Raw genomic sequence first — 55000 nt, forward strand, 5'->3', positions numbered from 1 at the left:
TTTTTTTTTAGTTTTGTTGTTTTTTTGTTTGTATGTTTGTTTGTTTAGCTTTTTCTTTTTCTTTAAAAAAAAAATAAATCAAAGGATCTTTGTTGTTTGTTGGACAGGATGGGTAGGGGTTTAAATGGTGGTATGATATCAGGATAGCATCAGGTGGACATGTCATAGGGATGACGTGATTTAATAGGTGATTGTCATGATCGAGCTTTGTTATTTTAAATTAATAGAGATAGGGAGAACAGGTGATCGGCGTATTATCTTTTAAATACCCAATCATTATTTCGTACATTATATTTACTAGTAAAGCATAACCGGGAGATAATAGGCTTGAAGTTCAGTCGCATCGTGACTTTAGAAATTGACAATTATGTAGCAGCTGTGATATTTATGGATGCTCAAAATTATAGTCCAATGTAAATACAACCCTATTAACAGTAAAATGAAATATTGATTTTGTTGTTATAAACACAACCATTCTTTCTAATCCACGAAAACAAACTATACATCATTTACATGACGTGTTTTTGATTGCTTGAAATTGAAAGTACCGTCAACTGGGGTAATTTTGCCTATTGGGGAAACTTTGCCTCTTGAATTTTGGATCAATTAGAGATTATAAAGTTCTGTGGCAATTAATTTCTTTGATAAAAATTCAAGTTCTTTAATGGATACAATAACTACAACAAAGCTTAGATTAGTCGAAATGCTCCAAATTCACAGAGGCAAAGTTTCCCCTTGAGGCAAAGTAACTCCAATTGACGGTACTTCTTTAAGTTCTCCTTTAAACAAAAATCGTCTACAGATGTCCAGATAATGAGACGAGTTAGCCATTAATGCCAGTGAATCCGCAAGTCTGTTACTGCATTTTTAGCATCTTCGTTTATTCGTTTAAATTGTCCAGTGCACTTAAACTGTCAAAAGCGCCAATAGCCGCAGTGATACCCTTCATCATTCCTTCTTGAACTTTGACTAAATGTGTGTCTCGAACTCTAGTGGGATTAGACACCATCTTAGTAATTTCTTCATTGCATTCTACCGCTCTAAGTCTAGAACAATTCTGCGGGACTTCATATTTAGCATATAGCCGGTCTTTGGTGCTATTATCTATTCCCTTCTCAAAAATATTAGAAATTCCAACTGCAATGTCGTCGTTGATTATGGGCCCTGGTGGCACAACTGTGCCTGACACGTCCTTAAAGTATGCGATGCTACAGTTATCACTAGCAACGTCTTGGTCATGTCTATTTATATCCGCCTGGGAAGTCCCAGCCACATGAGTCATCATTTCATGAATCACAGGTTTCATTATCTTGTTGAGTTTCACTTTCGTGATAGTTATTATACGCCGTTTTCAATTCGGCAACTACGGGAATAATTTTAGTCAACTCCGCTAATTGTTCTCTAATCATTGATAATCAAAGATTAAACTAGACTTACCTTTAGGGAAGTTGACGTTTAATATGGATTATTAAAGTCAACTGATTGGGGAAGGTATTCACATGAGATGCTCTGAGCATGCGCACAAGTCAGTATTTAGCCCGCATGTTGATACACATTTCAACTAAGGTATTCACATGATAATCTATTTACACATACTAAATTAATACACCAAGGGAGGGTTACTACTAAATGTTAATAAGAAAAAAGGGGTTGGGCATGTGAATATTCCCCAATCAGTTGACTTTAATAATCCATATTAAACGTCAACTTCCCTAAAGGTAAGTCTAGTTTAATCTTTGATTATAATACATCACTCATTGGTGGAAGGCATCACATGAGATTTTAGCCAAATGTGAAGCAACATGCTTACACCATAATAATCAACAAAGAAAACATAATTTTCAATAAAACTTATTATTGAAGAACCAAAAACATAATCAGAATCCAACAAATAATAGTAAACAAAAGCGATTTTATAACATGTCAAGAACATCATGACTGTTGCAAATAATACTATATTACAAATGATGCAACTTATAATAATTACAAGGGTTGCTTACTGCAGCTTTCATATTGTATTTTTATCAAACATAATTAACGTTTGTTATCAAGAATAGCTTGAGAAAATACATTGTCATCCCTGGAGGGTTTTTGAACAAATTTCTCATAAAACTTGGCAAATGTACTTTCACTAGACCAACCTCCAGTGTCCAATACTTTTCTTAATGGGACATCTCGAATGAAAGCAGCAGAAGTGGCAGCTGCACGTGTACTGTGAGCTGTAAATATAGTCGTATCAATTCCTGAAAGTTTGAGAACTGATTTCACCCATCTAGACAAAGTGCTGCGTGCAATAGGTTTATGTGGTTTCACATAAGAAATCAACAATTGTTTAGAAATTCTTAATTTTTCTGTCACATTCAGATAATGTCTAAGGTGTGCCACCACACATAGACGCTCATTCTCAAACCTTTTTAATTCAATTGGTTTAGAATGCTTCTTTGGTAAAGATGTTTTTAATAACGATCGATGGACAATCACACATTTGTCATCATATAATGTTATATCATCAACAGATATTTCATGTAAAGCATCACCTCTCTGAGCTGATAAAAGACATAAAAGCATAACAAGTCTCAGAGTCAATTGTTTCAAAGACACATCAATAACATCTGGCCATCCAGATAGATGATCAATAACTAAATCGACATTCCATGTTTCATTGTATTTTGGTAATGCTGGTCTTTTGTTAAAGACTCCTTTAAGCAGTCTTACTATAATTTTATGAGTTCCAAATTCCATGTATCCGTAAGATGATAAATGAGCAGCAACTGCACTCCTGGCAATATTTATGGTATTATAACTAAAACCTTGTTGAAACAAACCACTCAAAAAATTTGCAAAAACATGAATTGTGACTGGAGGATTATGTTTAACTTTTAGAAATTCTATCCATTTCTTAATGTAGATGCTGTACGATTTAATAGTGTTTTTCCTCCACGAATTCAAAATGAGATCTACTGACTGCTGATCTAGCTCGGAGGAAATTAAATGAGGCCCGAAACCTTGAAAACAAGAAGGTCTAATTTGTTCCGTAGAATTAGAGGATGGGTGGTTCCCGGGGACGATGGTAGAATTAGAAGATCTCTTCGACAAGGAAGACGAACTGGGGTTTGGAAGCAATATTGTTGATTTGTGGGTACCAGAATTGAGTCGGCCAATCGGGTACCACCATAATTCCTGTCGCTTTTTCCTGAATAATTTTTTGCAACACCTTGGCAATGACACTGAAAGGGGGAAAAGCATAAAACGTTTTATATTTCCAACAAATTGAGAAAGCGTCAATTGCTATTGCGTTTTCATTCCATTTATATGATACAAATTTTTCAAATTGAGCATTAGCCTCACTTGCAAACAGGTCAATTTCTGGTTCAATAATCAAATGTTTTAAAGCTACTTTCAAATCATGGGGATTTATTTAACTTCCATTCAGAATCCCAATTAGTGATACGTGACTCTCTATCCGCAACAGTATTCTTTTTCCCAGGAATGTGTGCTGCACTGATCCATATATTGTGATCCATGCACCATTTCCATACCTGAAAAGTTATTTCATTATTTTCCACAGAATGGTTTGTGCCCATGTGATAAATACAAGCTATAGCTGTTGTACTATCTGACATAATACGAATATGTTTATTTTTAAATTCAGATTTAAAACATATAAGTGATTCCAGTATTGCTTTAATTTCCAAATAGTTAATGTGTCTATTTTTGTCCTCCAAGGACCAATGACCTCCTGTACTGATATTCCCATTTTTACAGCCCCAGCCTATGCAACTCGCATCTGTGAATAGAATCGCTGTTGGTTTTGATTGTGTAATATCATTATACATAGTTTCAACATTTTTGATCCACCAATGCAGTTCTAATTTTGCTTTCTTTGACAAACCCATGGTCGCATCAAAATTACCCTTATTTAGTTTCAACGCATTATCCTTTTCTGTTTCTAACTGTCTATAATACAACGGTCCATATTTTGTTGCTGGAAAACTAGCTACCATTTTCCCTACAGCAATTGCTATATCTCTTATTATAACTGGATAATCCGTCTTTAGTAGTCCCACGCAGGTTTCCAACAAACTCTTCTTTCTATCCTCTGTGAGACATACTGTCATACTTTGAGAATCAATGACCACCCCAAGGTATTGAATTTTTTGCTTGGAACCAGTATAGACTTATCAGGATGAACCACAAAACCTGCTTTTAAAAAGGTAGATAGAGTAAGACACACGTTCTTTAAATAATCAAATTTTGTCGCTGCTACAAGCAAAGAATCATCAATAAAGTATGCAGATAAAAACCCCTGCCTTCTCAAAGATGAAAAAATTGGTTTTAAGAGTCTGGTAAAAACCCTAGGAGCCATGGCCAAACCATTAGGTAAAGCGTTAAATTCATACAGCTGACCTTTCCATATAAATCTCATGTATTTCCTAAAGCTCTCGTGAATGCTGACAGAAAAATACGCGTCTTTTAAATCAACAGATGCCATGAAAGCATCTTTCGTAATCAACTTAAGTGCAGCTTCTAAAGTTTCCATTTTAAATTTCTTATATGTAACGACAGTATTTAAAGGCTTTAAAATTCAGAATCATTCTAAAAGAACCATCCTTTTTCTTTCTTGTAAATATGCTAGAAATTACTTCTTTTTCTAATAGCTTTTTAACTTCCAAATCTATAATGCTACATTCTTCTTTATTCCATTTTATGGAGGCATATGGTCTAGAATATCTATGCAAATCTAGAAGTCTACAATCAAACTCCACCAACACTCCTTTAACATATTGTAAAATTGATTTGTTGAATGTTAACTTTTCCCAATATTTTACAAATAAAGATATTTGTCCTCCTTTAAAATTATTAATTTTTGATTTCAAATATGATAGAACTTCAGGTAAAATTTCTATCCAGTCACTCACCAAACTTATTGTTTGTAATTGTTCTTCCATTTCTGTGGGTGGCCTTTCTTGTTCTGTACAAACTTGGGTTTTGGTTGCCACTTTGGACGGGGGAAGGCACCCCCCTTGCTTTGCCCTAAAAAAGGTTTCGTCGCACTAGCAAATCTTGTACTTGTATTGTCTTTAAATTTTTCTGGGTTGAAGGTGATGTTCAATTTTTCCAGTTCTTTCATTTCTTTGATTTTGTTAGGCAAATTGTCTCCAAACAATAAAGGCTCCACTGGCAAATTGTCATCCTCGCACAATCTATGCAGCGATTTATTGATAAAGGGCTTTAGATAATTTCTCCTTTTAGCAGACAACTCCCTGGTTGCATGTCCCAGTAGAGCCAATGCATCCGTGCAGTCCCTTTTTAGTGACTCAGCATCATTCTCGTTCAGCAGCAAGTTTGTTGTTGTTGTTATTGCTGTTGCCGCCTTGACTACACTCCTTTGTATCTTTACTAAACTGAGATCTCCTTTAATTGCCTTATTAGGTAAGTGTCTCCAAATTTCTTTATTAACTGTTGGCACCACCAAATTGTCACAATTTTCTGGTCTAAGATGAGCTTCCAATCTCTTTTTCAACATTTCGGGATTGAGTTTTGTTGAAAACCGGCCTTTCACCACCTTTGCAAGGTCGCTCCTCACCTTCCCTCCAACTTTTTCTTCCTCACTGAATTCATCCTCCAAACTCCTCAAAAAACTATCACTCTCATCATTGTTCTCCTCACTCCTACTCCTAGTCGTTTCTCGATTACTACACAACAAATCCTCTTCTTCTTTCAAGTTTGGTTCGACTTCGCCACCGTTATCAACGTCATCACTATCACGGTCATCACTCCAGTATTTGTTGTCGTGACCCAGTTTTATTCTTTTATCTTTCGTCTTCTCTCCATCCACATTCTTACGCTTCATCACAAGGTCCGTAAGCGAGTCAAACCGTGCTTCCCACTGTTTGTTAAACTCGCTCAGCATCGCCGCTACGTCACGCTGTGACCTGTCGTCACTGTCACTTGGTTGCGTCACTACGTCGTTTGTGGCGAATGGGTCACTGGTGACCTTATCTTTCTCCATTTTTCAAATGATAATTATTTCTGGACAAAAATGAGAGAGATAATAACATACATCATGAATCTTATCATGCACCAAGTTTGATAATAAAACGATATAATGTTTTATATATTTTATTGGGTGAAAACAGAAAGAAACCTTGACATTCATTTTTCATGTTGACCCAGTTTAGTTTTGTTTTTCCACCCCACTTTTATGGTCCATAGTGGACCTAATTCAGACGGAACACAGCCACTTTTAATGCAAACCATAACATGGTAAATTTTTTGTGCCAAGCTAAGGACACATCACCATTCATGTGCCAAACTAAGGACACTCGTGCTATAAACAAGTTGCACTGTTAAAATCCAACCAAGTGACTAGTGCAACAGCACAATGGTGACAATGAATTAAATAAATCAAAACAATGCGTGTCGATGACACCAGTGTGATTAATTCTGCCAGTCTAATAAATGAGAGAAAAAACAGGATAACCAATGTTACCATTACAAAGAAGAGCTTATTAAATATTTAATCATCTGTTATTATCCATATGTAACACCTCCTTACCTTTATAACAAAATAGAAACTTTCGAATAGAAATAAACAACGGCCAGTTGACTTGCAAACGATGTTCAGAACTGACTTGTGCGCATGCTCAGAGCATCTCTCATGTGATGCCTTCCACCAATCAGTGATGTATTATAATTCCCTTTATTCATCCCATAGGGAAGATTCGAATTTCGGGTCTATTCTAAGGGAAGACTGGAATAACCCAAGCGACAGCCGCAGTGCAGCGCCGCAAATTTAGTTAGGGCAAGGTGACTTGCTCAAGACCACTCAGCGGTGGGTGATCGAACTCGGTACCTTTCGGGTGCCAACCAAAGACCGTACCGCTGCCCCTGATGATGATGATGATGATGATGATGATGATGATGATGATGATGGGAACTAACAAAGAATACACAGGCATCTAAAATTGAAACATTCCATATTCAAAGCTAATGTTTTAATTTAAAAAATTGAGGTTTACAATATCCACTAAACGTGATCAAAGCGCTTTGTAAAGGGGTCCCTGGTCAACAGCAACATTTAATATGTAGGACGGGACATGTCGCCTGTTAGGCGATATTACAATTTTTCAGACAAAGACAACGCTGTTAACGGCCAGGTACTCATTTTACACCTGAGTACGGTGAGAGAATGTGAGTAAAGAGCCTTGTCCAAAGACTCAACTATGCACCGAGCGCGAGGCTCGAACCCAGGACTTTCCGATCCCAAAGCGGGTGTCATACCACTAGACCATTATAATGCACGAGACCCATGGCCGACTAGAGTACTATAGTTACGTCATGACTAGACCACATAGCCGCACTACTGTAGGAGTGTTCATTGATAGAGGGATGCGTTTGTGTCATAGAAATAGCCTTAGTGTGTGTGTGTGTGTGTGTGTGTGTGTGTGTGTGTGTGTGATAGTCAAACATTAGTAGGTTTAATGAAGTCTTGTCACACACGCGTGATACACCTATACGAATTTCCCTGCCACTGCCACCCAGACACACTAACACTAACATCTGACAAGGAGTGAGGGCTGTGGAAGAACCACAGACTATACCGTGTGCAAACGTTGGCGATTGGTATCGGATGGCAAACTGTGATCGTTTGAACTTGAAATGATTCGAAACACTCGTTACCCCTCCGCTCGCTCGGATCCTGATCGTCTCAAGCTCGTCTCACGTGTCAAGATCGTCTCAAGCTCACAACCCGCCTGATCGTTTTACGATCGAGTGATCGTTTTACTAACTCGCTCTTCCGGCATTGAGATCGAGCACTGACTCGTGGCTTGGTGCTCGATCGTCGATAGGGTAAAAGCGATCAAATAACCCAACACTATTGTTTTGCTTTATCCATTAAACCTCAAACATTGAATAATTCGCCTTCTGATGTTCAATCTAGTGCTGGGTCGAGTTTGAAACGATCAAATCGAGCGGGTTTTCGATCGAGTCCTCTAAAATCGAGCGGGTTTTGAGTCAGTGACGTCATCGAGCAGTGATTCGTTTGAAAAAAAAAATACGAGCATCTCGTTTGCCACAGGAAACTTCACATACCCCTCCCTCTCTTATGTCTGTGGCTGGCCTGACTGCAGCTGGTTATGATGGGGGCTGCCAGATGGCCAAGTTCAAAATTGGTTACTAAAATGCTTTTTCTATTATTATTCATTTAAAAAAAAAATCTTTTATTACAAAAAATAAATGAAAAGATAAGTTTATCCAACTGTAGTCGACTGTTTTGTTAATCAAAGCCAATGAGTTTTTCAAGGGAGTCAGAATGCTTGTGGTGTTTGGCTATTTGGGGTCTATTTGACTACTTGGGCAAGAAGAAATCTGGCTGTCTGGCAGCCTTGATTTAGCAATGACAATCCCGCACAAATCTTTGGGCCTCTTTTTCGTTCACGAAGTGCCCGAATTCGCGTCAAAATATGGGACGAAGCCGTTTCGTATATGCTATTTAAAAAAATTAATTACGACGCTGCTCATGGATGAATATGACTGAAAGTAGGTATCCCAAACTATAATTTCAACTGCAGAAAACTGCTGTTATTTTGAATTGAACAAATACAGATTGTCAAACCATGAACAACAGTTTTTAAATGATTAAAATCGGACAACAAATAAAAAATTTACGAATTTTTTATTTATTTAATAACTTGTAATTTTCGTACACCAACAGAACATGCTACCAAACAGCAAGTTTAAGGTGCATCAAAACAAACAAAATAATAACAAAATTGAATAATTTGCAAGCAATCGCAAGCCATGGACATAGAGAATAAGAAAAGTACTCAAACAAATATTCACCTAGTATGTTTGTTTGTTTTTAAGGGTTTTACGGCGCTTGCAACACGTTAAGGTTATATCAGCGCCAGTAAAAAGGATGAAAATGGGATAGTAAAAAGTTCTAGAATTACAATTAAAGCACCCAAGAGAAAGTAAGACAAAGGGGAACTGGGAACAAATAGGGATCAGATGTAGATTCCAAGAGCATACCACCAATGTACTTAATTTGAGATCACCTAAAAGTCTCATCCAGACACAAGCACAGGTCCCAACTAAGAGGAATACACTCAAATGTTTACCAATCATATAATATAATATGCAAACTAAACATAATACAATGCATAACAGAGAGATGATTTACAAGGAAAAAAATATCATCTCCCAAAACAATAACTATGCATTTGACTGTTTCCCTCCCAGCCAGGACTCCGGAAAGGGCCAGGACAAAACCAAGTAACCTCATTCCAAGACAAAGACAGAAAGCATGTTGGAAAACAGATATAAGGAGATAGAAGACACAGTATGTACCTCCCTGCCCGCAATGGGAGGTCAGGATCCCCACCCAGTCACCTAGTATAATTCAGTTACTATACAGCATCAAAATCAAGAAAAAACATGAGGCGCGTGAAAATAATTTCACCGAAATCGCCAGATGTACCATCTTAGGCACTTTGCAGACTCGTCAGTAATCTAAATTAAGGCATGAAACTTATCTGAGCCTTAGAACTGGCACCATACAGTAAGCCCAATTTTTTTCAGAGAGATAGAGGCAATAATTACTGAGATTTTACGTCTCAAAATTCGAAAAAAGGCCGAAATCGCCAAAGGAAGACATTTTGAGAAAAAAACAGTGTTCCCGCTACCAAAAATTGAAATGATGAGATATGGCTATGAAACTTGACATACAAATGATTTGAGGGATGGGGAATCCAAATTTTACGTCCTTTTCACAATAAGAATGACAAAACCAGAGTTATGAGAAGAAATCAAGATTTAAGCTCTCGAAAATCAACAGAAATATATGTCAAAAAGGGGGGAAAAGTCAAAAATTTATACCACAATCTAACACAATAATGGAAGTTAATGCTGCACCTACTGGTGGTGCACAGTAGATCAAATAAAATAAATAAATAAAAACATTAGACAAAAAAGTCAGTACACAAAAGCATACAATATCCAATGCAACCCATGAACATGAAAATTTATACCTATCCATACGTACATATTCTGAGACAATCAGCCTAAAATTCAACGCCCTGCCCTAACACATATTAGTTTATATATCTAAGGCAACGGTATAAGGACACGCTTTAATGCATATAAATGCACAGACGCCGGGCAAACCTATCTTAGCGCTCTTGTTACTCATCATGTTGCGAGCAAGCAAGATGGCTTTCTATTATTTCAACATTTTTAACACGCCTGAGTGTACTTAAACACTTTAATATGTTTTTTTTACCCGGAAGTTCGTATTCACACAGGGAGTCGAATATAATATCGAATAACAGATTATACATACGCGGACTCTGGAAGCTGATCATATCCACATAGCCTATAAATTATAAAGATTAATTTAAACACGGACTATAATATTGCTCTTATGGTCGAATAGCCCAACATCAGTATGAGTATAAGGGTTATCATTGGCTCTCCACTATACACATTTTAAATGCATTTATAAAATGTTTAAATAGAAATAGATATTATATTGGACTCCCTGTATGAATATGAACTTCCAGGTAAAAAAAACATATTAAAGTGTTTAAGTACACTCAGACGTGTTAAAAATGTTGAAATAATAGAGAAAGCCGTCTTGCTTGACGCTAAACATGGTGAGTAAATAAAACAAATGTAATAATCAGAAAAGCTACATGATAGGTACATAATTATGAGAAACAACAATGGTTTAAACAAAGCATGTCACTGATCAAATGTAAAGTGATGGAAATAGATACATAATTTCATGAATCAATATAATGTAAATGTTGCTACTCGAAGCGATAAACAACAATGTGAAATTGAATGTAAGCTTCAATTTAATTATAAAAACAGATAGAAGAATGGATGTTTCGTGTTTCCCCTTTACCAACAAACACATTCAACTTAACGGCACTACCACATCATCTCATTCATCATCTATAGTGTTTGGTTCATCCTGTTTGTTGACAAATGAGAAACCTGAAACGTCCATTCTATCTGTTTTTGTAATTAAACTGAAGCTTGAATTTAATCTCATAGTGTTATTTAATCAACATCTGAAACCCTACTTCGTTTGACAGCAGTTGACAAAAAAGATGCATCTGCTTCATCATCATTAATCAACCTTAACAAAGAATCATAAAGAGTGCTAATGGTCCCCGTTATCTTTAAATTCTTTTCACCCAAAAATACCTTTCTATATCTTATTTGATTTCTTAAACTTTCAGCTGTGCCAATATTCAGAAGTCTATCTAACTGATCTTTAGTTTTACATATCCCACCATCTGAAATTACAGCATCTAATATATCAGATTTCTGTTGCCTATCTTTTATTATTTTATCACATCTTTTTCTTTTATTTTCACTCATCTTTTCCTTAACTTTTACACGTACATTAGCTTCATCTTCCTTACTAATAGACTGCAGGTTTTCAGAATTCCTTTTAGCTTCCTCTAAAATTTCATTTTGTTTAAATTCGCTTAATGCACAAAACCAAGAAACTGTCTTATTATGCTTCCACATATTAAGTGTGGAGCGTAAATGCAAGGAGGCCCTTTTTCGTTTATTGAGATCATAATCTAAATCCCCAAATAACCTTTCCCCAGTCAAATTGGTCAATGGACATCTATCTAAAATATTCCTAACATCAACAGCAATATCACCACCATACACACCACCGTCAAGAAAGTCATGTAATTGCCTCCTTAAAACCAATATACAATTCCGTACAAAATCTTTAAAAGCCGACAACACTAAATCAATTTGGCATTCATGCTTCACAAAATCTAAAGTACACATGTCATCAAAACAAAAATCATCAAACACGGAAACAAATTCATGTTCATCAAATGAAATCATGGACATAAATTTCTCAAAAATAACATCAATCTTTTTGACATAAGAGGAGAATGACCCATAAGGAATTTTACTTTTCATCAACTCCCAGTATGGCCCAGTGATAGTCAGATTAAACAGTGAAATAGCAGCAACTAAAGAAATTACCCTACTATCCCTCAAATCTGCAACAATACTTTGAAGCTTTAAATTGTCACCTGAAACTTCATTTTCTAAAAAATCAAGAACATGTTTATGATGGTACAAAAGAGCATGAGCATTTTCAAATATATTATTGAAACGATTACTTCTAAAACTGCAAAACTGAGACTTAATATTATTAACTTCACAATAATTTAGCCATTCTTCCCTTGCCCCATTCTTCTCATCCCCCCGAGGTCCCAATACTTCTGCAGTTAGTCTTATAGCACGTAAGGCTGCACTTTCTTTACCAATACTAGACTGAAAATGATTAAACTTTTGCTGACTGTCCCTCCCAAGTGAACCCCCCTCTTTAATTACATCCCTCTCAAATTCTAACACAGCACTCTCAACAGCTTTAGATAAACCAAGCAAAAAATGAGCGTTACAATACAAAAAATGTGTACATATATCCTCATCATGCAAAACACTCTTACGCCATTCATGATTTTTTTTATTTAAAAGTTTCATATTTGCCGCTCTATCGGACATAACAGAATTCATTTTATAAACAATTTCTTTTAAAAGCTCATCTCTTTCTTCTTCCTTTAGGTCACTATTAATTTGAATTAAATCATCAAAAACTTTAATTATTTGTTCTAACATACTATTTGCATCATCTGAGGCTATAGTCTAAAAACCCAAGCTAATTGCTTTTCCACTACTAAGAACAATATGTTTTTCCATGTAATGTTTCTTTTGTCTTGAAGTACCATCTGATGCAAAAGTAAAACAATCAGTATTTTTAATTTCATCAACAATTTGACATTTTGCTACATGATTGCCTTCAAACATTATATTTAGAGCAGTAGAAGAGGAAGGTAATTCTTCAAGAGAAAACGAATGTCCAAACAAATGTTTGGCAACTATTTGTACAACTTTTGAGCAATTAGTTGCAGACACATTCGCTTCCCCTTGGAGAGCCATATATGCAATACGGACAGAATTTTTAAATTTATTATATTTGTCACATTTCAATTTGAATTTACTGTCATCTTTATCAAGATTGTTAACCATGTTTAATGTGTAATGCAGAGACTCAGACTTTTCATTCAACAACAAACATCTTTTCTTTGACTTAGACAAATTTTTTTGTAAAGACAACTTGACTTTCTGTAAATCATCACATTCTTTTTTAAGGACAGAATTTTTCATTTCCAAGTCCGCAATTTTTGTTGTTAAATCTGAATTAATTTTCCTCAGGGAACAATTGTTCTTATAAGTTTTGGATTTTTTAAATTTAACAAGATCCTGTGACAAAGTTTTGTTCTTTAATTTTAAATTAAAAATTTCTCTCTTTAAAATACTACATTCTGATGAAACGACTTTAGACTTTTTAGATGAAAACAATTTTTTAGAAGAGACAGACTTTGATAATTTTTTAGCATGGTCAACATTAACAATTGTGGAAGGAAGTGGGATGTGGGACTCTGAAAAAGATTCTGGCAATAAAACAGAAGTGATAGGTGCAGGGGTACATTCAGGTTTGGCTGGATTCTGAGTAGCAACAGATGTAGAGGGTAGAGGGGTAGAACCAGATCCAAAAGTGAATGACGATGATGGTAGTGGTGCTGAACATGAATCAGGTGTGGACACATTCTGAGAATTAATATTCACGGAGGGATGAGGGGTAGAACCAGATACAATAGAAATGCAGGACGATGGTGTTGGTGGTGGTGAGCTGAGAATCTTAGTAGAAGTGGACACATTCCGAGAATTAATATTCGTGGAAGGATGAGGGGTAGAACCAGATACAATAGAAATGCAGGACGATGGTGTTGGTGGTGGTGAGCTGAGAATCTTAGTAGAAGTAGAAGGTTGACTTGATGATGGTAGTACAGATGAAGGAAATAAAACGGTTGGCTGAGGACTCAGTGCTGGCCAGTCAACAGTAGACGACGGTGGTGGTGAGCTGAGAATCTTAGTAGAAGTAGAAGGTTGACTTGATGATGGTAGTACAGATGAAGGAAATAAAACGGTTGGCTGAGGACTCAGTGCTGGCCAGTCAACAGTAGACGACGGTGGTGGTGAGCTGAGAATCTTAGTAGAAGTAGAAGGTTGACTTGATGATGGCAGTACAGATGAAGGAAATAAAACGGTTGGCTGAGGACTCAGTGCTGGCCAGTCAACAGTAGACGACAGTGGGGGTGGTGGTGGTGGTGGCGATGATGAGGGTGGCTTTGTGGCTGTGGCAGGAGGAGAGTTTAATTGAATTTCCGTCAGATGACAGGGAAAGAAGGGTTTCCTAAGCCATGCCTGAAGTGCTGCTGGGTCCCTGCTGATACTTTTTATCAGCTTCCCCTTCTTTGTATCTGCAGCGAGATACATGCCTCGTAACTTCTCTCTCGTGCAAATCACAGGAGAAGGCGATATGTTTTCTAGAAATTTATGGAAGTCTCCATAAGTATAACCATGTTTCAGGAGAAAATTGCCGAGGTCCACAGCAATTTCATTTGACACAACAGTCTTTTTAAAATTGTTTTTCTCCAACGTCATGTTTACACCAATGGCATTGAGGGCATCACTGATGTGGTGAAGATCCACAGGTGCATTCAGAAATGTTTTATCTTTCCCTTTTGCCGCCTTCACAACCTTCAAAATTTTCCGCCAGATACTGTTGACTGGATAACTTGAGTCTGGACTCAACTTGGAGAACCATTGTTCCACCTAGAAGGGAAAAAATAACCAAAAAATATTGAAGGGCTTATAACTAATGCATTAGTATATTAGAACAAAAAAAAACAAAAATAGAATCTTATACAAAAAGATAACCCTTGATAATACACCAGAATCCAATAAGTTTTTAAAAAGATAAGGATTAGGTATGAAAAAATGAACATACTTTGCTAGAGAGAAAAACACGGGAATGGTTTAGAATTTAATTGTATTCCATAGCAAACATCTAGTCTTGTCTAACCTAGTAAAGACCTTTTCAACAAGTGCTAATTATACCAACAGCACACTGCCCATTGCTAATTGCTGACTGTTGCAGGCATGCTTAAATATCATAAAGAGAGCCATAAACACGACTTTTACTTGTCTATGTCACTCAGTCACTTGTAACTACAATATTTATCCAAAAAAATATAATGGTGGCCTGTGACAACAAAAAACAGATGTGTCATATATTCATAGAAACCTTACCTCAGACACTGTCGTTTTGGCTTCAAAGCGCAGATGATAAAGCTGGACTAACAGCTTGTTTGTCACTTGCACAAGTGGCAGTGCAGGTCTACGACCTTTCCCCTTCATCAAAAATGAAGCCCTGAGACGACTCATTTGTTCGTCATCTGAAAATGGAGAATTAAAATGTTCAAACTTATTTGAGATGTGATAATAATAATAAATAGTTTCTATACACCGCCTTACCCCGTATTTCAACAAGCTCAACGCGCTAAATGATTACTCATTACCATCAACACTATCTATCAAAACTCAACTGTCAAATTCAAATAGGCAGGATTCAAGAATTTAATATAAATCTAAAATATCTTATACTATACTAACATATCATAAACAAGCAACCATAATCAAGTCAATCCCATAGCATCAAATCAAAACAAGCCTTCTACCAAGTAGTATACAGTAAAAGGTTAAAAGTTAAATTTAAACTGGAGTTTGAGTTACTATAGTATAGTTCCATCATGGCATAATTGAAACTGGATCTTACAAAAACGATTGAAAAACAAACAAGTAGATACCTACTACTCATTGATGACACCTGATGAAGAATGGGGCCGTCCGGTTAAGATTATTATTATTATTAGTAGACGTCTAGATCAAACAATGTGCACTCAGATTATCAATAATTTCTTAATGAATGAGCTTGGTTTAATCTAAATTTCAGAAACAACTAGACTTAGATGTCAATAGTGTGATACTTTCCATTTCCTAGTACTAGTAGGACTCACAATCACAAGCACCAGTCTAGTAGTCAGGACGGACACTGACACTGACACGACCAGTATTTTATTTCTCATCTGAATCTAGAAGTAGCAGTGATAATGACACGTTCATTCTTAGCGAACGGTGGGCTCCGATAATAATAATAATAATAGCCTTCATGAATGAACACGAGTTGTCTAGCGGTTACAAACATTATCATTATCATTAATTCAGAAAAGTGAGTGGAGCAAACTCAAACTCAAACAGTATCATGAATAAGACAAGATAGAGAAAAGCTTCGATCTACTCCAACACCGATCATAATAAAATACAAAACAATAAAATTTACTTACCACATAATTCAAGTAAGTCCATGTCCATAATTGAAATACGTTTGACTATTCTAGATGGCTTTAATGTTTGGAAACGTTTGTGTTACTCCAACTTACAATCGGTCTCGGTCACCGGCAGTTTATCAACTCACGCGTCGGACAGTAGGAGAGAAAGAAAGAGAAAGCGGAAACAGAGGCTTTGCTTTTAAAGATGAACAACAAGATATGAAGTGAATAGAAAAGTGCCAGAAGACAACAGAGAATAAAAAATTTTTCGCGGCGGTGGTGGGGTTTGAACCTGCGACCTTATTGGTACGACAACTCCGCCTGGCAGGTGAGAGCGTGGCTCTACCGTGTGAGCTATCCACGAACACAAAAATATTCGTTTCAAACTCAAAGTCATTACTAGATCCCTCTCTCACCCACTTCTTGAGATCGCCGATTCGTTCGTACACCACCATCGCGAATAATTTTGACCAGCAGTTAAGCTTAATAGCCAATATTCTCAACACAAACATATAACATAGAAACGATTGAGACATTGAGTATGCTCCGGTGTATGGGGTGAATTTTAATTCAGAAAAGCGAGTGGAGCAGGCACTTATGTTGGTAACAACAAGATATGAAGTGAATAGAAAAGTGCCAGAAGACAACAGAGAATAAAAAATTTTTCGCGGCGGTGGTGGGGTTTGAACCTGCGACCTTATTGGTACGACAACTCCGCCTGGCAGGTGAGAGCGTGGCTCTACCGTGTGAGCTATCCACGAACACAAAAATATTCGTTTCAAACTCAAAGTCATTACTAGATCCCTCTCTCACCCACTTCTTGAGATCGCCGATTCGTTCGTACACCACCATCGCGAATAATTTTGACCAGCAGTTAAGCTTAATAGCCAATATTCTCAACACAAACATATAACATAGAAACGATTGAGACATTGAGTATGCTCCGGTGTATGGGGTGAATTTTAATTCAGAAAAGCGAGTGGAGCAGGCACTTATGTTGGTAACAACAAGATATGAAGTGAATAGAAAAGTGCCAGAAGACAACAGAGAATAAAAAATTTTTTCGCGGCGGTGGTGGGGTTTGAACCTGCGACCTTATTGGTACGACAACTCCGCCTGGCAGGTGAGAGCGTGGCTCTACCGTGTGAGCTATCCACGAACACAAAAATATTCGTTTCAAACTCAAAGTCATTACTAGATCCCTCTCTCACCCACTTCTTGAGATCGCCGATTCGTTCGTACACCACCATCGCGAATAATTTTGACCAGCAGTTAAGCTTAATAGCCAATATTCTCAACACAAACATATAACATAGAAACGATTGAGACATTGAGTATGCTCCGGTGTATGGGGTGAATTTTAATTCAGAAAAGCGAGTGGAGCAGGCACTTATGTTGGTAACAACAAGATATGAAGTGAATAGAAAAGTGCCAGAAGACAACAGAGAATAAAAAATTTTTTCGCGGCGGTGGTGGGGTTTGAACCTGCGACCTTATTGGTACGACAACTCCGCCTGGCAGGTGAGAGCGTGGCTCTACCGTGTGAGCTATCCACGAACACAAAAATATTCGTTTCAAACTCAAAGTCATTACTAGATCCCTCTCTCACCCACTTCTTGAGATCGCCGATTCGTTCGTACACCACCATCGCGAATAATTTTGACCAGCAGTTAAGCTTAATAGCCAATATTCTCAACACAAACATATAACATAGAAACGATTGAGACATTGAGTATGCTCCGGTGTATGGGGTGAATTTTAATTCAGAAAAGCGAGTGGAGCAGGCACTTATGTTGGTAACAACAAGATATGAAGTGAATAGAAAAGTGCCAGAAGACAACAGAGAATAAAAAATTTTTCGCGGCGGTGGTGGGGTTTGAACCTGCGACCTGTTGTCTCTGGCACTTTCATCACTTCATAACTGTTGTTACCACAAAGTGTGGTTTCCACGCTTTTCTGAAAAAATTCACGCCCAACACCGAGCATACTCAATCTCTCAATCTTTCCGATGTTTAACATTGTGATTGAAATATTGGCTATTAAGCTTAACTGCGTCAATATTCGCGAGGGGTGACAACGAATCGACATAAGAAGTGGTGAGAGAGGGATTAGTAATGCTTGAGTTTGAACGAATATTTTTGTATTCGGGATGAGCTCACAGTGTAAGCCAACAGATCTCACTGAAGAGATTGTCGACCAATAAGAGTCAGCAGATTCAAAACCACCATCGCCGCGAATTTTTAATTCACTGTTGTCTTCTGGCACTTTTCTATTCACTTCATATCTTGTTGTTACCAACATAAGTGCCTGCTCCACTCGCTTTTCTGAATTAAAATTCACCCCATACACCGGAGCATACTCAATGTCTCAATCGTTTCTATGTTATATGTTTGTGTTGAGAATATTGGCTATTAAGCTTAACTGCTGGTCAAAATTATTCGCGATGGTGGTGTACGAACGAATCGGCGATCTCAAGAAGTGGGTGAGAGAGGGATCTAGTAATGACTTTGAGTTTGAAACGAATATTTTTTGTGTTCGTGGATAGCTCACACGGTAGAGCCACGCTCTCACCTGCCAGGCGGAGTTGTCGTACCAATAAGGTCGCAGTTCAAACCCCACCACCGCCGCGAAAAATTTTTTATTCTCTGTTGTCTTCTGGCACTTTTCTATTCACTTCATATCTTGTTGTTACCAACATAAGTGCCTGCTCCACTCGCTTTTCTGAATTAAAATTCACCCCATACACCGGAGCATACTCAATGTCTCAATCGTTTCTATGTTATATGTTTGTGTTGAGAATATTGGCTATTAAGCTTAACTGCTGGTCAAAATTATTCGCGATGGTGGTGTACGAACGAATCGGCGATCTCAAGAAGTGGGTGAGAGAGGGATCTAGTAATGACTTTGAGTTTGAAACGAATATTTTTGTGTTCGTGGATAGCTCACACGGTAGAGCCACGCTCTCACCTGCCAGGCGGAGTTGTCGTACCAATAAGGTCGCAGGTTCAAACCCCACCACCGCCGCGAAAAATTTTTTATTCTCTGTTGTCTTCTGGCACTTTTCTATTCACTTCATATCTTGTTGTTACCAACATAAGTGCCTGCTCCACTCGCTTTTCTGCTTTTAAAGATGGCGCTATTTGTTGAATCAAGCCAGCATGCTGGATTTTTGATATTATAGCCTTCAAATGCTGCAGATTTTAATGGTGTAATTTTTTCGCCGTTTATTAACCGTTAAGAGAGTCAAATTTTCACTCAAAAATAGAGCAAATTCAGTTAAATTTTAATAATATTTTTGTTGTGTTTATAAACGAAAAAATTACACCACACGAAAGGGCATTAAAAGGAGATTCTCCCACACTTGATTTCACAGCTGTTGGTCCGTTCAGCTTTTAGCGCGAGCAGATCTTGTGACGAGACCCGAATTTCGGTCGATCGGCACGCAGTTTTCACAGCGAAAATTTGCAATCGGATCTCTTTATGAGGGCGTTTTTGAATAGCTGTTAAAAAGTTCACATAGCTTGAATAGTTTAAATATTTAGCTCATCTTATAGAGCAGATATTGAAATATAATATTGTCCTTTTTTTATTAAATAAAGTTTAATTCAAGAGAGAGAGAGACAGATATTAAGACCCCACTTTTTGATCGATCACGGCAAATTCGCCTGCCACACAGCGGTAGTTTGGGATACTAACGAAAGAGTGAAAATGGAAAGGCTTCGTATGGGAACAAAACAGACAATGGACGTTTCGGGTACAAACCCTTCGTCAGCACAACAATACACAAATAAACGTGGAAAACAAATAAAATATAATGAAAAATAACTTGTATCGTCTGTACTCAATGGTGGTTGCAGTATGAATGAAATGTTAGCGTGGCGTGGGTAGAGGATAGGGTGCCCCAGGGGGGTGATCTAATTGATAAGCAAAGGTCAGCGTCAGGGAACCGAACTTTCCAGACTATAATGGAAGGTAAAAGACATATTGGTAGTAGTAGTAGTAGTAGTAGTAGTAGTAGTAGTAGTAGTAGTAGTAGTAGTAGTAGTAGAACACTGTAGTGGAACAGTAGGGGGCGGTGGAGGGGGCGAGGTGAAAGAGTCACGGCGGAGGTGGGGGGGGGGGGTGGGTGTTTGTTGGATGAGCGAAGGTCGAATCTTCGCGAAGGAACGATGCGATAGTAAAGTGGAATACACCGATAAATAGATAGATGGATAGACAGATAGATAGGTAGATAGACAGAAAAATAGGTAGATAGACAGAAAAGAGGGGAGGGAGAGAGAGAGAGAGAGAGAGAGAGAGAGAGAGAGAGAGAGAGAGAGAGAGGAGAGACAGAGACAGAGAGAGAAAAAAAAAAAAAAAAGTGGGGGGGTGGGAGGGGGGTTGGTTTGAGGCGGACCGGTAGAGAGGGGGAATTAGAGAGAGAGGGGGGGGGGGGGAGGGAGAAAAGAGAGAGAGAGAGGGGGACAAAGAAAGAAAGAAAGAAAGAGAGAGAGAGAGAGAGAGAGAGAGAGAGAGAGAGAGAGAGAGAGAGAGAGAGAGAGAGAGAGAGAGAGAGAGAAAGGGGGAGGGGAGGTGAGAGAGGGCGAGTAAACAGCCGAGTGATAGCTGGGTCTATATGTATATAAATGGATAAAAAAAGTGGATGATTGGACACAATGAGAGATAGCTAGGAAGGTAGATGACTATGGATCGGTGGATAATCAGTAGATAGATAGGTAGCTAGCTAGATAGTAGATAGATAGATAGATAGATAGATAGATAGATAGATAGATAGATAGATAGATAGATAGATAGATAGATAGATAGATAGGTAGGTAGGTAGGTAGAGTTGTACTTTTAGTAGTATGAACAGTAGTAGTAGTAGTAGTAGTAGTAGTAGTAGTGGTGGTAGTAGTAGTAGTAGTAGTAGTAGTAGTAGTAGTAGTAGTAGTAGTAGTAGTAGTAGTAGTAGTAGTAGTAGCAGTAGTAGTAGTAGTAGTAGTAGTAGTAGTAGTAGTAGTAGCAGCAGCAGTAGCTGTAGTGGCAGAAGTGAGATCAGCAGTGGTGATGAATATGGGGACGTTGACATCTAGTGGTGGTCAATCCTGGTGTTGAGTCCGCGTGGAGTCAGCGTTCCCAACAACTTGATCAGGTGAGTTTCCCTACGTCGACGGGCGGAAGTGTCCGAATGGCAAAAACTGAGCACACACACACGCACACACTGTACATCGCAGTGGTCTGGCAGATTGAAGTGTCTGGCCACTGCTGTGTCTGCACAGTTCGATATGTCACGCAAGTGCTGCACGAATCTGTCACCCAGCCTCTTTCCGGTCTCACCAACGTAAGCAATCCCACACAGGGAGCACGTAATCGCATAGACTAGATTACGGTCAGTGCAAGTAAACGGCCGCCTGATGTCCCAAATCTTGTCTGGAAAGCTGACTCTGTCATACTCCCACAGGTGCCCACAAGTCTTGCATCGGGGTCGCATACACGATCTGGCTTTAGGTCCATCCCTAGGTATGGGTTCCAGGCGGCTTCTGACAAGGAGATCCCTCAGGTTACGATCCCGTCGATATGCTACCAACGGGGGTTCTGAAAAAACTCTGTGGGTGTCTTCGCCCGCCTGGAGGATCCCATAGTTCTGCAATAGGATGTTCCTCACTTGATCGGCATGGGGGTGATGCGTGAGGACTAAAATGGGACGCTGTGTCTCCTGCTTCCTGGCATTACGAGGCCTCATTGCTGCTTCTCTCGACACGAGGCTGGCTTTCCGGACAGCCTTAAGCAAAACCTTTTCGGGATATTCCCGTGCCCTAAAAAAAATCGAGCATGCGATCACGTTGAAGCGCAAATTCATCATCTTCCAGACAGAGTCTCCGCAAGCGGAGTATCTGACTGAATGGGATGGAGTCTTTGCACTTCACCGGATGGGATGACCGATAGAGCAGGTAGCTGTGACTGTCCGTTTCCTTGTAGTGTACAGTGGTCCGTACTCCCGTGCTGGTCAATACAGCCTTGATGTCCAAAAAGTTCACCTCAGAGGTTGAAATCTCATAAGTGTACTCTATGGACGGGTGGAAGGAGTCCATCGCTAGGATGAACCCTTTCAACTGGCTGTGGGTCAATGACGTAATGCCGAAACAGTCGTCAATGTACCTTTTGAACAGCTCGGGGGCAGGTCCGCTATACTGATGGAAGAAGGTTTCCTCAAGGTAGCCCATGAAGAGGTTAGCATATGAGGGACCCATCTTGGTGCCCATCGCAACACCTGAGATCTGATGGAAAAATACATCATTGAACTCAAAAGTGTTGAGTGTGAGCACAAGTTCGGTGAGCCTCACAATGCTGTTGCTGGAAATCCCTGGTAATGGATGACGGTCGACGAAATGCCTGATGGCACGCAGTCCGTCAGGATGCGGTATGGATGTGTACAGTGCCTTCACATCCATGGTGAAAATCAGCCGTGGACGTTCATCCTGGAATTGAATTTCGTCAATGACACCAAGAGCATGGTTAGTGTCCTTGATATACGATGGCAGGGTGGGAACTATACGTTGAAATACCGCATCAAGGAACTGCGATACCTTCTCAGTGGGGCACGAGATAGCCGACACAATCGGCCTTCCAGGTGGAGTGTCAGACAATTCCCGGATCTTGTGTATCTTAGGGAGTCTGTTTTGTTCCCATACGAAGCCTTTCCATTTTCACTCTTTCGTTAGTATTTTACGATCACCGGCTTCAGGCAGCCCTTACCGTTTTCTACTTTTCCGTTTTGATTCATTTGAGTTTTTTGGTTGATTCACTTGAATTATACTTCTGCTGCCATACCGTGTTTTTGGACCGTCCCCATCAGTGTTACCTAGTACTTCACGTAGGTATAGTGTTTATTTCTGTTTTATTTGTACTGCTATATGTTGCATTTTTTATAATATACTTTTCAGTTTATCAATTTAGTTTTATCCAACATTGCACTATCATCACCTTTTCATTACTCTCATATTTATATATTTATTTACACTCTTCTCCCCTACCAGTCTACCTCTTTTAGCACACTAACCCCCCCCCCCCCCCCCCCTCTTTACCATTTACATCTCAGCATTATTTTTCACCACACCCACGTTTTCAACCACTACCTCTCTCTTACCACACCTCTCAGTCTATCCCTCCCTTCCTTTCTCTCATTCACTCGCTTCTCCAGTTTACCCATACTTATTGATTACCTTACTCATCCTTTTAGCCTTTCGCCCTCTTTCCCTATTTTCACCATGCCTCATACATCTCCCAAGCAACTCTTTCGCTCTTCCTTACGGGACATTCGTACGTTTCTTTCCTCTTTCCCTATCCACCTATCTCAAGTAGGCTACACTCTCGCCCACGCCACCCTCTATAAAACTCGAGCTAGCAGCCACTTGAATTTCTTATTGTACTGCCTTAGGAAACGCACGGCCCCTAAAGGATTCGTTTCACATTTCCACCCTTCTTTAGGCTCTCTAACCTCATCCCAGTTCTCCCAGTTTCTGGAATTAGAATCCAAGTGTGCAATGCAACGACTTAGACTTACCACAGACATCCTTCGCAAACAGATATCCAAATTAACACACACAATCGACACATCCTCCACATGCTTGAGGCATCGTACTTATCATAACCATACACTTTACAAAGCCATTAGGTTATTCATACATTTATGTAATCAACACTACCATGCATGCTTAAATTATGTCAAAACCAGTAAATTAGATGCTCTCTTTCCAAACAGAATTACACATCTTGACGATAACCTCCCTTCTCATTCGGCAACACTCCCATCGGTGGATTCACCCATTGAACCTTCCTCTGGCCCCACTGCTCTTAATGGCACCCATAACCAGCCTGTCAACATTGGTGGTTTGGGAGTCCCTCCAACAGCCGGGGACCAGTCTAGAAGCGATCAATTCACCCCACCCACCAGCGAACCCACCCACGTGATGGATAATGTTGGAGCTATCCCCCCCAGTAGGAACCACAACAACCACCGGCTGGTGGTTTCTGTCCCCCCGACCATCCAGTTGAGCAGTGCAGAGGAATCGGTCTTAAGGAAAGGTCTCAAGTTCATCCCACTGCGAAGAACGTCCGACCAGTCCCGCATTGAGTCGGATGTACGTCGCTTCATGCGTTTTTTACGCTTGAAGTATCACTTCAAAGATGATGAACGTGACCATGACTATGACCGTGACCCTGAGGATCCGTTTGCCGCTTTCTCACGACGTAAAAGAAACTGGACTCCTAGTCCTGGCAAGTCCCCTACACTCGACCTGTTTATCCAGACTTGTCTTAGACAGATAGAGGCACTACGACCCACACCTATCAAGAGGTCTAACCTCACCCGTCTTGAATGGGCTGCCGTACGATCACTTAGATCACGTCGTGATATAGTGATCACAGCGGCTGATAAAGGAGGGGCCGTAGTTGTTTGGGACGCTGAGCTCTATAGAGCTGAGGGCCACAGGCAATTGAGTGACCAGATATTTTATGAGAAAGTGACTTCGGACCCAACACTTGCTAACAACACCAGAGTCCACCAGACAATCCAGTCTTTGGTATCGCAGGGAGAATTACCTAGTAGGGCAGAGGTCCTTAAACACGACCCCAGCGACCTAGGTAATCCATGTTTTTACATGCTCCCTAAGATACACAAGATCCGGGAATTGTCTGACACTCCACCTGGAAGGCCGATTGTGTCGGCTATCTCGTGCCCCACTGAGAAGGTATCGCAGTTCCTTGATGCGGTATTTCAACGTATAGTTCCCACCCTGCCATCGTATATCAAGGACACTAACCATGCTCTTGGTGTCATTGACGAAATTCAATTCCAGGATGAACGTCCACGGCTGATTTTCACCATGGATGTGAAGGCACTGTACACATCCATACCGCATCCTGACGGACTGCGTGCCATCAGGCATTTCGTCGACCGTCATCCATTACCAGGGATTTCCAGCAACAGCATTGTGAGGCTCACCGAACTTGTGCTCACACTCAACACTTTTGAGTTCAATGATGTATTTTTCCATCAGATCTCAGGTGTTGCGATGGGCACCAAGATGGGTCCCTCATATGCTAACCTCTTCATGGGCTACCTTGAGGAAACCTTCTTCCATCAGTATAGCGGACCTGCCCCCGAGCTGTTCAAAAGGTACATTGACGACTGTTTCGGCATTACGTCATTGACCCACAGCCAGTTGAAAGGGTTCATCCTAGCGATGGACTCCTTCCACCCGTCCATAGAGTACACTTATGAGATTTCAACCTCTGAGGTGAACTTTTTGGACATCAAGGCTGTATTGACCAGCACGGGAGTACGGACCACTGTACACTACAAGGAAACGGACAGTCACAGCTACCTGCTCTATCGGTCATCCCATCCGGTGAAGTGCAAAGACTCCATCCCATTCAGTCAGATACTCCGCTTGCGGAGACTCTGTCTGGAAGATGATGAATTTGCGCTTCAACGTGATCGCATGCTCGATTTTTTTAGGGCACGGGAATATCCCGAAAAGGTTTTGCTTAAGGCTGTCCGGAAAGCCAGCCTCGTGTCGAGAGAAGCAGCAATGAGGCCTCGTAATGCCAGGAAGCAGGAGACACAGCGTCCCATTTTAGTCCTCACGCATCACCCCCATGCCGATCAAGTGAGGAACATCCTATTGCAGAACTATGGGATCCTCCAGGCGGGCGAAGACACCCACAGAGTTTTTTCAGAACCCCCGTTGGTAGCATATCGACGGGATCGTAACCTGAGGGATCTCCTTGTCAGAAGCCGCCTGGAACCCATACCTAGGGATGGACCTAAAGCCAGATCGTGTATGCGACCCCGATGCAAGACTTGTGGGCACCTGTGGGAGTATGACAGAGTCAGCTTTCCAGACAAGATTTGGGACATCAGGCGGCCGTTTACTTGCACTGACCGTAATCTAGTCTATGCGATTACGTGCTCCCTGTGTGGGATTGCTTACGTTGGTGAGACCGGAAAGAGGCTGGGTGACAGATTCGTGCAGCACTTGCGTGACATATCGAACTGTGCAGACACAGCAGTGGCCAGACACTTCAATCTGCCAGACCACTGCGATGTACAGTGTGTGCGTGTGTGTGTGCTCAGTTTTTGCCATTCGGACACTTCCGCCCGTCGACGTAGGGAAACTCACCTGATCAAGTTGTTGGTAACGCTGACTCCACGCGGACTCAACACCAGGATTGACCACCACTAGATGTCAACGTCCCCCATATTCATCACCACTGCTGCTCTCACTTCTGCCACTACAGCTACTGCTGCTGCTGCTACTACTACTACTACTACTACTACTACTACTACTACTGCTACTACTACTACTACTACTACTACTACTACTACTACTACTACTACTACCACCACTACTACTACTACTACTACCACTACTACTACTGTTCATACTACTAAAAGTACAACTCTACCTACCTACCTACCTACCTACCTACCTACCTATCTATCTATCTATCTATCTATCTATCTATCTATCTATCTATCTATCTATCTATCTATCTATCTATCTATCTATCTATCTATCTATCTATCTATCTATCTATCTATCTATCTATCTATCTATCTAGCTAGCTAGCTAGCTAGCTAGCTATCTATCTACTGATTATCCACCGATTCATAGTCATCTACCTTCCTAGCTATCTCTCATTGTGTCCAATCATCCACTTTTTTTATCCATTTATATACATATAGACCCAGCTATCACTCGGCTGTTTACTCGCCCTCTCTCACCTCCCCTCCCCCCTTTCTCTCTCTCTCTCTCTCTCTCTCTCTCTCTCTCTCTCTCTCTCTCTCTCTCTCTCTTCTCTCTCTCTCTCTTTCTTTCTTTCTTTCTTTGTCCCCCCTCTCTCTCTCTCTTTCTCCCTCCCCCCCCCCCTCTCTCTCTAATTCCCCCTCTCTACCGGTCCGCCTCAAACCAACCCCCCCCCCCCCCCCCCCCCCCTTTTTTTTTTTTTTTCTCTCTCTGTCTCTGTCTCTCTCTCTCTCTCTCTCTCTCTCTCTCTCTCTCTCTCTCTCTCTCTCTCTCTCTTCTCTCTCTCTCCCTCCCCCTCTTTTCTGTCTATCTACCTATTTTTCTGTCTATCTACCTATCTATCTGTCTATCCATCTATCTATTTATCGGTGTATTCCACTTTACTATCGCATCGTTCCTTCGCGAAGATTCGACCTTCGCTCATCCAACAAACACCCCCCCCCCCCCCCCACCTCCGCCGTGACTCTTTCACCTCGCCCCCTCCACCGCCCCCTACTGTTCCACTACAGTGTTCTACTACTACTACTACTACTACTACTACTACTACTACTACTACTACTACTACTACCAATATGTCTTTTACCTTCCATTATAGTCTGGAAAGTTCGGTTCCCTGACGCTGACCTTTGCTTATCAATTAGATCACCCCCCGGGGCACCCTATCCTCTACCCACGCCACGCTAACATTTCATTCATACTGCAACCACCATTGAGTACAGACGATACAAGTTATTTTTCATTATATTTTATTTGTTTTCCACGTTTATTTGTGTATTGTTGTGCTGACGAAGGGTTTGTACCCGAAACGTCCATTGTCTGTTTTGTTCCCATACGAAGCCTTTCCATTTTCACTCTTTCGTTAGTATTTTACGATCACCGGCTTCAGGCAGCCCTTACCGTTTTCTAGTTTGGGATACCTACTTTTAGAGTCAGGTTTGGCAAAAAGTCCTTTCTCCTTCTTTAACTTTCTCACTTTTTTACAAGCTATTTTTAATGGGAGAACATTCCAACACACAAAGTGATAAATCTAAAGGAGCTGGATAGTTTTTTTTTTCCATTCATGCCACTCTGACCTTCTGAATGAGTGTGTAGTCTACCATTATTGAACTGTTAATTCATTATTTCGCACTTTTTTCAAAAATAAATAAGCATTGAATTTATTAGCTTTTAAGAGTTTGTTAGAAGCCAAACATTTTAAGCTTTGTTTGTTATCTATGTAGTGTAATATAAGTCGATTATGGGGGTTTAAATAATTTATTGAGTTATGCCCCTTTGTAACTTAAAGTTGAGATACTTAGGTTCTTTGCAGGTGAATTTTACCATGAAGCCCCTCAAAATACAAGGAAAACTTCCACGTGCTTATAGAAATAGTGTATCTGCACAATATATCAAATTTTGAAAAAAATCCCAGCCGACATCTTTGACCGTTTTGAGCCTTGAAGTTGACAAAAATTTGCGATTTTGGTGCTTGTCGCATTACGCTATGCGTTATTGTTCGAAACATTGTAGTACCAGACCCATTTTTTTTGCTATATTATGTTGGACCACATGTTATTTATTGAGATACAAATTATCAATGACCAAAAATGAAAGATTAAAGTCATGAAAAAAAATATTGAAAAAATTCATTTTTTTGCCGAACAGCATGGGGAGCCATATTCAAGGGCAGATAACTCCAGAAGTTGATAAATAGTTTCATTTTCCTTTAAATAATTGTCATCTATGCTAAAAGTTGTACAGGATTACCAAATCTGAGAGAGTTAACTTGATTATAAAAATGTTATAGCCTCTCAAAAATGGACCCACAAGCAAATTTGATTTTGACACGTTTTGAGACAAAATTTCAAAAAATTGTAAAAAAGTCAAATATCCATATTCTGAACTGAAAATTTGGTGTTGTTCATGTCTCATAATTATCTTCAATTGAGCCAAGTTTTAGGAAAGTCAAAAGGGGTGTGGTTCCCAATTTCCGAAAATTTGGTCCACTTGACCTGGAATGGCCCTGTAGTAAAGGTGCTTGGGTGTTTGTTTTTCCTATAAGTATTAGGGTTAGTTAGTTAAAGGTCCTAGGTTATAGTTATATTTATTCTTAGGCTTTATCGAGGGAATATTTGAGTTGTTTCCCTTGGCATTAGGAGCTTTCTGAAGGACTCCCCTTTTTAGTTTTCATTCTTTTTTTCTTCAATTTTCTCTTAATTTCAAAAATTCGTTTACATTTTCATTCACCTTTCTGGAGGAGGGGCAGGGTGGTATTATTATTGCCATTGCTAAGCCAGTTTAAAAAAAAAAAAGAAAAGAAAGAATATGAATTTGAACTTGAACAGCAGCAAAACCAAACAAGTAATAAATAGAATTTTTAAAAAATTCAAACTCGCCTCTTCAACATAAAGATAAACAGTTCCATAAACGAAAATACGATTTTACATTGTCATTAGGTTAGGAAGCCAAAATTGGCCAGGGACCAAGATTTTGATCTCCCTCCTAGTCTCCTCTCCTAATAAAAACAATTTTTAGAAATTCATGATATGATATAAGTCCAGATTTATGTAGGCTTTTACAGCCTTTTATCTGCTCTTGTGCATTCGTGAACGTATTTAATTCAAGTCTCTCAAAACTGGGCATGCCACATGGTGGAAGGAGGTGTCTGAATTTAACTTTACAAACAGTATTTTTCTGTTTCAAAATGAGCATCAAGACGGCACGTGAATGCCTGCAATGAAGGGGCGTCGATCACTGTTGCAGGCAGGCGGTTCCATTTGTCGACTACCCTCGTGTTCAGAAACGGAACAAAAGGCCAAACAAAAAGGGGAAAAGTGAAAAGAATAGACTCGCACCAAAAACAAAAAAAAGTGGCGGAACCAGGATTCGAACCCACACCGTCAATTCTGGTAAAAGTTCCAGGGCAGACGACTAAACCATTCGGCCATGACACCCACTTCGAAGTCGACGCATATTGTGTATATGTAGTAACAACTGATTTAATGTTGGTTAATTTTATGTTTTATTTTTATAGATATTTTATTACGGAGCGACTATTCTCACCCCCGGGATGAGAATAAAAATTCGATCGAGCTCTCACCCCCGGGATGAGAGTAGAGGTCCTCGCCACTTCTCGCTATTCTCACCCCTGTTAACCAACACGTAGGGAGGGTATGTAGCCTAGCCTAGCCGCCACCCCTTCTCGCTATTCTCATCCCGTATTACTATTACTAACCAACAGCCAGATATAAATTGAGACAGGGGAGAGAAAGAGAGAGAGAGAGGGGGGGGGGATTCGAAATAGAATGTGGAGGAGAAAGAGAAGAAGAAAATACCAACAAATTAAAATAGAGAAAGAGGGGAGAGGGCGAGAGAGATATGAAATATTGAGTGGACGAGAGAAAGGAAATACAAATAGACGCGGTTTTCTTTTTTGTTTTTTTACGCTATTATCCTCGAACTCCAATAATAGAAAAAAAGGGAAAAAGCATCGTTCCTAGGGGTGGAGGCGACAGATTTGAATACGCTAAGACTAAGGAGGATGAAAAGTCCTCCGACTTAATTATTTTACCGTCAGCTTAAACTTACTCTTCATCTTGATGCCATTCACCATGTTCCTTTCACGTTTCAGTTTTACATGCAACTCCACGACAGGGTTGCCAGATTATTTTTCAACAAAATGCCAGGGGAAGACTCAAAAAATGCCAAAACACTCAAAAAAAATGCCAAAGTCTGTTGACTCCCACCCCCACTAAGAAAACTACTCACTTTTGATAGACAATTTACTATCATATCCTGGCGGCTTGCGTGTTTTCTTTTCTTTTTTTTTAAATTTTTTTTTTTGAATTATACTAAATTTCCTTTTTGGGGTATTTTTTTACCTACTGACTACTAAGTGGAGTGCTAAACCACTACACCACGGTTGAGAAAGGGTGTCATTTGAAGTATAATATACAAGAAAAGAAAATGCCAAATGAAAATGCCAAATGCCAAATGATTTTTCTAATGCCAAACGGTTTTCAAAAATGCCAGATTTTTGGAATCTGGCATTTAAAATGCCAAACTGGCAATCCTGCTCCACGAGTGTTGGGTTATTTGATCGCTTTTACCCGATCGACGATCGAGCGCCAAACGATTCAGCGCTCGATCTCAATGCCGGAAGAGCGAGTTATTAAAACGATCGCCGGTTTGTGAGCTTGAGACGAGCTTGAGACGATCTTGACACGTGAGACGAGCTTGAGACGATCAGGATCCGAGCGAGCGGAGGGGTTACGAGTGTTTCGAATCATTTCAAACAATCACAGTTTGCCATCCGATACCAATCGCCAACGTTTGCACACGGTAGTCTGTGGTTCTTCCACAGCATCACTCCTTGACAGATGTAGTGTGTCTGGGTGGCAGGGAAATTCGTATAGGTGAATCACGCGTGTGTGACAAGACTTCATTAATAACAATAATAATAAATGGCATTTATATAGTGCTTTACCCCGTTGTCACAGGCTCTAAGCGCTTTACAGTGATATAAAACAAAACATATTACATTGAGACAAGTGTGAAGGAAACGTGATACGAATTCAATTTAACAACAACAAAATATGAAAATAATATTGCAACATTATGACGTAAAAAGATAAAACTTTAAGCGAGATTTGAACGTTGTCAACGAATCCGAGCATCTCACGTGTGACGGGAGAGAGTTCCAAAATGGGGGGCCGAAAATTGAAAAGACTGTTCACCTATTTTACGCAATGGCTTAGGTTTGACAAGGATTGATTGGTCATTGCTTGGCCTCAAGTTTCTATTGGGGACATAATTAGAAGGTCTTTAATATAGGAGGGACTGTTCGTGCTCAGGGATTTGTAGACAACAGTACAAATCTTATAGGCAACTCTTTTTTCAACAGGAAGCCAATGTAACTCACGGAGAAGAAGAGTTGCTGACGGGTATTTTTTGTTATTGCGTACAATGAGCCTGGCTGCGTTATTTTGAGCAACCTGAAGTTTGCTAATTTTGTCTTTAGCTAAATTCGCCCAAAGGGAGTTACAATAGTCCAATTTAGATAAAACCAGGGAATTAATTAAAAGTTCTGTTATATGCTTCGGTATTAAATTACGAATTTTGCTTATTTTTTTTCATTTCTATGTACATAGATTGTATGGTGTTATTCACGTGGCTTGTCATGGAAAGATCTTTATCAATGATGACGCCAAGGTTTTTGCTTTATTTGAAAATTCTTTTGTGCTATTTCCGAGAGTAATAGGTGATTTATTTGCCTGTTCATCATCATCATCGCCATCATCATCATCATCATCATCATCATCATCATCATCATCATCATCATCATCATCATCATCATCATCATCAAACATACTAAAGTTTGACTATCACACACACACATACACACACACACACACACACACACACACACAGACACTAAGGCTATTTCTATGACACAAACGCATCCATCTATCAATGAACACTCCTACAGTAGTGCGGCTATGTGGTCTAGTCATGACGTAACTATAGTACTCTAGTCGGCCATGGGTCTAGTGCATTATAATGGTCTAGTGATATGACACCCGCTTTCGGATCGGAAAGTCCTGGGTTCGAGCCTCGCGCTCGGTGCATAGTTGAGTCTTTGGACAAGGCTCTTTACTCACATTCTCTCACCATACCCAGGTGTAAAATGAGTACCTGGCCGTTAACAGCGTTGTCTTTGTCTGAAAAAATTGTAATATCGCCTAACAGGCGGCATGTCCCGTCCTACATATTAAATGTTGCTGTTGACCAGGGACCCCTTGTAAAGCGCTTTGATCACATATAGTGGATATTGTAAAGCTCAATTTTTTTAAAGTAAAACATTAGCTTTGAATATGGAATGTTTCAATTTTAGATGCCTGTGTATTCTTTATTAGTTCCCATCATCATCATTATCATCATCATCATCATCATCATCATCATCATCATCATCATCATCATCATCATCATCATCATCATCATCATCATCATCATCATCAGGGGCAGCGGTACGGTCTTTGGTTGGCACCCGAAAGGTACCGAGTTCGATCACCCGCCGCTGAGTGGTCTTGAGCAAGTCACCTTGCCCTAACTAAATTTGCGCGCTCCACTGCGGCTGTCGCTTGGGTTATTCCAGTCTTCCCTTAGAATAGACCCGAAAGACGAATCTTCCTATGGGATGAATAAAGGGAATTATGTTTAATTTATTTATCATCACCATCATATCAGCGGGATCATCATCATCACCACCACCACCACCACCACCACCCTAATAATAATGGATAAAATAAATATCAACACATTTCCATGTAATAATCAATCTAAAAAACAATCACTGTCACTCATCCGGCCATTGACAAGGCTTGATTTTGTGACAAGAGACACCGTACCACTGAGCGACCGAACAAATAATCACCATCTGCGCCATCGTCATCATCATCATCATCATCATCATCATCATCATCATCATCATCATCATCATCATCACAGCCGTAACAGCCAGCAATACCACAATCATCATCTTTGGGTCCGGTCCATCCGTGTGGGGGTGGGGGTGGAACCTGCTAAAGTATTATCATTTTTAAACAGAAACACGATATTCATCATCATCATCATCATCGTCATCCATTGTCGTCGGCATCGTTATCATCGTGTCCGGGCAATCCGTGTGTGTCTGGGTGTGGAACCTGCTAAATATTATTATTATCTACCTACCTAATAAAAACACACCATTCTTGTTCATTTAATTTTCAAATAATGAAAGGCACGAGCTTTTCCCGCACACACAAGAGGCGATGACGATCAGTGACAAATGGGATGTGGGGGCGGCCGACAACTTTTGGCGCGACATAAATATGAAATATTGGGGGGGGGGGGTCTCAACCCTTCACCATCAACAACTGTTTGATGGCGTGTGTGTGTGTGTGTGTGTGTGTGTGTGTGTGTGTGTGTGTGTGTGATGCGACGAACGATCATAATCAAGTAGCAATGACTATGAAAAATGTTTTTTTTCTCTTTTTGAGAAAAAAATTTGTCTAAAATCAAAGCCCTATCTCCACTGAGTAAAAATGTTTGTGAATTTTGAAAATCCATTCATAAATAAACAAGTTATGCAGTTTCAAAGGTGTCATTTATTTGGATGTCCCGCAAAGAGGAAAAAAACGCGAAAATATGGGACGCTTTTTCGGCATTTTTTTTCGACCTTTGGTTGTGTCTTGCGTAATAAATAGATTAAAATATTGAAACTTGAAGAGCAAATTAGGATGGTGTTTTGTAGAATACGGGAAAAGTACTCGTCATATTCATATGAAATTTTACAACCAAAAAGAAGAAATGTTCATGTATTACCTTGTCAGCGACAAAACCTCCACGCCCAGTAGTTTTAGAAATATTTTACTCCAAAGAATAAAAATCTATTTTTAACGGTCTTCTGGTAATCGCGCGAGTTTTGTCGCTTGACATAATCTAAAATGACATTTTCTCTAACTGTGTGCCAACTTTCAGTCATATTCATCGATAAACAGCGTCGTAATTAATTTTTTTTAAATAGCATATACGAAACGGCTTCGTCTCATATTTTGACGCGAATTCGGGCACTTCGTGAACGAAAAAGAGGCCCAAAGATTTGTGCGGGATAGTCATTGCTAAATCAAGGCTGCCAGACAGCCAGATTTCTTCTTGCCCAAGTAGTCAAATAGACCCCAAATAGCCAAGCACCACAAGCATTCTTACTCCCTTGAAAAACTCATTGGTTTTGATTAACAATACAATCCACTACAGTTGGATAGACTTATCTTTTCATTTTTTTTTTTAATAAAAGATTTTTTTAAAAAAATGAATAATAATAGCAAAAGCGTTTTTTAGTAACCAATTTGAACTTGGCCATCTGGCAGCTCCCATCATAACCAGCTGCAGTCAAGCCAGCCACAGACATAAGAGAGGGAGGGGTCTGTGAAGTTTCCTGTAGCAAACGAGATGCTCGTGTTTTTTGTTTTTTTTCAAACGAATCACTGCTCGATGACGTCACTGACTCGAAACCCGCTCGATTTTAGAGGACTCGATCGAAAACCCGCTCGATTTGATCGTTTCAAGCGCGACCCAAGGCTAGTTTTGGCGGGTATTGAGAAAAATTTATATCGATACCAATTGTACTCCAGACAGTAGTCAATATATTTGATTATTTACAGCGATGGTTCACCCATGGAGGACACATAGGTACTGCCATACTCTAAATTTATCAAATCCTTTATTTCTTCCATTTTAACTCCAAATATAGATGTTAAATATTCATAAAAATCCATTTTATATAGTTTAACCCAATGTCAATACTATTTTGGTATCGATAAAAAGCATCACGTGACCACGTCGCCATTTTAGCCTCGGATTTGGCGAGCACTCCGTCCCTCAGGCGAGCCATTGCCACAAACCTGTAGCGCCATCTGGTGGACCGGTGCAAAATGTCTCGCCGCATCACTATAGCTCGCCTATGGGACAAGCCTCAGAGGCTGTTCATCGTTTCCTCGATTCTTCTTTCCATTTCCTTCTTTTACCTACCACTTCCATATCTTTTCTTACTTCCTCTCCTCCTCGTCTATTAATTCTATGTGGTTTTCTTTTGTCCTTATCTCCCACCTCCCGAATCTCTCCACTTTTTGTCTCCCTTTCTCTCCTCTACTTCTTCCTCATCCTCCACCTCCTTCACTTCATCCTCTTCATCTTCCGTATCCTCTCTTTCCCCATGCATTTCTTCCTCCTCCTCTTTCTCCTCCTTCTCCTCCTCCCCCTCATAGTTTTCTACTCTATCATCTTCTGTTTCCACTTCTATTTCCTCCAGATGCATTGGCTGAGACATCAACTCGAGACCTTTATTCTTTTCAATGTATGTTCCATTGGGACAATCGGTATCCCGATGACCACCTGTCTTGCATCTTCGGCAAACGACTTGTTTTTTACATGTTGTGGCGATGTGACCGTGCTCCATGCAATTTCTGCACCGATTATCGTTCATCTCTTTGTAATAAAGGAACCCTTTAAAAATCCCGACTTCTATAACTCTTGGCATTGGGGCAGTAGGAGTATGAATCCACACCATCCTTCTCCCTGTCACCCATGTCATCATTTTACCTTGCGGGTCCCTTACCCGCTCCATTACCATCCTACTCGACGTTTTGAATCCTAACAACTTGATCTTTTTTTCAACCTCTTCTTTTGAGAATGAGATTGGGATTCCTCCAATGAACAGGTTGGTGACACCGATATCCTTTCCATCTTCGTCCACGAGAATAAATGGGTTCCTCCCATTCAAATCCAATTTTCTTCCTCTTAGGACTATCCCTCTGGTCAGCATCCTTAATCTGGCCTCATTGTTGGAGGGATAGATCCTCCACAACCGCCCTATCCTTTGGGCTCCGATGAGGGATCCATCCTCTCCCGATATTTCCGCCGCAAAACAAATCTCATATATGTAGAGAAGCGGCTGTCCTCCTCCACAATCAAAATTACAGTTACAGGCAAGACTACAGACATGTTAATTATAAATCAAATTAATTGGGATTAATATTAAATCAATATCCACTAATGTGAGACTTTATTTGCAAAATGATTGTGTGTATGTGTGTGCGTGTGTGTGTGTGTGTGTGTGTGTATGTGCTGGAAAAAATAATAAAATAAATGATTTAAAAAAAACAACAAAAATAAGAGGGAGAGAGAGAGAGAGAGAGAGGCGAGGGAGAGAGAAAGTGTGTATATATATGTGTGTGTGTGTGTGTGTGTGTGTGTATGTGTGTGTGTGTGTGCGTGTGCTCGTGTGTGATTGTTTAGGCCCGTATGCTTTTGTTTTAGCGTGTTACTGCCAATGGAAGAAGCGTATGTTTGTGTGTGTGATCGTATGTGAATATAAATTTATTATTACCTTATCTATTTTAATACAACTCACTGCCTTAAAAATAAAAAAAAATAACGGAGAGAGACAGGAGGGGGTGGGGGGGGGGGGGAATATTGGAGGGAAAGAGGAGTAGAATATTATTAGGGATAACTTGCTCTTCATTTTCCCTTATCTTCCCTTCCATTCTTTGGGAGGTTTTCCGAAATCTCTCAACGACTCAAATATAAAGAAATGCTAGCGATAGGAGCCCTCGGAAAAACTCCCAAAGAATGTAAGGGAAGATAAGGGAAAATGAAGAGCAAGTTATCCCTAATAATATTCTACTTTAACCCACTACACATAACATATCCTGACCAAAACAAACCAAAAATAGTAGTAATACTAAAAAATATAGTATGTGAGAATACAGAGTCAAATAGCTCAGAGGAAAACAATAGTACAACTATCCCCTATCGAAGAGAGTGTCGTGAATAGATTTTTACATCTCATTCACGATGAGAAAATAAAATAAATAAATAATATGCCCGAGGCATGAATCTCCACCGAAGTGGGCAGTTCCCGATTTACTAAGTACACATACCTAGATTTTGATTATCCGTTAGGAACGTTTGCTGTAGATTCAAATGGTCAAAGAGAGCGAGCATGCGGTGACTGCGGCTTATATACTGTGGTAACAAGATATGACGTCACAATCACAAACGGAACATCATGACAACAACTCACAACAGCCTCGATCGAGATACTACACACCAACACACAAACACACAACACAACAAGGGATATTATTCCCTACATTCCTCCCCCTTCTAAAACAAACCTCAGTCTCCAATTTGACATCCTATAGCAAAAAATAAGAAACTTCTTACCTTATGAGGCGTTGCTCCAGTCGAGTCATAAAATGGGGGAAATAACAAAACCAAAAAAATCTCCCTTCCCGGGGCTTGAAAGCTTGAAAAATTAAATGGATCTTCCTTGTAAAAAAAAAAAGCTTGAAATAAAATAAAAATCCGCAGGGGATTCTCCTCTCCTCCTGGGTTAGTATATACATATTTATGTACATGGAAGGGGGTGTCCTTTAGGCGCCTGTAAAACAATAAATCATAGATTAATATACCTTGTACAGGTCATTACGGCAAATCCAAAGGACCAATTAAAAAGCCATTATATTTTAATTTTAAAAGCAAATTTAACATTTCTGGAGTTGGCTTTCAAAATATCATTAAGACTACTGCCTCTTAATTCTGCAATGACTTTAGCAGATTCCCCTAAGTAATATGGATGGTTATGTCTAATATGGGGATGAAATGGCAGGTAGGGGGAGTCTGTTTCAAGCAGGAGCCTGTTGCTCGGGGTTTCCCGTACTGCTTTTATTTGTTCTAGCCCAAAGTTTCTGACTAAACCAGAGTAGCTAAAGAAAGTGTTGGGAAAAATATTTAGCCATCTGTGTAGGGTGGTACTGTTACCTGAGAAACAATGTAACTGAATGAATTGTTCTCTACATAGCCTCTGAGCAAGAAATTCTAAACAGTGCGTATATGCCTTGTTCCCAAATATATCAGACTCTTTCCCCCTGACATGCAAGATAATTGGTTTCTAGGGGTTTGCACCAACAATAAGGCTCTCCACTAGAAATTCTTGCTCTTTCTTAGTGCCCCGTTTTGTCCAATCGAACCCAATTTCTCCTAACCCATGAATCATGTCCAGCTGGTTTAGGTTTTTAATCTTATCCCTAGCTGCTGACAACGCTTGCATGTTTAGGGTAGCGTGGGATGGGTGGATACCTACAGCTATCCCAAAGTTAGGGAATTTGCATGTCAGTGCTCTGAGCTCGCTCTCTGAAGGAAAACTTAAGGGATCGCAGTAAACTATTATTCCGCCTAAAAGAGGCAGGTCTACTGACGGGTTGGGTGCGACATGGTACATCAGGAGTTGTTTTAACATGTCTAGATGGTTCCTCTTTCCCTTAGCTTTATGCCATCGGTCCAAATGGAAGTGGGCATCTACTAGTCCAACACACTTACCTTCCTGGTCGGACAAATCCATGAGAAGATCGTCCATGGGTTTGTTCAATTGAAGACACCCCACTTCCGATTTCAAGCGGGCGAGCTCCGTCTTCGTTTCTTCCAGGTCTTTCTGGAGGCAGGCCAGGGAACCCTTTAGGGTCAAGTTCTCCTTCTGAAGGAGTTTCATCTGCTCCCTCCTGGCCTTGCTCCTCCGGGCCGCCCTTCCACCACTGTCTGAATGGCTATCAGACAGGGTTTCACAGCAGCCCTGGTATCAACAGGTCGGGGTTGATAGGGGGTTCTTTCCGGCCTCCTTCCTTGGGCCGCACTTTTATCAGACCTCGAGGCTTGGTGGTGGTGAGGCTCTGGCCGGTAATCGTAGGGCCTATCTCGTTGATGTCGGGACCTGGAGTCCCGACAGCGGGAGTACGAGGGTCCGCGCTGTGGGGAAGCTTGCCTTCCTCTCCCTCTCCCTCTCCGCCGGCCCTGGCCACGTCCCCTTCCATTGTCTCTTGGTGGCCCCTTAGCATCTCTAAAGGCCTGAAACTCAGCCATCAGCTGAATTATCCGGCTTTCTGTGCGGCGGTCCATGATGCTGCATAATGAGAGATGGAATTAGTCAATTATAACCTGTTTAACTTTGGGTTTGGCAACATGGACAATAGAATTCTTTTACCCGACTCATTTGATAATCAGTTACATTCATGCACCGTCCATGATACCACTCAAAACAATTATCGCATTGGATCATGGTATCGCCATCGTCGGGCTGATTGCAAACGCAATATTTCTGGGCCTTACCTGTTATTATGGACTGCTGTTCATTTTCTATCCACACTGGCAAAGAACGGTCATTGCATGTTTTGAGACTATCATGGTTGACCACTTTCAGTTCTTTGGTCCTCAATTTTATTTTATAGATGAAAGGAGAGAGAACAGTCATTACAATGGCAGGACCTATCCAAACTGGTTTCAGCTTCCTGGATTTCCCACCCTTTCTGTTAAGGAGGTAAACAGCATCGCCCCTCTGGAAGGTGTGAACATGAGCGTTCAGGTCATGGTCCAGTTTCATCCTTTTTAATTCCGTCCTCAATGTCTTTCTAGCAGTCTCATGGGCATATTCTAAGCTTCCTTGTAGCTGCTGAACATATTCATCTGCGATTTTTCCCTCTTCTCTTGGTCCAGGGGTTACTAGGTCATTCGGAGTTCTTAGCTCTCTTCCCAACATCAGTTTATTTGGTGTAAAGCCTGTATGCCGGTTGACTGAACTGCGGATGGCGGATGCAATCAGTGGCACGTATTCATCCCAGGTATTTGGCTTTGCTTGAATGAAGCTTCTTACTGCTGCCATCAGTGTTTTATTCATCCGTTCTGCTTGGCCATTGGCGGATGGTCTGTAGGCGGTGGTGCGTATCTTTCTAATATGGAGGAGCCTACACATCTCCTTAAAAAGACTGCTCTCGAAATTTCTACCTTGGTCTGACACTAATTCCAAAGGGTATCCAAATCTTGAAAAAAAACATTTACTGCTGCTCTTGCAGTTATTTCTGCTCCCTGTGAGGGTAGAGGTATGCATTCAATCCATTTGGTGAATTGATCTACGATTACGAGGATGTACTCATTACCATTTCGGGTCTTAGTCAAGGGTCCTAGAAAATCTATATGCACTTTCTCCATTGGTATACCTGCATGGTCTTGTACTAATGGGTGTCGGTGCTTTTTATTTCCATGTTTGTTTTGGTTGCACGCTGAGCAGCCTTGAACATATTGCTTGACATCTCTAGAAAGCTTATACCAGAAATAGGATCCTTTAACTCTCAATTTCGTTCGTTGTACTCCTTGATGTCCTGCACTTGGGATGCTGTGACACAAGTTTAAAACCTCTTCTTTCAAACTTGGGGGTACTACTAATAGGTCTCTCCCTTCATCCGCTCTTTTGTAGATGAGGTCATCTTGTAAGTAGAAAAGATTCCTATTTAGCCAGTAGTATTTTTGAGCAGCGTTAGCAAGCCTGAGGTCTGCATGGGGCGGTGATGATTTGTCCTTCAACCAATCGACTAGGAACACTACGCTAGGGTCTTTGGTTTGTGCTTCTTTCCATTCTTGTTTTGTCTTAATGATGACATCCCCAGGGTCTATCTGGTTATATGGGTGGGTACTGGAAAGATCTCGAATCACAATGCAGATACCCGCTGTTAATCTGTCATGATTAGGCTTCTTATCTTCGGGTTGTACTGTGGGTAAGGGGACCACATCATCTATGTCATCTGAAAATTTTGTCCATATTCCATGTATCCTGGTACAATAATTGCATCCACCGCAAGGAAGTTCTGTCAAGTCTTTTGTTTCTGCATAGTGAGGACAAAATGTGGCTGCATCTGGTGGTCTTGACAGCGCATCTGCATTCTTGAGTTTAGCCCCAGGTCTATGTTCAATTTTCATGGAGAAATACTGATAGCCTCTAACCATCTAGCAAGTTGGCCTTCTGGTCTCTTAAAATTCATCAGCCAGGTGAGGCTTCTATGATCTGTGCGCAGGAGGAATTCCTTTCCCAACAAATAATGTCTGAAGTGGTTGGTAAACCTGACAACTGCTAACAATTCCTTTCTGGTGGTACAGTAGTTCCTTTGTTGGGGGGTTAGGGTAAAACTTCCATAGGATATGGCTCTCTCTACTCCGTCTTGTACTTGGAGGAGCTCTGCGCCTATCGCAACATCAGATGCATCGGTGTCGAGTATGAAATGGCCTTGTGAAACAGGGATTGCTAGGACTGGTGGTGTGCAAAGAAGTGCCTTGGAGTGATCAAACGCTTGTTGCTGTTCCAGGTCCCAGTAAAATTGTTTCTTCTTCAGCAACCTTGTGATCGGCTCCATGATCTTTGCCATGTCCTTTATAAAGGCCCTGTGGAAATTAATTAACCCGACATACCGTTCTACTTCCTTGATGGAGGTAGGTGGAAGCCAGTTTTTGATCACTTCAATTGAAGCATTAGTTAACATCATGCCATTCCTACCTACCTTCCTTCCCAAGAATTCCACTTCTTGTTTAAATAGGTCGCATTTCTTGGGTTTCAATTTAAGCCCAAAACGGCGGAAACGCTGAAAAACCAGTTCTAGGTTTGAAATATGGTCGCTAAAAGACTTACCCAGAACAAGTGTATCATCAAGGAAAGCTAGCACCCTTTTCCAGTTTAACCCTCTAAGTACCAGGTTAATGACCCTAGAGTATGTGCTTGGACTGTTGGATAGTCCAAATGGAAGTTTATTGAACTCAAAGAGTCCCTGGCGGGTCCGAAAAGCCGTCTTGTGCTTGGAGTCTTTATGAACTGGGACTTGCCAATAAGCGGAGTTAGAATCCAACTTTGAATACCAGAGGTTACCTTCCAGTGCGTCAATGCATTCAGACATGAAGGGTAGCGGGAAGACATCTTTCTTAGTGACATTATTGAGTGCCCTGTAATCAATACACCAACGTACTGATCCATCCTTTTTCCTCACAAGTACAGGTGCCGCTGCCCAGCTCGAGTTTGAGGGTTGTATGACTCCTGCTTTAAGCATTTTTTCTAGCATTTCATCTTCTTCTCTGGTGAAATGTACAGGGGTGCGACGCAAACCTAGTTTAATTGGCTTCGCTTCTCCGGTATCAATATGATGTTGAATTGCTTGGAATTTTCCGAGATCAAATTCACTACTTGCGAAGATATCCTGATATTCCATTAGCAATTGCTTCACCTTGCCGTGTCTCTCTTTATCCAAAACTTGTGTAACTCTCTCCCAGAGATCACGAAGTACTTCTGGTAATTGGGAGGCTTGGCAAGAAGTGCTTGATATGGAGTAGCCCAACTCTCGGTTTGTAGAGGAGATTTTGCATTTCTCTATTCCTCTTGTATCATGCGAGTCATTTAATTCCAAGTCTAATATGTCCCTTTCTTCCAGGGGTAACAATTGTCCAATCTCAGTCCCTTTCTTGAGAGAACATTTATCATCTGGATTGATCCAACACACCACAATGTCTTTTCTTATCACATACACGGCCTGGCCCACTAAAACAGGTAGGTCTCTGTGTGGGTCTAAGTACATATAAGGTGACATGGGTATATCATCCAACTTGATGCTTGTAATAAACTCTGATTGGGCTGGGATAACAATTTTACTAGATAAGACAACGTTGGCAACTACTTGGCTTCTATTGTCAACTGGTAAATGGGGTTGTATTGTATCACACCTAATATGGTTCGCTAAATTTCTTGTTGCCAGAGGGATGACTTGGCCTGGACAGTGTAGTAGTTGATTTTCCACATCAATCTTAACCTTAAGTCTTTTCAACAAGTCCATTCCCAACAGCATTGGGTCGAATATTGGTGCAACATAGAGATGGATGAGCATGTATGTTTCCCCTAGTCTAAACTGTATTGGGCCAACCAGTCTTGCGGAGAAACTCTGATCTTTGCCAGCTGCATACATCTTGATAGTTTTTGTACAGGTGGGTGGAGGTTTCAATTTATCATAGACGCTCTCCGATATGATGGTGACATCTGCTGCTGTGTCTACAACTGCTTGGACTGGAATGTTTTCAATTCTACAGTAGACGTTTAAGGCGGATTCCGATTGTAGCCTTGCAATGCAGATATAATCCTCACCGTTTTGTAATTGTTCAGGATTTCGATAGGGTCGACGGGCTGTATTATCTGAGTAAGAGGGATTATTCTTCTCCTTATGTTCCTGTTTCTGTTCGTCTACGGCGGCATCAGTATGTTGCATGTCAGAAACTTGGTATTCCCTGTCTGCCCTTGTCTGGAGTGGGATCAACTGCGGGCTTAAATTGATCCCTGCCCTTTTGGCGTCTTGTCTTCCTTCACAGGACCTTTCTTTGGGCATTCTCTGGCAAAGTGGTCTTGACTTCCACAAGTAAAACAAGCGCCTGGAGATGAGGAATTAGAGCGTGATCTTGGGCGTGTGAGCCGGGCATCTCCCTGGAACCTTTCCAAAACTTGAGACTGGAGTGTGATCAAGGTATCTAATTTGTTTAGAGTCTGTTCATGCATGCTTAACATTTTCTTAAACATCATTTCCACACTGCTGTCCGAGCTTTGTTGAGCTCCTGCTGCCCTGTTGGTAGAGTTGCGAGTCACTGCTCTAACACAGTTATAATCATCAAGCTCTTCCGAATCTGACTCTGTTTCTGGCTCATAGCGATTCACCGCTTGGATAGTAGGTTCTCTGAATCGTACTGTGTTTCCAGATGTGCTCGCCTTATCTCTTCGTGAACGCCATCCAGTTTGTTGAGAGTTCCTAAATAGCTTATAGGTTCGAAGGGCTTGATCCATGGTGGCACATTCTTGACATGCGATATATTGTGCAGCTTTTACATCATTTAGCCCCATCACAAAATGGGCCACTACTTGTGCCTCCAAGTGGTGTGGGGATTGTCCTGGGAAAGCTTGGAGTGCCAGTTCCCACAGTCTGTCTGTGTAGTCCAGAACATCCTCCTTCTCGGCCTGGATGGTACTGTTGAATTGTATCAATGCTGCATGTTGCAGTTGTTGGCCGCAAAATCTATTCCTTAAAGCCCCATATGCTTCCTCAATATTTATGAAGACTGTTGATTGGTGGATACGCGATAGGTAATCCGCGGCTTTTCCCTCCAATGCTAAGTTTAAGAAATACAGTTGATCACGAAGGTGCTGGATATCATGATACTTCAAAAATTTTGGAAACTGTATACGAATGTGTCCCATCTTCCAGTTCCATCAAACGATACTGATCTTGGTAGCTGCACTCTGGATGGGGGAAGCATGTATGAGTATTCATTTGGCATCTCATAGTTGGGCTTGTTATCAGGGTTGCGGGATGCAAACGGGACGTCACGATATGGCAACTGTCTTGCTTCGTCTCTCCACTTCTGACGTTCGTTGTACATATCAATCACATTTTGGACATCACCGTACATCGGGGGCATCCTTCCTGATGGCATCGTATGCGCTGTCCTACTTTGCCTTACTGGATCTCTTCTACTCCTTTGCTCCTCTCTCACGTGCATTGGTGCTATATCTTCCTCTGAGAAGTGGAGGTAGGGATCCCTTTTGCGAATATTCACCGGGTCATAACCTTTACCTTGGAGATCCCACTTAAAGGGATCCTGACCAAGTTTACCCCCCTGTGAAAAAGGCACCCCTTCTTGATCGGACAGCGGAAAGGTTGCTCGGCGTGACATGCTTGGTGAGTCGTGAAACTCTTCAAGTGGGAAAACTCTCATATCGCCATTTTGATTTACACCTGAAGCATCATTCGCCTTTCCTCGCGACTTATCAGTAGCAACCATTTCGGGTTGCGAAACGGCTCGTCGAGCGAGGTTTTTTGGTTCGAACGGTTCACCCCGCAGGTCTACGTTACTGCTACTCAAGTTATCCAACGGGCATGATTTATCCGGGGTACTAGCCTGGGAAGCTGCGGCAGCTGGTTCCTCAGGATTTACCCAAGCACCGGTAGACGGAACCGCAAAATCAAAAAGATCTAACATTTTGATGTTAGCAACCTTATCTTCCAAATCGTCTCTAGTTAGAAAACCCTTCTGAGCACGCAGGTCTAACACTTTGCGAGCCAGTGACTTGCTGATCAATGAAGATCTGGCAAGATCTTTGGATGAGATTGAGTTGATCATGATTTTCGAATCCATTTTAAATGAACTGAAACAATATGAATAGATTTTGTCTCAGTGAAATTGCTCACATGGATTGAAACTAGGCCATAGCCAACTTTGTGACAATTTAGGGTTTTCTATTCTTGTCATATTAGATTGGGGTATGTAGACAATTTGGTGACTGGGACAGGTAATTTGTGAGCTAAATGTCCCACATATTGGACGGAAAGAGTTTCAGGAAAACGTCCAATAATTAATAGGGGTAGTTAGGAGCATGTAAGTTAAGATGAACGCTTCTGTCTGGTGAGACCCAACTAGCCGCCTGTGTAGCTTGGTCAGCTAGTTAGATTTATCACAACTTAGTCTAGTTAGTCTACCTGAGTTGAGTCCAGTTACTGTTGACTTTAAAACTAGAGATAGAGGTAATTGACCAGCAATCTGGGAGCCATGCAATGCATAGGAATAGTACTCCAGATGTCAGTCCTTGAGACTCTAGTCTCATGCATAAAAGATAAGCACCCTACCCTGTATGCATGGTAGGTCATGATTTATTAAACTCAGGAGTTTAGACATCGACTACGACTTCTTGTGTAAGTAAAAACACCATGACACCTATTTTATGAGTGGTTCACCAGATCAGCAGATAGTTATAAGGAATAATGCATAGTAGGTCTCATCTCCTAGTCATTTAAAGCATTTCCAAATAACAATTCAATGAAAATGGGAAAGGTACTCACCAATATTTTGTTCCTTTTTTGTAGAGTGAAAATCTCTCTAAATATTATCGTAGTTAAATCACTGAAATACTGATAATTAGTTGAGAATTGCCGACCCCGAAAACGGCGAATAGCTGCAGAAATAGCAGTTAAGACCTCTCTGGTTGGGTAGCATCCACCAACTCCCATGTAATCCAGAGGAAAAATATCGTGGCGCATCTAAACATAATCCGTTGAAATTTTAGAACAATGCTAACTAACGACGGACTTGTTTACAGAACTCTTTTTTATGAAACTAATTCCCGTGCCCATGCACGTGGTGTCTCCATGCACGATTTTCATGGCAGGGTTCGAAATTTTACAGTTACACTAAAACCACAGTGAAAATTGTAAAACTTTATTAGTCGCAGCGCCAATTGTCGTGAATAGATTTTTACATCTCATTCACGATGAGAAAATAAAATAAATAAATAATATGCCCGAGGCATGAATCTCCACCGAAGTGGGCAGTTCCCGATTTACTAAGTACACATACCTAGATTTTGATTATCCGTTAGGAACGTTTGCTGTAGATTCAAATGGTCAAAGAGAGCGAGCATGCGGTGACTGCGGCTTATATACTGTGGTAACAAGATATGACGTCACAATCACAAACGGAACATCATGACAACAACTCACAACAGCCTCGATCGAGATACTACACACCAACACACAAACACACAACACTTGACTTGACTTGACTTAGATGCCTTTCGCGTCTCGACCGAAAGATCGGGTCGCCTTGGCTGTTTCCAGTATTTCCTGTGTGAGGTGTCTCCAATATTGCCGGTCCTCTGCTAGGGTTCTCAGATTTTCAAGGTCCCCTGCCGTTATGAGACAAATGCTTTGTCCAAGTGTTGTGAGGTTTTTGTTTAGGATCACAGGGAGTGTTGTGATCGGTCTTCCTCTGAAAAGGTTCCCGTGTTTTTGGAAGTATCCCGACATGGCTTGGTTTGCTGGTATGTTTTAGTCCCTGCGTAGTATGTGACCGAAAAGTTGCCATCGTTGTTGTAAAATGTCAAGGGAGATTGGTCTTTCTTTTGTGATCTTATAGAGTGATTAATTTGAGATCTTTTTGGGGTATTTGATGTCCAGTACTCTTCTTAGCTGTGTGCGATGGAAGGCATCCAGATGTTCTTCTTCGGATTTTGTCAACGCCCAAGTGCCGCAGTTATACAGAAGTACCGGTTTTACAAGAGCATGGTACAGTTTCAGTTTGGTTTTTCTCTTTATTTTGTCACCTCTAATCCATACATTGGTGAGTTTACTGAGTGCGGCGTTTGATAGCTGTTTTCTTCTTTGTACATCCTCAGTGTCTCCAATTAGTGAGCCGACTTTCTTTGTTCTTTTCCATTCCTCTTTGTTCCTCGATATTGTTGTAAATTCGGTTTTATTGGCATTGACTTGGAGGTTATATTTCATGAGGGTATTTTGTATGATGGCTATATTTGCTGGTGTTGATCCAATAAAATCGACATCATCTGCATAGGCGATTTCTCTAGGGATTGCATTCTCAATATGAGTCGTTGGTTTTGGAATGACTTTTCGAACTTCTTTCAGAGCGTGTTCTAAGTATATTGTGAACAGAATCGGGCTCAGACTATCTCCTTGGGGGTCCCGATGTTACTTTCGAACTGCGTCTGTTTTGTGGCCCCGTATATCCTTGGTTGTATCTTTGTGTTGCTGAGGAGAAATCGGATTATTCGGAGCTCGTCTTCGTCTACTATTTCTGTTAATATCTCCAAAAGTTTTCCTCTGTCGATCGTATCAAAGGCTGCGGACATATCGATTCCTGTTATTGTTATGGATATGTTTTCTTTGAGTGCCTTTGCTGCCAACCATTTATGTGTCCATACAACGTCCGATGTGCTTCGGTCTTGGCGAAACCCGCTTTGGCTCTGTGATAGATATTTTTTCTATTTTCGGTCTAATTCTGTTGAGGACAATACTTGACAGTGTTTTTCTTATGGTATTCAGTAATGTTATTGGGCGCAGGTTGTTTACGGGTCCTTTCGTTTTTCCTGGTTTTTGTATTGTAATTAGGACACCGCTGTTTATGTCCCAGTCTTTGTGTGTTGAGAATGTTTTGTTCATTATGTTTGCAATGCTCAGATCCAGGGAGAGGGTACCGCATTTCAGCAATTCAGCGGGAATTTCATCTTCGCCTGGGGATCTGTTATTGTTTAGGCACTTTATGCTATTTCTAACTTCAGTTGTTGTGATGCGGTTGTTTAGGTCTCTAGGGTTTCCTGAGAAGGGCGATATTTGTGAGACTTGTTTGTGAAATTTCTGCTGGAAGTGGTCAGTTACAATGTCAAGGATATCGTTGGGATTTGTTGTCTCTTTGCCAAATTTATCCTGTAGTTTTGGGTTCTCGAATGGTTTTCGGTTCAGAGATTTCGTCGCTTTGAACATAGACGATGCGTTATTTTTGGACTTTTCTATGTCTTCCACTTTTTTGTCTAATTCCTCGTTTCTGTGTTTTATTGTAAGTGATCGAATTGAATGCAGTATTTTGTTTCGTTCCGTTTTCAGGTTTATTATTTCTTCCGAGTCTTTCGTGTTTTGTATCCTGATCCTAAGTTCTTTTTGTTGCCGCGATAGATCGTTAATAGCGATGTTAGGCGTTCGATTTGGTTTGTTCTTAGTTGTATTAATAGAGCCAGCACTTTCTTCCCCCGCATATTTCATTGCCGCTTGCGTCTCTTTCCATTCATTGTTTGGATTGCTGCTTTGCTTTATTTTCCATAGACTTGAGTTAAGCTCATATTGGTAATGAATGCGACATTCTCGCTCATTTACTATTTTTGCCGTGTTTATTTTGACTGCCGTTTTACCTTTCTGTCTTCGTTGTCTGTACACATTTATGTTGAAATTCGTTTTTACAAGTTTGTGATCGGATGTTAGCAGTGTACCACCGTATGATCGCGAGTTGGTTGAGTAGTGTTTATGGCGGTGTCGACATATGATATAGTCTATTTGGTTGTGTATTGTTATCATTTTGTCTTGGGTTTGGTCTTTCCTTTGTCCTACCCATGTTGTCTGGTGTCTTGATGGGTGGTTGAAAGCACTGTTTGTTATGAAAAGTTTTCTCTGTTCACAGAACTGGACTAATTTTTCTCCGTTATCGTTACGTTTTCCTTTTGAGTATGATCCTAAACATAGTGTGTCACTGTCGAGACGTTTTCCTACTTTGGCATTAAAATCTCCAGCAATTATTAATATTGATTTGTTTCCTATTTTGTTCAGTGTATCGTCTAGGTCTTTGTAAAATTTATCAGTTTCCTCTGGGTATTGTTTTGCGCGTTGACTTGTTGGTGCGTAAACATTTACGATTGAGATAGTGAACGTCTTCTTACCGTGATCGTCTTTGTTATCGTTATTCTGGTTCCTTGAATTGATCTTACACTTAAGCTCAAGAACACATATTCTGTCCGAAACATTCCATTCGTCACTAGTCAAATCCCTGCAGTTTTTATTTATGAGAAATCCACATCCATAGTGAGGTGAGCTGGAAGCAAAGCACAACAGTCTGTGACCATTTATTGTTTGGTCGACGCCATCTTGGATCTTCGTCTCTTGTAAACACAACACATCGATTTTATAACTTTCTAAATCTTGACACAGTTGTTCCTTTCGAATGTTACTTTTAATAGATCTTAAGTTAAAAGTTCCAATATTAAGATTAGTCCACATCAGGTAAAAATTAAAGATTCCACACAGTGAATAAATGGAAACATAAGACTATCCACTGAGCCGAAGCTCAATGTCAACAGGTGTCAGCCATGTTGTCCGTTCCACACACAACACAACAAGGGATATTATTCCCTACAAGAGGAAAGGTTGTAGCTGAGAGAAAGAAAGCCACACAACACAACAAGGGATATTATTCCCTACAAGAGGAAAGGTTGTAGCTGAGAGAAAGAAAGCCACACAACTATGCAACCTTACCGCAATTAATCTAACTTATGGACCACGAATTATAACAATAATGTTAACCGAAATTATAAGAAAGGTACACTAAAAATTACGATAGTCACATAAAGAAAATAAAACTAACAAAACTAAACGCCTACCTTTCTTTTTTTATGTCCGCCACACAGCGGGACTCGACCGGAAGTCCGGGAATTTTATTCCTAATTTTATAGTTAATATACGCTTGGCAAAGAAGCTCACAGCATTTCCATCAGGAAGTATATTGGAACATACACACAACTCGGTGTAACCATGGACGTTTATAGTCTGGATAATACAGTTAAGTTTATTATACTAAAAAACGTGGATCGTAAAAAAAAATAAAAAAAAAACAATAGCAAAGACCCGAGTGACGTCAACTTCATTCTATCTATCTATCTTATTTTACTTGTGGTACAGAATGTGTCTTTAAAAATTGTTATCTTTAATATCGAATAAATGAAGCAAGACCTTCTGTAACTCTGATGTCAAAAGATTCAAACTGTTTTATTCTTTTCTATTATGTCGTATTAAAAGCCACTCTGTGCACATTTCAAAGATGCCTTTATGTTCTATGAATATTGTGTGTAATTTTTTAAAATTATTATTATAGCAAATCTATATGACAATGACAGGTGTTCGCCTAAAATATTTTTGTAATTTATCCTCATAGCTAAACTTATTCAGGACACTGTAGAAAAAAAAAGTAAAAATGATGTGAATTTTATTTTTTAAAAGTTCGTTTAATTTTACTTTTTTTTTACTTTTGAAAAAGTATCTTAAATAAAATAGTTATTGCAATTTTAAAAAATGATGAGTGTTCGTGCTCGGGGCCCGTGAAGTATTGATCTCTTTTATTGTTATCCATAGGACAATAAAAATAAAAAACAACAAGTTGAGAACCATTGACCTAGATTGTAGGGGATCAGCATGTGGTTTAATAGCACGTGCTCCAATCAAAAGTCTATACGTGATGGATTGATTCACGTCACATCAATCCCAATAAGGCTGATTATGTCAACAAAACTGTCACGTGTTTCTGTGTGTTTAGGCATACTGTAGTTTTGTATGGGATGAATCCCCTGTGATATTGCCGAAGTGTAGAGATATCTATGCTAACCCTATGAAAAAAAATTTCAATTAATATATATTTTACCAATAGACTAGAAACAGTATTATATCGGAATGAACCACGTGATTTTAACTGAATATTGAGCCAAACCTGTAAACATTTAAGTATGGAAACATGTCGTCATTAAGGGGATAGAATTTCATTTTTTTTTTTTTTTTTGCTTTTTTTGTTTTTACAAATATAAAACTCAATTTTTAACATCTTGTCCATTGGAAATAGTACTGTTTTGACACATTGGGTCAAATATTCAAACATGAGACTTTCTACAGCACTCTGAATATAAACTCGTGCTTAAAATTTTGGCCAAAAAACTCTCCTTCAATTATCGATCGATTAAAATGAAACTCATCTTGTTAAAAACTATCTTACCTGGGACATGAGGGTCATGGTTCATGTATCGTTATGTGACCCACCGTATCAAAGCGGTATTATGTCGGGATCGACTCGGTAAGGGACATTGAATTCATAGCCACAAATATCCAACTTGGGTTTAATTTCTGTACGTTCTGGTGGAGTATAAAGACTATTTCTTGCATTGCAAAAACTTCTAAGCTCCATTTTCTCACCAATCTATCTTTAAATTCACTTTTTGGGGTCTGAATCATCCCGACATAATACCGTTTTGAGACGTATTTGAAGTACGAGGTAGCTGGCCGACGTGTACATACACGGTGTACCTTGCCAAATTTTAAAACACTGGTATTTTTTTTTTTTTGGGGGGGGGGGGGGGGGTTGGGGGTTGTTTTGTTTTTGTTTTGTTTGTTTTCCCTTTTTTTTACTCATTGTTTTTTTCAGCCAGGTCGAGCGATCGACATTGCTTTGTGCACAACAAACTTTGCCGCCAGTTCGAATGTTTCCATGTTTTATCAATCATTTCGTCTGCTTAGATAGTTACATCCAGTTTATCCTACTCAACTATCAATGATGATTATGTGTTGGTTACATTTTGTACATTGCACAGCTGTGAGACCATCCGCTTTCTGGATGAAAGAAAGCAAGTAATAATCAAGACAACTCGAATGAATCCAGAAATGAATGGCCTCTTCGTTTTGTGGAGCGGATTGATCACGAGTGAGAAATGGCAGCTATGCGTTAACACATCAAAATTGCAGACAGGCAAAACCAACGCAAAACAAACAACATTTATTAATCAGAAGCCTCCAAAAATGATGAATTATCAGGAACGTTCAGCTTCAGGGGATTCAAATGTTACATATCGTTGATTTTAGTATCGTGTATAAATCAATAGCTAGGCCCTTTTTAGAGTCCTTCATTCTTAAGGCAATTGGTTGTTTTAGAAAGTGACCAAAGACGTACGAGAATAATAGTGCCGACTCTTCTTGATACATGCTATGAAGATGGTAATATCTGGACCAAGACACCATGTTCGTTCTGCCTTTGTAGACTTTGATCGGTACCAACATTATCCATTTATCAGTAATATCACATCACGGCATCGTGTGTATTCAGAGTCAGTTTCCAACCAGATGTTCCATTATGACACATTATTGATACAATCAACGCGACAACATCAATCTGGCTGTATTTAACATGATGACAAGTCTTTTCTAAAGACGTGCATTGTAATTAGATGAAACTGTATATTATTGCCTCTCTTGCTTGACAGGAAAACAAATTGGTTTTAAACGTGTCTACGTGTTTGTAGATTTTTATGAGAAAACACTAATATCGCGTCGTCCATCCCACGCTCTGATTTGTAGGCAAAAATTTGTTTTTGTCTAGATGTCGTTGTTTACATTGTTGTAGAAATATTTTCTGGATAATCTTTTCTAGACATTCCATCGGGATGATATCATTGCCACAGCACGAAAATCATTCATTTCTTTGGCTTTTTGATGTTTTGGGACGGGAATTACATTTGATATTTTCCATATTTTTTTGGAATTATGCTCGTTCCTTAGGGACTGATTAAAATGTGTGTACAAATATAGGAGAGTTCATTTACACATACTTTCAATAAATTTGATGAAATTTGATCAGCTCTGCTTGCTTTACCCGCTTAAAGAGGTCAAGGTCACCAGGGAGACAGGCATGAGACAAAAAAATCATAAAAAATAGAGCTTTAAAGATACAGTCTTTCCCTTTGGATATAACACTAAAGAGTAATTAATCTATGATACAAATGTGTTTTTGTGTGTTTGTGTTAAGCATAATGTGAAAAATTTGATTTTTTTTTGTTGATAATTTCAGATTTTCATTGATAGAAAAATTGAAAACTCACCGCGCGCAAAGTTTTGTAAAAGATTTGCCTGATAGGGTTTCGAAACTTTGCCAGCATGTAAAAATGATGTTAATCTACAAAAGAGACTGTGGGTATGATTGACCGATACAATTTTTTTGTTACGTACGGCATCAAAGTTATGCCTCTAGAATGGTATTTTTTCGCACAATTGGCAGATAATGAAATCACATTTTACAAAGATAATAAAATATCCATAGCTTCTTCTATAGACAATGATAAGAAGAGTATATGTTCTAAATTTGAAAGTCATCGGTTGATAAATAAAAAAGTTATCAAGGGCGCGGGGGCAAAATGCCATTTTTCGGAGAAAGTTGCGATTTTGTTCATCCTACCTTCAGTGAGCACCTTTGGAGTACGGATATCCTTCTTTTATTGCCCGGGTCTCTTCGACTGCCAATCTGGCATTACGTCTGGCACGCCGTGCCTCGAGCGATGCTTCTGTGGTTCGCTTCCTGGCCTGCTTAATCCGATTGGCGTCGGTAATCCGGAAGAATTGCTCACTAAATAAACCGCAACATATTTGCATATTTTCTAAAACATCTTTCAAAGACACCGTACCATCATTATATTTCAGCACTGCCAGTCCCACAGAGATTTCAACAGTTTTTTACCCGTGATATGACTTTTTTGGACAAATTTTCCATGTCAAACTATTCAACGACTCGTTAGCATTTTGCGTAAACCTGTCAATGCACTTACGTAAAATGTCGGAATGCGACAAGTCGCGGAAAACGGGCTTACACGCCTCCATAATCACAGGTGATAGGCTATTGTCATGTGACCGTTTCGCATTCACCCCCCCCCCTATACTTACTCCATTTTTCATCGCATAGATTATGGTACGGCTTCTCATCCGTGGATAGCTTATGGAAGTAAATGGCCCAAATTGCTTTTCGCATACCACTCAAGTCATGTTTATTGGCATGGATAGCATTGCCGTAATAGGGTTTTATTTCATCTATCACTTTATCTGTCAATCTGCCTTTCCCTCCTATTTTCTTCCCGTCACTCATTGTTTTTCCAGACATAGAATTTTTCACATTCATAAGCCGGATACCCATTCTTTTTTGTACGTGACCAGTACATTCCACCTTCTCAACTGTCGTTTCCCCATAAGGTTTAGAATTTTCTACGGTTCTAAAACTATTTGTATCCCCATCACCGATAAATCGGGTGTATCGCAAATGATGCTTCTCCGCAGAGCCTGAAAAAAATTATGTTGCTACAGCGGGCTCTATGGAACCCGATGAACCGAAATGCGTCAACGTACAATCCATTTAATGCGTTATTCTCCATCTTAC

The 55000-nt window shown here is 40.1% G+C and overlaps 2 protein-coding genes across 3 annotated transcripts; both read right to left on the bottom strand.

Annotated features, from left to right (window-relative positions):
• Positions 1-1838: 1838 nt before the first annotated feature.
• LOC144961042 (uncharacterized) lies at positions 1839-30704 on the bottom strand. 2 transcript variants are annotated; one of them, XM_078894378.1, is made up of 3 exons: positions 30641-30704; positions 4920-6033; positions 1839-3227 (listed from the first exon to the last, which is right to left on the bottom strand). In XM_078894378.1, the coding sequence occupies exon 2, from the start codon at positions 6011-6013 to the stop codon at positions 4925-4927; it is 1089 nt and encodes a 362-aa protein (XP_078750504.1). In that variant the 5' UTR covers positions 6014-6033; positions 30641-30704; the 3' UTR covers positions 1839-3227; positions 4920-4924. The 2 variants fall into 2 exon arrangements, with proteins under 2 accessions (XP_078750504.1, XP_078750505.1); XM_078894379.1 differs by having other exon boundaries at positions 1839-3539.
• Positions 8662-16518, bottom strand: LOC144961041 (uncharacterized). The gene is made up of 4 exons (XM_078894377.1): positions 16299-16518; positions 15205-15350; positions 9397-14727; positions 8662-8847 (listed from the first exon to the last, which is right to left on the bottom strand). Exons 1-3 carry the CDS (start codon positions 16324-16326, stop codon positions 12694-12696), a joined length of 2208 nt encoding a protein of 735 aa, XP_078750503.1. The 5' UTR covers positions 16327-16518; the 3' UTR covers positions 8662-8847; positions 9397-12693.
• Positions 30705-55000: the final 24296 nt, after the last annotated feature.

Source organism: Berghia stephanieae, unplaced genomic scaffold, assembly GCF_034508935.2.
Source record: "Berghia stephanieae isolate SIO BIC M18660-M18661 unplaced genomic scaffold, UCSD_Bste_1.3 scaffold13, whole genome shotgun sequence".
NCBI lineage: Eukaryota > Metazoa > Mollusca > Gastropoda > Nudibranchia > Aeolidiidae > Berghia > Berghia stephanieae.

Bases quoted from the DNA above. Each gene is read 5' to 3' on its own strand.
- LOC144961041 (XM_078894377.1), bottom strand. From the start codon at position 16,326: ATGGACATGGACTTACTTGAATTATGTG. The intron at 15,351-16,298 runs GTAAGTAAATTT...CTCCATTTTCAG, and splicing joins GGACTTACTTGAATTATGTG to ATGACGAACAAATGAGTCGT. The intron at 14,728-15,204 runs GTAAGGTTTCTA...TTTCCCTTCTAG, and splicing joins CCAAAACGACAGTGTCTGAG to GTGGAACAATGGTTCTCCAA.
- LOC144961042 (XM_078894378.1), bottom strand. From the start codon at position 6,013: ATGGAGAAAGATAAGGTCACCAGTGACCCATTCGCCACAAACGACGTA.